Source organism: Dermacentor silvarum, chromosome 2 (assembly GCF_013339745.2).
Source record: "Dermacentor silvarum isolate Dsil-2018 chromosome 2, BIME_Dsil_1.4, whole genome shotgun sequence".
NCBI lineage: Eukaryota > Metazoa > Arthropoda > Arachnida > Ixodida > Ixodidae > Dermacentor > Dermacentor silvarum.
This window is the reverse complement of record NC_051155.1, coordinates 206,064,543-206,134,269: the sequence shown is the minus strand read 5'-3', so window position 1 is coordinate 206,134,269 and position 69,727 is coordinate 206,064,543. Positions and strand designations below refer to the sequence as shown.

General features: G+C 44.1%; 3 protein-coding genes across 4 annotated transcripts; 2 read left to right on the top strand and 1 right to left on the bottom strand.

Annotated features, from left to right (window-relative positions):
- Positions 1–1,029: 1,029 nt before the first annotated feature.
- LOC119442477 (aldehyde dehydrogenase, mitochondrial-like) lies at positions 1,030–33,076 on the top strand. The gene is made up of 12 exons (XM_037707375.2): positions 1,030–1,316; positions 1,517–1,621; positions 3,808–3,948; positions 4,043–4,122; positions 7,263–7,374; positions 13,360–13,602; positions 16,684–16,786; positions 20,003–20,187; positions 20,792–20,956; positions 24,732–24,889; positions 27,788–27,902; positions 32,933–33,076. Exons 1-12 carry the CDS (start codon positions 1,197–1,199, stop codon positions 32,963–32,965), a joined length of 1,560 nt encoding a protein of 519 aa, XP_037563303.1. The 5' UTR covers positions 1,030–1,196; the 3' UTR covers positions 32,966–33,076.
- Positions 33,077–34,825: 1,749 nt separating this feature from the next.
- On the bottom strand, positions 34,826–47,141 carry LOC119442475 (6-pyruvoyl tetrahydrobiopterin synthase-like). 2 transcript variants are annotated; one of them, XM_049662198.1, is made up of 6 exons: positions 46,991–47,141; positions 39,063–39,142; positions 38,933–38,955; positions 38,799–38,855; positions 37,396–37,466; positions 34,826–35,713 (listed from the first exon to the last, which is right to left on the bottom strand). In XM_049662198.1, exons 1-6 carry the CDS (start codon positions 47,077–47,079, stop codon positions 35,464–35,466), a joined length of 570 nt encoding a protein of 189 aa, XP_049518155.1. In that variant the 5' UTR covers positions 47,080–47,141; the 3' UTR covers positions 34,826–35,463. The 2 variants fall into 2 exon arrangements, with proteins under 2 accessions (XP_049518155.1, XP_037563301.1); XM_037707373.2 differs by lacking the exon at positions 34,826–35,713 and adding an exon at positions 36,528–36,890.
- Positions 47,142–47,353: 212 nt separating this feature from the next.
- On the top strand, positions 47,354–68,524 carry LOC119442474 (mitochondrial mRNA pseudouridine synthase RPUSD3-like). The gene is made up of 8 exons (XM_037707372.2): positions 47,354–47,723; positions 47,804–47,869; positions 48,417–48,552; positions 49,541–49,648; positions 54,698–54,785; positions 58,605–58,737; positions 65,782–65,927; positions 67,974–68,524. The coding sequence occupies exons 1-8, from the start codon at positions 47,504–47,506 to the stop codon at positions 68,181–68,183; spliced, it is 1,107 nt and encodes a 368-aa protein (XP_037563300.1). The 5' UTR covers positions 47,354–47,503; the 3' UTR covers positions 68,184–68,524.
- The last annotated feature ends 1,203 nt before the right edge of the window (positions 68,525–69,727 follow it).

Sequence of the window (69,727 nt, the reverse complement as noted above, 5' to 3'; positions counted from 1 at the left end):
GAATCGGTAAGTAAGGAAAAGCAGTTGTTCCTCTCTGGTTTTGTGAGCTTGGGACCAACAGCCATAACCGTTGGACAAATAAAGTTTATTCCTATCCTAATCCTATTGTCAGGATTTGCACCTTGCAGAAATAAACCGAAGTATGAATTAAAGCCGTGTACGTCCCGCGCCAACAATGATGCCGTAAGCTTTTAGCCACAACAAAAGTGAAAAGGTACCAGTGGCGCACCGACGGGGTTCGGGGGTGTGTAACCCCCCCCCCCCCCCCCTATTGTTTAACCCCTTTTCTTTCTTTGCGCATTTGAGTACTGCACTATGATGTAAGACGCGCAATAGTCGCACACTCTAAAACGCGCATTTTTTGACAATTTCCCGTGAATATTGAAATTAGTGCTGTTTAGATGGTATGGGCAAACTGTCAACCCCCCCCCCCCCTGGCAGAGATCCTGGGTGCGCTACTGAAAAGTACAGGCAATGCAAAAGAATCCTCAAATTATGTGGGTAGCAGAACTCCGGTACTAACACTTTAGGGGCTCGAAAACTCTGGAGGGGGCTCGAGCCCCGCAGCCCCCCCCCCCCCCCCCCCCCCCTGCCTTAGTCGGCATGTAAAAACGACCTTTCGATCTTAATATGCGCAGCATGCGCATTGCGATTTTGCAACGTTAAATATATAAAGTACACTCTATAATTATAAACTGGGCGAATTTGTGCCATTTCCCCCTCTTGAAATCATGTACGCTCTCGAATGCTTAAATAGAACGCCTGCGCTCCCTCCACGTAAATATTTGCGACTGCGCGCGACGGTGAACGAGCTGTGAAACTTATCTGCTTTTGCGCCGTTATCTTTAGCACTACTAGACAAACTGGGCGGTCTATATAGATTCTGTGACATGTAGCGAATGGGCCGAGGAGACGTCGCGCTAGCAGGCACTTGCTTGATTATCGCTTGTATCTCCTTGAATGCGTTGGCGACAGCGAAGTGGCGAGAGGGGCGAGAGTAGGAACTCAGGGAGGGATTCTGTGGGGAGGGTACGAGTGTCGAGTGCAGCGGTGCAGCCAGCCGGGTGCAGGTTGTCGTCCCCTGCTGGGTTGCTGTCTCCGCTGGCTACTTGTCATCGAGTGGCAGACACAGTTGTTGAAATCGGCTCCCGGCGCTTGCTTGATCACCCGTGCGGAACTACGAGGCGTTGACAGTCATGTTTATCCGAGCAGCGGCGCGTAATTTGTCGCTCGTCAGGCGGTGCGGCGTGCTCCATCAATCCACCGCTGCCGTTGCCGCAGAGCCTGTGCGGAATCCTGACATCGCCTACACCCAGGTGAGGGGGTATGGAGGGGGCTTGAACGACTCCTGAAGCGAGGATAATCTGACCCACGGTCTTACCTTTGCGTAAAATTGAACATCTTTCTAGAAATGCAGCAACGGCATGCCAGTTGAGTGCACAGGCAGTGCCATTTAGACGTCACGATTTCTGTTTTACTGCTACAGTTCCTTACCTGCTGTTTGCTTCCACTGCAGATATTTATTAACAATGAGTGGCATAACTCCGCCTCGGGTAAGACCTTTCCCACCGTCAACCCTACCTCAGGAGAAGTGATTACTCAGGTTCAGGAAGGCGATAAGGTAAGGCATTTTTTTTTTTTTTTCCCTCACCAGAATTGCCATATATATATATATATATATATATATATATATATATATAATATATATATATATATATATATATGGCAATTCATTGCCATTTCATTGGCCTGCAAAGCGGTCCACAATGCCTCCAACTGGCCATTCAGCACCTCAATCCTAGATATAAAAGGAAAAAAAAAAAAAGGAACCGCAATGCGGGGGTGCGATATTGGATACCCAACGTACAGTACACCCAGTGGTGGTATCCGTGCACCCAGTGGTGGCACCTCGAAGGGTCAGGACGTGTGTCGACTGGCGGGAAAAAGCCGTTCAGGTCCAGAGCGGATGCCACCTTTTTTTCACCCTTGCATTACGTGTTACAAATATTTGAGTAGCTTTCTAATAAACAGTACATTAACGTAATGCTGTTCACCAACGCTATATTGGCCGATTTCGTGACCGCGAGAACATTATCAGTAATGCATTTGCTAATTTTTAGTTAAATAAATGCAAAAGATACACTTGAAAAATGAACACATGATTGACCACCCTGAAGAGACACCAAGAAAACATTTAGCTGTTTTCATGTTCTGTGTCCGTGTTTTTCAAGTGTGCTACTGTAATTAAGCATAGCCTCCTTGATCGAGGAGGCTATGAATTAAGTCATGGATAACCAACTAGCCCATCAGTATCTGTTAGCCAAGTTTTTGAAAATACATGTCACTTGATGTAATTTTTATGCAAAATGAACATTATATTTTCTGTGAAAATTTCACATGACAGTACATAACATATCCCGATTTGTGCTAGGGTATGCAAGATTAAATAAAAAGGAGAAATAGCCAAAAAAAGACAGGGAGGTGTTGATATTTAACATTGTGTTGATGGTTTAATCAAGGGTCAGTGATGTTGAGCATACTATTTTCCAAGGCTAATCCATTTTGTAAAATTCTTGTGATCTCAATGTGTTTTATACCCAACATCAAAGTAGGTTCTGCATGTAGTTCAAAACCATTTGTCAAACACTACATTATGGATGTGCAAATGAGCAGGTAGGATGTAATAATACCAGTATGTGGCACTGTGATGAGTCAAACTTGATACTGTATTATGTATTGCTGAATGTGTTTGGCTCTCTTGTGTTTTTCTGTTAAAAGACCTTAACTGTGACTGTTTAGTTCATATCCATAAAGATCTTGAAGGTAAATCTTAGACTGAAGATCAGTCCAGTTGGGGAACACTTCAAAATACACCAATTAAACACACCAACCAGCTAGGTCTAATTGATCGAATCACAAATAGCTTTTTTTCTCTACATCAAATTATTCCACCCACCATGGTAACTCAGTCGCGAAGGCATTGCGCTGCTGAGCACGAGGTCGTGGGATTGAATCCCGGCCGCGGCAGACTCATTTCGATGGAGGCGAAATGCAAAAACGCCCATGTGCTTGCATTGTAGTGCACATTAACGAACCCCAGGTGGTCAAAATTAATCCGGAGCCCTCCACTACGGCATGCCTCATAATCAGAACTGGTTTTGGAACATAAAACCCCAGAAAGAAGAAGAAACATAAAATTATTCTGTGTATTCCTCTATGGAATTGTCACTGGTTTGATGATGCTGGGGTAAGCAGGGACTCTGGAACCAAAAGAACCCCCCCCCCCCCTTCCCCTCTTCTCTCAAAATTAATGATAATGAAGCAATATGATCAGGTAAAGTGAGCAGAGAAAGAAATATTCTACTTGTAGTTGAGAGATGTTGCTCGTGTAAAGCCTCAGGGTCTTTTACATTTAAGTATTTTACCTCTTCAGCCTGCATTGAAACTTGCTCAAAGGCAAACACTAGATTTTGCTTCCACATTGTGGCGCAAAAAAAAAAAAAAAATGCTTTTGCAGAGTGCTTAGACTTGGAATTTTTCTGGCTCTGGAGCTGGGGGGGTGATGGTGAGAAATCTAAAACACATCCATGGACATGGTATACTTGACCCTGTATTAGTTCTTATGGCACTGGTCTGTAAACTGAATTGCACAGTGACTTAGTCAATTCTGTTTTTTCTGCATTGCTTCCTTTAGTATATTCCTCTCATTATTTTGTTGGCCTGCAATGTGTACCACTGTGTACCTCTTCCATGGAAATGCCATGCTTGTGCTTGCAGAGTTATCGAAATATACCCTGCTTTTTTTAGGCTGATGTTGACAAAGCTGTGCGAGCAGCTAGGCAGGCATTTGAATTGGGATCTGAATGGCGCACCATGGACGCCTCTGACCGAGGCGTCCTGCTGAATCGTCTTGCTGACCTTATTGAACGAGATCGCTGCCTCCTTGCTGTGAGTCAATATTCTTTACTGATTGAGTGTTTTATTAAAGCACACATGTAATGGAAACTTGCTTTTTCTTACGTCTACCATTATTTATAATCAGAGCCTGGAGACATTGGACAACGGGAAGCCTTTTGCAGATGCTTACAATATTGATCTGCCTCTTGTCATCAAGTGCCTCAGGTACCAGTTCATCACCTTTCTTTTATGCCTACGCATTCAATGCAAATTTTGCCTTTACGTAGTCTTACATTTTTATTCTACGTTTATATCTACCTGTGCATTATGAAAAGCCACTCGTGACCTTTGCATGACGAACTCTGCGATTTATATGTATTTATGCCAGGCATTGTCTTCTGCCTGTTCATTGCAAGGAGTGTGTGTATGCATAACTGGATAGCCACAATATATAGTACTTAACCAATGCAAAAAGTTGTTTCACATTAGTAAAAATCATGACTGTTTTATGCATAAAAGAGTTTGTACATGATATTGCCATTTTTTTGCCTGCGGGGAGCAGACCAGCACAGGTATTTTAGTATACTGAAACTTGCACAAAAAGAAACGGTAACCAAAAATATGTTAGGCAAGGCAAGATTAAAATCTGTAGTGATTACATGGGCAGATATAGTGAAGTTGTGCCGTCATCCTAATACCTTTAATTGCGAGTTTCACATGTATTTCTAGCTATCCACCTAAACGATTAGCACCACAGTTTTCTAATGGAGGTAGTATCTGCAATGGTTGCATAACAATCTAGCACTTCGTCAATGCAAACAGTTGTTTCACATTAGCAAATATCATGACTTTTTTATGCATACAAGAGGTTGTGCATGACCTTGTCATTTTTTTAGGCTTATTTACAGCTATATGCCACATGTATTGATTGCACTCCACCTTAACCTTGTGATGCATAAACAGTTCCCTATCAATGAAAATTTAAATTCACTTTTATTTCTAAGCATGGACAGTACATTTCTACAAAAATAAAAAATAATCAAAATTAAAGAAAACACTGAGATTAGTATAGCAAGTAATTAGCAATTGGTTTGTTGAACTTTCTACTGCTGAAACTTCTCTCCAGCATATTAAGCACACAACTATGGGCATTGCGTTGAGTTTTCCGCACTTAACTCCTCAATTTGAGCCACCAAATCAGCATAGCCGGCTTAGCACATAAAGGTTCCTCCTATCACCATCGTCACCCTCCTTCTCGCGAATTGTTTCTGCTAGCCACCATATTTCTGCTTTCGAGCAGTGTAAATAATTTATTTACCTAAAATTTCATTCCTATAGTGAAGAGAGCAGTATGCGCATAATATGCATGGGCGTGTGAATTCGCAGCGGAGGAGCAATACTTAGGTGTTCTGTAGCGATACCAAAGCATACAGCATGACCGCCGCACGAGTCGTCGGACGGATCACAATGCATCAATTTATGTAACGAAGGCCACCAGACTGCATGCTTGGCGCTGCGGTGATAGATGATAGACACTGCATGCGGAGATGCAGCAGCCAAAGCGCTGTGGTTGTCGCTCACCCCAAAACGCATCTTTACATTCGTGCGTAAAAATAGCTTTCTTGTCTTGGGTCGGGGGGGCGTACATCGCCAAAGTTATAACATTGATATACTCGGTAACCGCGCGTGTCTTGGACCGCTGATAAACCCATTAGGCTGTAATTGCCTGTTTGCCTTCATCTCGCATAACCCCGCCCACCTCTTCGTTACGGATATGTTGCCGCACCGTCAGTTTGCTGGTTCTCGTTGGCACTCGTCTCGCGTATGTCTTTTGTCGTCCTTTGTTTGCTTTCTTTAAATGCTGGCGAAGGGGACGGTGCAATCGCACTGGTAATGTAGTTACAGCTACAGTCGCTTAACGTCGTCTTGTTTCTTTACAAATAAAATTTGATTCATGGTAAATTTCGTTAAATCGAAGCTGGAGTGCATTCTTCTTAACGGACAACAGAGAGACCTGCTGAGCATTTATTTACTCAGCTCTGGACACGAACAACCTAAAGAAATGTAATAAAATGAAACTAGCCATTTCTTTAATAACAAGGGCAAGTTGGGCCGTCATATTTTGTGCTTGAACACGCGCCAAGCCAGAGTTTGAGGGTTCTATAGTCCCGGCCGTGGCGGCCGTATTTCGAAATGCAAGACGTTACTTGTAACCCATGTACTTAGATTTAGATGCAAGTTAAACAATCCCGGGCGGTCAAAATTAATCTGGATTTCACCACTGTGGCGTGCCTCATAATCATATCGTGGTGCTGGCACGTCAAACCCCAGCATTTAATTTATTTTGCGCTTGAAGCCGGTTTAGTGCTGGCGTTGAAGTCCATATACCTTGCATGCATGCACTCCTTAATTCCTTTGCTAGCTACGTATCCTTTATTTATTTTCATTCTGCTATCTACATGCACTGCATAACAAATAGTCTTGTCTTCTACCTTGGAATGATATCATTTGCAATACATTATATTCTCGGTTGTATTGAATGGCAGTATTCATGGTGCCCATCGTGCACACTTTGCCAATGGTCCCCCATTTTATTTTGATAGTAATTAAATACGGACACTCCAGGCGAATTTTTGCCATCGGTGATGTTCTGTGTAAAGTCGAGGTGCAATAAGATCCTATCCCCGTGCTCCGTATGCTGTGGGTGCAAGGGAAATCGTGCGAGGGTGAGCCGAAAAAGATGGTGGCTTGATGCGCGCAGTCTTCATGCGAAATCAATGTTGGCCACGTGATCAAGCGTGTGCATGGTGGGTGAGGGGGAGGGGGTCGCAGGTGAGCACGCGTCTCCTCAAGCCCGACCGTCTGTCGCTGCGCTGGCTATTCGCGCGGATGAGCGCATATATACGCAGCTTGTGCGCTCTATTTTGGAGGTACTAATCTGCGGCGGTTGCTAAGATTGGGCAAACCGATGTGGCTGGTGGCTTCATGTGCGTTGTCTTCCAGCGTGCCTAGTGTTAGAGGTTGCGCAATGAAGTTTCAGAAACGCATTGACGCAAAAGGCAGCAAGAAGCATTCTCTCCCCTCTGCCTGCGTCTTCATCACGCCAGCGTTCTGATAGCCAGTGTTCGCGGTCATCGAGTAAGATCTGTTTGCTTGCCTTTGCATGCGAGACACCATGCTTGTTAATTTGATTAAGAGGGAATGTTTACTGCAACTTATACAGCTGCTTAAAACTTACTTTGTGCAGTCTAACACTTTGCTGTTGCCATAACTGCTTATAAAAAGAATGCCGCTTCTTGCTTTCTGTGCTCTTGAGTGCTGTGGTTGTTCATTTGGCAGTGTTGGTTCACTCCTTCGTTATGCAGGTACTACGCTGGCTACGCAGACAAGAACCATGGCAAGACTATCCCACTTGATGGAAGCTACTTTGCGTACACACGCCACGAACCTGTTGGTGTGTGCGGGCAGATTATTCCCGTGAGTGCGTCTATGATAACCTGCTTTTCATTTGAGTTAATTACATATTCATTTACTTTATCTTAGTAAAATACTGGGCGGCACCTTCGATTGTTTTCAGTGTGCTGCACAATAAGATTATCATTATAAGTCTTTGTCCTGTTTGTTATTCATTGTATACTGTTATTTTGTTTCACGTTTTTTCCAGCCTGTGTAAAGTGTTGTGGTCAGAAGTGGGGTTGCGCAAATAGTACTTTTTAAGACTGAATACAAATTGAATATTGCCATAAACAAATTGAATATGAATTAAATAGTGGCAGAAGTTAATAGAATATTTTTAGAACAGTTTGCAAATAATGTACAGCCCTCTCACCATTATCAGACTATTTCCACATCATAGCATTCACAACATTATAAAGTTTCTCTCGTTACACTGTACATTATAAAGTATCCTTTAATAAAAGCGCACAAGGGACATTAGGAGCAAGTAAAAAGTTTGCTTGCAGACTCTGTCAGGGCTCTTTGAAGCATACGCAGTCATGCATTATCATAGAGTTTAGATAGGCTCCTTTGTGGGCCCATTACATGTGTGTATGAAACGAAAAATATTAGACGCAACGTTAAGAGACAGGAAGAGAACGGTGTGGCAGAGAGCAAATGGGCATAGCAGATATTCTAGTAGACATTAAGAGAAAGAAATGGAGCTGGGCAGGCCATGTAATGCGTAGGGTAGATAACCGGTGGACCATTAGAGTTACACAATGGGTGCCAAGAGAAGGGGAAGCACAGTCGAGGACGGCAGAAAACTAGGTGGGGTGATGAAATCAGAAAATTGACAGGTGGAAATTGGAATCGGCTAGCGTAAGACGGGTAATTGGATATCGCAGGGAAAAAGAAGTCTTCATTCTGCAGTGTATATAAAAATATACACTGTCTGATGATGATGATGCCTCCATCGCCTAACGAGAAATACGTGTTGCCTGCGGTGATCACCGAGCGAAAAAAGCACATTTTCTCAATTCTGAATGGTTGTGGCAGATGGTGCCACTATTGTATAAAGTAAGTTGCAGTGAAATGTATTCATTTTTCATCTGATGAGAGAGCACACAGGTGTAGCATCTATAAATTGTATCGAACAATACTCACTGTTGAATGCCATGTCTAAACAGCATTTCATTGCTAGCAATCATGTTTAGCCAGAAAAGTCTGCTGTCGGAATGACAGTGTGCTCTAGTGGGTGGTGTGCACTGTGGATGGAGTGAAAGTTATCAAATTGCTTCAATGTCATGTCTGATTTTGTACAGTCAACATGAAGTAGTATTCCAAAACTATTAGAAAAATATTCATATTTTCGAATAGTGATTATTAGGTTCGAGGACCAGATCGAGCAGTGACTATTTGATTTTATGACCAAATCCTATAAATAGGACAATATTCTATTCGTTATTTTGAAAATTTCAAAAATTCGCACACCCCAAATTAGAGGGCACTTTTCTGGGGTTAAACGCAGCCAGCAGAAAAGGAAATGCTTGTGCTGCTGTGGTGTTTGTCAATGTGTATGTTGCATGAAGCTAAAGTTTGTTGCACACTTCCTACCTTCCCTTGCTGTTTCCATCCCCTCCATCCTGAAAAGCAGGCAGGTGTGCCCCTTTCAGTAGCAGTTGTCAGCCTGCTTCTTCTCTTTTCTTTTAATTGGTGTGCCTTTGTGTATGTTTCTATGTAAAAAAAAAAAAAAATGCTCTTCACATAGAGCTGTGATTGAAAGGACTTTCGATACCCTGTGAAAGGACTCTTTCACTTGGTGCCACTGGCATATGTGCTCTTGCTCGCTTTAGGCACAGGTACCACATACATTGTTTAAAGCTTGTTTGCTGTGGCACAGTAATGTGGCGCCATCAAGCATGTACTCGACAAATGACGAGCAGAATTTGGTGTGTGTGCTCGCGCGCGCTCGCGCGTACATGCACGTGGACATACGGCACAGAAGAGGCTTCACAAAAGATCATGCAAACCAGTGCAAACACTAATTATAACGTGCTATTGCAAGTAATGAAGCTTTGAAGCCAGTGCTGCGGAAGCTACACAAATAATGCAGTCATGCGAATCTTGCACTGTGTTTCATGGTGAAATTATATGGACTATTGATGCCTTTTATGAAATAACTTCATATACAGTATGATCTTTATTAAGTTTTATTGAATATTTAAAAATAGCCTGTTGAAGATTACGTAATTCTAGTCCTTGAGCTTCATTATTCAGACAGATTACTTGCATGAGAAATCGAGACACATATTGAACTAAATAACAAAACATCTACGAATTATCTTTTGAGTTAGTTACCTTACGTTGAATTAGTTGAATTAGTTACCTTACGGCACATATTGCAATTTATGAATTGTAGCCAGTGAGTTTGCAAGGCGTATCCAGTTGGAATGAATTTCCCGAACAACGGCAGTTTGAATATGTGCCATCAAACTTGCCGTAAAAATGCACTGTTGTTCCACTTTCTTTTTAACAAAATGGCTCTTTTATGCATTGAAGCACAAAAGTAACTGGAATGCCCATCTACTTGATTCCACACTTCGGGAAATACGAGGTCTGTTCGAAAAGTATCCGACCTTTTTTTTTTTTTTTTTTCGCGAACACCTGATGGATATGAAACAAGCGCGCTTGCATCAGCCGACCTTGAACCTTCGTGCGCATGCGCAAATTGTTTCCCGCCTGCCAATAGTGTCAGTCATTGGGACGCAGCGTTTGAGTGAGGTAGTGTGCAGTGCTCTCGTCGGTTTTTTTATTACAAGGAAAATGACGGAGCGACTGGAGCAGCGCTACTGCATCAAATTTTGCTAGGAACTGGGCGACAGCCAAGTGGAAACTATTCGGAAGATTCAGACGGCTTTCGGTGACAATGCTATGAGCAGCACACAGATTAAGGAGTGGTACAACCAGTTTAAAGACGGCCGAACATCGGTGGAGAGCGAGCCACGCTCCGGTTGGCCATCACCATGCCGAAATGACCAGGTCATTGCCGAAGCGAACGCTGTGGTGATGCGGGACCGTCGTCGTGTGACTATCTGAGAAATTGCGGAAGAGGTGGGCATCAGCACTTTTTCTGCACATTCCATTATGACCAAAGATTTGGCCATGAAGAGAGTTGGGGCGAAATTCATGCCGAAGCTGTTCATGGTGGAGCAAAAGCGACCTTGTGTTGAAGTCTCACAGGACATGCTGGATTCCACAAACAGTGACCCCGACTCATGAACACCATAATCACTGGTGACGAGTCTTGGATGTATGGGTACGACCCAGAAACCAAATCCCAGTCGTCACAGTGGAAGCATTCCATGTCACCAAGACCAAAGAAGGCCCGCCGAGTGCGCAGCAACGTCAAAGTGATGCTGACTGCTTTCTTTGACTCCCGTGGTGTGGTACACCACGAGTACGCACCACAGGGTCAATCGCCAAAGAGTACTGCAGAGATGTCCTCCGTCGCCTATGTGATGCTGTGCGGCGCAAGAGACCGGAGTTGTGGTCAACAGGAAATTGGCGCATCCATCATGACAATGCTCCTGCACATTCCTCGTACTTAATTCAGAATATTTTGGCGAGAAACCAGACTCCTGTAGTTCAACAGGCTCCTTACTCTCCTGATATGGCCCCCTGCGACTTCTGGCAGTTTCCTAAAATCAAGATGTCATTGAAAGGAGCGCGATTTCAGACAAGAGGCGACATTATGGCTGCAACGACAGCTGAGCTAAACTCCATTCCAAAAGAGGCATTCTCGGAATGCTTCCAAGAATGGCAGCACCGCTGCGAGAAGTGTGTGGAGTCCCAAGGAGACTGCTTTGAGGGCGATTAGGTTTCCAACGCTCCAGTTATGCCAGTTTTTTTTTTTTTTTTTCGGCCAAAGGTCGGATACTTTTCTAACAGACCTCGTATCTCAAAAGTGGTGTCATCCTGGAAATTCATTTCAAGGGGATAGTCTTGCAAGCTCACCAGCTGCAATTCTTAAATATCAATTAATTGAGAAGTTAATTAGTACATTTTTGTTCATTTGTTCAATATGTGTTCAAATTTCTCGTGCTAGTAATCTCTGCCTCTTAGAATAATCCAGCTCAAGGACAAGAATTACGCTATCTGACACAATTCCATAACAATTTAAAAATTATCACCGTGTACAAAAATGTCACAGTTTCGCCTTAAGGGCGAAGCAATGAATGCGATAGCAACACAGCAATGTCATATGAAGTAAGGTGAGCGGCTTTGGTAGCAATATGAATTGTAGTAAACATGGGCTGATTAAGTAAGCAGGTGTGCTGCGGCGTAAGTAAACCGACATGAAGAGAGACTCGATGACAACGAGAAGACGCATGTGAAATGGTGGTGTTGATGAGAAGCGCTTCCCGTGGGCAGCGCGTGCGAAGGGACATACCTGTAGTGCTGCACTGCCGATCCGGGCAGCATTGCATGTGTAGCGTGCGTTGGAAAGTGTGGCCCGTCTATTACTAACTGAATGATTAAGCGTGGTGTGAGCGCGCACAAACATGAATAGATCACACTGAATGACTGCAGACAACGACTGTCAAAACGCTGGCAGCAAGCGCATACGCCGCAGCGGGCGAAGGTTTGTGTGGTCTATCGCTTCAATGGAAACTGAACGGCGAATGCACAGCGCATACAAAGGTCAGAGCCGTGTGGAGATAAGAGACGGTGCGGGCGCGCGACAAGCGCGATTGTTGGCAGAGTAGAAGTGCGCCCCCCCCCCCCCCCCCCCCCGCTCCCTCCGGCGCTGGCTTCCTGCTTCCTTGCTTGCGCGTGGGAGATTGAGTGCGTTCGCTCTCCGTGATAGCGTGCGTCCCCGCACACTTCCGCTCGGGCATACGGCGCGCGGCGAAGATTTTATCTATACGGAACGTCACGGCGGCGACGACGGCAGAAATCCGGTTGAAGTGTCCATATAATTGCTATCGCAATAATAACTGCAATGCAAGCAGTTATTACATGGAATTGCTTGATGTGTATCTCCTTTACCTTTTAATATGTGACGCACCATGTTTTGGAAGTGAGCGCAGGCATTTCTCTGTAAGAGCCATGCAAAAAGGGCAGTCGCGGAATGTAACACCACACATTTTGCGCTGTATAGGAAGGTCTGAGGTGCCTTCAGTGTAATTACTACCACATTCGTATATTATCACTGCAGTGTATTAAGTTATTGTGGCGTTGAGTTGCCTGTCATTTTCGCACGTTCAGCATACTGTATGTGATGCACTACATTTTGGTGGCAAATGCAGGTGATGCAAAAGGTCACTCCAGATTCCACGTTTCTGCCAGTTATGTATGAAATGGAGTATATTTGGCATGTGAAAGTTCCATAATAAATAAATACTGAAATTTAATCAGTTGGTACTGATTCATCAATAATGTCATCTACCCTAGCATTTCTGTCTGTCTTGCTTTGCCTGTAGCCAACTTCATCACAATATGGTGCTAAGCTCCAGTTGCCCACCAGCAACTTAAATCGCAGTTGTGTTAAAAAAAATTACACAAAATATGTCAGCCCTGGAGAGTAACTGCAGTATGTCCACATGCCCCAGTGTCTAAAAAGCTTTCTGGTGATCAGTATTTTGCAAACAAACAGATTTAAGCCAGTTAATCTTGCAAACTGTATCTTCTGCCAGTTCTTAGAACCTAGCTGCAGTGGTGGAATGTATGGCGTAGGCTATTAAAAAAAAAAAATCCAGGCTGTGTAGTGGTTTGCATAGTGAAGCTGTTTTGTGTGTCACACACAAAACACACACCTCAGTCACACAGGGTGTTTTTGATCGTGATCAAGCCACACCTGGATCGAATTTGTGAATCATGATTGGCTCCCTTCCACGGCTTGCACTAAGTGAATTGCGATCAAGAAATTTGATCTGGATCGGGCTCGATCACAATCGAAAATGTCCCATGTGACACTGGGATAACTTGCCAAACAATGCCACTTCTTGTTTTTATGCCTTGCAGTGGAATTTCCCAGCACTGATGCAGGCCTGGAAGCTTGGTCCTGCACTCGCAATGGGCAACACAGTGGTTATGAAGCCAGCTGAGCAAACTCCGCTGTCGGCACTTCATGTAGCCTCTCTTGTGGCTGAGGCTGGCTTCCCGCCTGGTGTGTTCAATGTGGTGCCTGGCATGGGCCCTACAGCAGGAGCAGCCATTGCAGCTCACAGGGATGTCGACAAGCTTGCCTTCACAGGCTCCACAGAGGTCGGCCATCATTCTTTTTTTCTGCAACTTAGTTCCGCAAGGTTCACACACTTAATGGCAAGATCACAACTTTCCACTACAAAAATTGTCAAGATGCATTGAGGTCCAACAAGGCACCACAGCTATCACTTTGACTGTGCTGTTGATTTTTTACTTGACCTTTTGAGGGTCACATGTGTTTTTGAGAAATGCATCTCCGCAGGTGAAAGGCATTTCCCCAATGTAATAAGTCATACTATTATTTTTGTTTTTAATAGGTGCAGCACAACTAGGGCCTGCATTTTGAAACATACTTTCATTTTCCATTTTTGTCACATGTCATGCTAAGGATGCGATGCCAGCAAATGCGGTAGTCTCCGAGTGATGTCCTAATCATTGACGAAAGGCCGTAAGAATGGAAAATGAAGTGGATTGATGGAGAATACAATCCCAGCGATGGCTATTCATAGTGAGAGCGAGGCATGCCAAGTTGAGGGCACCCGTGAAAACTCAGTAGTGCACATTTGTCAGAAAAACAAAGCGAATGAGAAACATGCAGTAATCAATTGTTTGATAACTAGCCAAGATTCCGTTAGTTCTTGCACGTTTTACAAAAAGTCAAATGCGCGGCAGTACCGCCATTTTGCGAGCATTCGCCAGTAGACAAAGTACTAGTTGTACACCTATGGCAGAACCATGTGGGTGAGCATCTTACTTACCGGTAATGCCTAGAGTGATAAGAAATGAGGTAGAAATTAATTTTCTGGATGCCTGTAACTTGAAATGAATGCCAGAATGCCAAATAGTATAAAGTGTGCAAGCACAGGCATGAGTATGCAGCAGTAAACTAGGTGAAGCAGGAATACTCCTAAGCACCATGGTGACAGCCACCATAGAGCGTAGCGAAAATTAAGTTCTGGCAGAAGCAAGGGGCAGCAGTGCAATAAAAATTTTTTAGAGGTCGCTGAAGGTTGCAGCAACTCTGGAATGATGCTAGGTGGTGTGCTGTTCTGAAGAGGCACATTGTTTCAAACATTTGGTTGCCTCCGTATATGTACAGTGGCAACTGCCAAAGGCTTAACAGAACGTGACAGCCTGCATTCTTGAGCCAGTGCAGGTGCAGAAGCCTCGCATGATATCAGTCATCAAAGACAGGCTATTGCCTGCCCTACGTTTGCTGTTATCAATGCAAAAGAGCCTTTGGAATTTCTGTTCGGTACTTTGCAAGCAAGAAATTTGTCCAGGAAGACTAACTGGGCCCGTAGTGCAAGTTGCATTACTGTCCAGGTATCTAGGACCCTGCTGGTGCATGCCACTTGCACTTCTTATGTGTCACTGCAGCGTAATAAGTTTTTATGAGAAGGCTTGCTCTGCACTTCGAACAGTTGTGTTTACTGCACTTTCCAGAGTATTGTCACATTTTTCTTGCTGCCACTGTATTGGGCAAGTTTGTTCCTCTTTGAAGCAACATCCACATCTTCTCGGAGGCACATTTCACACCATGAACAAATGTGCAATGGAAATCTTCATAATTGCATGCATTGTCATTTGTGAGTGTGCAGTATGGGAAAATGGGGCTAATTTGTTTTAGCTGTTGCTCACAGTGATCATAGAAAAGGGACTGAAAGGGATGCTTCTCTGGTCAGCATTTTTTACGGTAGAGAGCAGTAATAATAATACAAATATTTACTTCTACACACACAAAAAAAAAACATACTAGGGCATTTTATGGAATCATCAAAGCCAGAAATAGACTTGTATGGTGACGTATGACAGTAGCAACAGCTCTTTTTGATAACTACAAGGGACTGATTAATTACATAGATGTGCCAAATATCACTGCACTTTTCCGTAATTCACTGTATGTCGTGAGTGAAAACAGATTCTGGCATCTCGTTAAATACAGTAGGAATATAATGCTGCCTTACAGCCATTGTGCGTGTGAATTCTAAGAACAGAGAAATGTGAGATATGTTTTAAAGGGACACTAAAGGCAAACATTAAGTCAAGAGAAAGTAACAGAATAGTGCTTGAGAACGCCGGAGGCGTCAATATTATTGCGAAGGGAGCTCTAGTAATAGAGAAATTGAGGTAAATGCAGGCTACGATTAGAGACTCCCCCAGGACATTCAAGTACTAGCCCGATGACGAAGGCACTGCTCATTATAATTCTGTCACTAGTACTCAACCACTCGTAATAAAAAGATCATTGTATAACAGTATAAGACGAAAGAAAATGGTACTTGTCCAATTCTTTTTGATTTTTAGAAAAAATAACTCGTTGATGCTGCCCTTGACAACTACGCGGGCGGTCGAAAGTTTTCGTCTTCTCCACTCCGTGCCACCCGCGCTTTGGTGTTTCAGTAGTGCTGCGCTGGTTTTGCTGGCTCTCAAGACTCGCACAAACTTCAAGCAGCAGGAATGTCACGTCCTTGTGATGTTGCAGGATTCCCGAATGGTCCATGCCACTTGACCAAGAGCAGCCAAAGCGGTGAATCCAAGGCTCTTTCTTGGCTCTGTTTCTCCATGGCTGCACATTCGCGTTTTGCACAAAAAGCGCTAGCACCGTCTGTCAGGTGCCGTTTTATTCACCTACAGCAGTAGGTGAATAAAACGGCACCTGTACCAATAATAAATTAAATAAATAAATAATAAATAAACGGCACCGCCACCAATAATAGGGGCCTCATCGCATACGCTATATGCGATAGCGTATGTGACGTCGCCGGGGGTGGGGGGTGGTGACCCTCCACTTCGACTTAGCATTTGCCTTTAGTGCCCCTTTAAGGATACAGGTTTATTGTTATGAATTCTATAGTCATTATTCCAAAAAATATTTCAACACAATTTCTTTGAACAGGGGGTCGAAGATAAGCTAGAAACTGAAAATAGGCTTTCTGACTGATCCTTGTATATTGTGTAAAGAAAAGAGCTGCAATATTTGAAAGTACACGATTTGTTCTATTTTTCCATGTGACAGAATAGTTGAAGAAACAGCACATACCATAACTGTAACAGAATGATTTTATGTATAATCTAGACTTCTTGAGAGCTTTCTGGTGTGGAAAACTTGCCAAGCCTTCTCTGTCTTGCGGTCCACAGGTTGGCCAGTTGGTGATGGAGACCGCTGCCAGGTCGAACTTGAAGAAGGTCACATTAGAACTGGGTGGAAAGAGTCCTAACATTGTGTTCAAGGATGCTGACTGTAAGTGTAATTAACCCTTGGACGCTGCACTATATATATATAATTTTTTTTTCAAAATACCTTACAGGCCCATTGAAGGGCAGTGAGTAAGGGGGGCAACAGTAATTACAAGTCAAAAAATAAAAAAACAGATACAGACGAAAAAAAAAAGGCAACAATACAAATATTATAAAAAGCAAAGTACAACATCTTTATACAATATTAATACGCAACGAATTCAAGTTATCACGGAATGTTTCACAATTAGATATAGATGCAATGTGATCCGGAAGACTATTCCAATGTGCAATAGCTCGAGGTAATGGTGATGAGTTAAATGCCTTCGTTAGACCATGAATGCGTGCAAAACTAAGTGCATTGTGAATGCGTCGAGATGTGCGCATAGGTGCATGAAGCGGCAAACAGTGAAATTTATTACTATAAATGTACCTGTGAAAAAGACATAAAAGAGCGATGACACGGCGATCTTCCAATGACTGAAATGCAAGGTCTTGCTTTATTCGGGTAACACTTGAATGATAGTCGTAGTTGCCAGATATGAATCTGGCTGCCCTATTTTGAACACCTTCCAACATACTGATTAGATCATCTTGATATGGTGACCATGTGGATGAAATGTATTCTAATTGTGGGCGAACATAAGTAAGATATGCTAATTTATGTACATCATAAGGTGCGTTGCGCAAGTTTGTACGCAGATAGCCGAGAGATTGAGAAGCTTTTGATGAGACAGCTGCTATATGCGTTGTTCAGGATAAATCCGATGAAAGGTGAACGCCGAGATGTTTGTACGATGGGGTAGCCGAAATTATGGTATCATCAATTGAATAGTGAAATACCGAGTTAGTGCGCTTTCTACTAAACGAAATTAACTTTCATTTTGAGGCGTTAAGGGACATCTGCCAAGTTACGCACCATCTATTGGTTAGGTCAAGGTCATTTTGCAGTTTAGAATGATCGTCGAAACATTTAATATTGCGGTAGATGACGCAGTCGTCAGCGAACAACCTAACGGAGGATGAAAGGTTAGCGGGCAAGTCGTTGACGTATATTAAAAAAAGTAATGGACCTAGCACACTGCCTTGGGGGACACTGGACGTGACGTCGCAAAGGTTAGACGAAATGTTATTGACCACTGTAAATTGCTGATGTGAAGACAAGAAGTTATGAAGCCAAGGCAGTGTTAAAGAATCTATACAAAGGGCAGACAACTTGGGAGATTAAACGGCAATGAGGTACAGTATCGAACGCCTTAGTGAAATCGAGGAAGAGGCAATCGGTTTGATCGTTAGTGTTCATGTTGAAGGGAAGGTCAGTTGTGAATTCAAATAACTGAGTGTCGCATGAATAGCCTTTTCTGAAGCCATGTTGACTAGGGAAAATAAAGTTATTTGATTCAAGGTGATCGTATATATGAGAAGCTATAATGTGTTCAAGAAATTTGCAGCACATGCAAGTTGGTGAAATTGGACGATAATTACGGGGTGAGTGTCTGTCACCAGATTTAAATAGAGGAACTACCTTACCAATTTTCCAATCCACAGGCAGCTCGCCTGATGATAAAGACTGGTTAAATAGAATACACAGAAAACGACTGGAAATACCAGTAGTATTCTTGAGTATTTTAGAGTTGATGTTGTCAATGCCAGATGATGTGGAAACTTTATGATTTGTGATGAGGTTCGCGATACCTTCAGCAGTCAAGCTGATTGGAGCCATGCAAGGGAAGCGTTTATCTGGAACAAATGGCACATTGGAACAGTCTTCCTGTGTGAAAACAGACGCGAAATATGCATTGAAGGCTACCGCAGAATCTTCGTCAGAAAGCGGAGTTTCTTTTGCATCGTGTATTGTAATGTGATCAGAAGACTTACAGGGAGAAATTATTTGCGAGAATTTTTTTGGATTATTTCTCATAAGTGAGGGCAAGTCCTGCGAATAATATTTCTTTTTGGCTGCTCCTAATGCTTTACAGTAAGCTTGTAAGCAGTGCTTGTACTTATCCCAGTAGGACGCGGAATTATTACGTTTCGCAGTATTGTAAGCTGTATGGTATTATACATTATATATGCTGTATAGTATTACATTATTATATTGCTTTATAGTATTATATTATTATTGTAAGCTGTATATTAGGCTTTTTACAGCGAAAATTGTATATGGCTAGGTGAAACGAAAAGCCGTTCGTCCTATGTTTCGTTAAACGTCTCCATTGGCTGCGCCGTCAGTTACGTCGTTCTCTACGTCGCACCCAAGCGCGCGCTCCATTGACAGTGCCGTTCGTGACGTCGTTAGCGAACGCGTTCCTGCCATTGCCACGTTGGCGCTGCTTTGCCCGCAAAACCGTCTCCTCGGCTCGCCGTTGTCGCATGCGTTCAATATGTCGAGTTCGCTTGGCGTCGTGGTTAGCAGCATCCGCCCGCCATTGGCGCTTGCATTCCACTAGAAACACAAACATGTAAAAATAATTAAGAAACGCTTCAATACAGCGTCAGGATTAACCCACTGCTAAACTACGGGGCCGCACGTTTCAGCTTCGCTGGTTAACCATCTGACCGGAGTGCTTGAGCGGTGTTTTTTGATGGAAGCAACTAGCTTAACAGAGTAGCCAATAGACCATGTGGAAGTAATTTTAAAGAATTTTTTCATTTTTCATTCATTTCTTTGAGCACGCCAGTTGCCACTATTTCACAGCTGCAAGAACTAAACAAAGATTACAGATGACATGAGCTGTTTCTATTTGATGCCAACACCGATTTTTCACTTTTGTCGTTCTATCAGTGCTATCATGCCTGCTTTCCCTCTGCTACCAATTTACCAGACAGAATGAGTGTTACTGTCTTGCACGGTTAAAAGCAACTAGAAGTTTAACTTGCTGGTGGCATGTTAGACCTTGCTTGTTTCCACCTAGTTGCAGTGTAAGACATCTCTGAGGAACTTATTTTAAAGTATGACAAGTGGCACCAATGACCACCTGTACCGGTACAACTTAAAGTGATGAGTAAGACTTCTGTGAATTCAGATTAGGTCAGGTCATGTCACACCCGAAACTGTGTGCTATCTGTTGTGCAGACAAATTATGACAACGGATGCAGTTGCTAATTTTTTCACGGAATTAGGGGCTCGGTGTTCTGCTAGACAGAAAGAGCATAACGTTCACGGTGTGTTGTGCATTTGTTTCCTTCTCAGTTTTTCTTTTGTGTTTCAAAATTACAGTGGACGAGGCAATAGCGACGTCTCATTTTGGATTGTTCTTCAACCAAGGCCAGTGTTGCTGCGCTGGCTCACGCATCTTTGTGGAGGGTGCAATCTACGATGACTTTGTGGCTCGCAGTGTGGAACTTGCTAAGCAGAGAGTTCTCGGTGACCCCTTTGATGCCAACACCACGCAGGGACCCCAGGTATTAATAGTGACATGCATTTGTGCTTTCCGATTTTTCACTTTTGTCATTCTATCAGTGCTATCATGCTTGCTTTCCCTTTGCTACCAATTTTTAACTTCAGCTCTTGCGCAAAATGAGGTCTAAGCATAGCATATTGCATAGCGTAAAAAACTTGTGTTTATACGGCTCAATATCTTTCTGATAAGTGAAATGGAGTAGTCAGAAGCCCACTGCATCCAACCTCTCCAGTTGGATGCATTGTGTACCACCTAACCGTACCTCTCTGACAGCACAATATTTTTCCCTGTAATTTCTTTTTCCAAGTAGGACTGCAGGGGTATATCTGTAATGTAGCCAAGAAAATGTTAGGCAGATATGCTGAACACACTGTTATCATTGAGGACAGGGCTTCAGAAACTATATAACTGTGAAAATGTATTAATAATAAACATATCCAGTGAGGTTTTACTTTAATCCCAATTGCTGCAGTCCAACGAAAAACACGTCAGAGGGGTTCTAATGTACCTTGCAGATAAGCATACAAGGCTATGGGAAGCTGGAATGAGAGGCTGTGAATGCTGCATTTGTTTTAAGGTGAAGTTTTCGATGCTCATGCACGCAGGTGGACCAGGAACAGCTGGGAAAAATCTTGAACCTGATTGACAGTGGCAAGACAGAAGGAGCCCGCCTACTGTGTGGTGGAGCGAGGCATGGATCACGAGGCTACTTTGTTGAGCCAACTGTCTTTTCGGATGTTAAAGATGGCATGCGTATTGCCAAGGAAGAGGTATGGGCTGGGGCCAAGGTCATCTTGTTTCCAGATTCTTGTATATTGATCGCTCTTCCAATGTTTGCTGTGGTATAGTGCAGCGAAGATAATGACTGCACTCTTGTTTAGACAACTGCCTATTCTAACCTGAAATACTTGATGTGCGTTGTCGTACACAAGTACAAGCGAAATTTTTTATACAATTGGTTTTCACTTTTCTTAGCATATTTGTGATAGTACTTTTTGGTCACACTTGAATGCGATAGATGTGCTCGACTATGTTTTTTTTCTGGGAGAATGTGGAAGAATTTTATTATGCAAGGAAGTGGGAATGTTCCACATGCTCAATGTAACTTGAATACTGAAGGTATTTAGCTTGAATTATGGAAACTCGTCATCTGTCATCAGTTATTAATATATGCCAGCTGCTTTAGTGAAGCGATACCCTTTGAGCTGCGCATGGCCGAATGAGGTCTTTGTTGAAATGTCATGATAGAACTGATGCAGATGTTATATTAACTGTGGCAGGGAGCTGAACCACCTTCATTCTACAGAATTAATGCAGAATTTTAGTGATTCGTGTCCAATCTGTTCCAAGCGTTTCTTGTAACATTTTATGAAATAGGCCCGCAACTCATCACATTCTGTAGATCTTTCATGGCTATACTCATTTTAATGCGTAGCAGGCAACGCTGCTGTAGCAAAGACTTTTTGCACTGTCCACATGACACCAGGGGCGCGATCTTGTACGCGTTCCAAAATGGAACGGAGGCGGTCCGTTCCATCGAGCCGCACACGATTGGTCAATTTGATCGTCACGGTTCAAATTAATCAATCGTGTGCAGCTCACGGTTCAAATTGACCAATCATGTGCGGCTCGATAGAACGGACCACCTCCGTTCTATTTTGGAACGCGTACAAGATTGCACCCCAGTTTCCCGCGCCACGGCCAGTCTGGAGGGGCGCGCCGCGTGCACTCCCTTCCTTCTTTAAAGAATGAGCACGCGCCTCCGGACCGGCCGTGCCCGCGCGTGATCAGCGAAGGGGGTAGCTCTCATTGGTCTGCTTCGGTCGCAGCTCATCTGCCACCGGAGCGCGCGGCAGTTTAAATCGGTCCAGGACCGATCCCTCCCACGGCACGAAAAACCTGCTTCGCGATAGCTTTTGTGGTGCGCATTTTGCCGCCGCTGGTGCGCAGCGCGTGTTTTCCGCTAGTGTTGTCGGCCCTTAATATCTTGTTCGTGTGACGTTGGAATGTAATTTAATCTAGTACACTCGAATATAAAGCTACGAGTTTCAGAAATACGAGTTTGCAGTCGTATTATCCCGAAAAACGTATTACACAGAATCGTATCAACGAGGTTCCACTGTATGTATATAAGTAGAAACTTTCACATTGCTTTACTTTAAATGGAAAATGAGACATCCACCGAATCATAGCAATTGCTACACAGGGAACCCATATGGGTTCCTTGAAAGAAAAGCCTTGCAGTTGAAGAAAAATTAATCCTGTTCCGGGGCTTAAACCCGGGACCACGGCTTATCCGGGGCATCCGCTCTACCATCTGAGCTAACCAGGCGGCTAGCAGGTGTCAGGGCGAAGTCGAATTTATCAACTCGAAGCAAAGGCAAGTGTTTGACGTCGTAGTTCAGCAGAAAACCCGCTAGGTAGAGAGAAGTAATTAAATGGAAAATGAGACATCCACGCAATTGTAGCAATTGCTACAAAGGTTTCTTTACTTTGTGTGAAGACACCTTGCATTTTACTTTCAAACACCATCTCTGCTTTTTTGTACTGGTACACAGAAAAGCTTGCATGCAGAACAACCCACGACGTCTACTTTGTAGAGAGATGTGGCTGTGAAAGATGACTCAGACATTTATGTTTGAATAGAAATAAATTAATCCATCTTATCGCACAATGAAAGAAAACAAATTAAGTGACAATTACACATAAAGTAAAAAGGAAAAAGCGATAGTGCAGATAGATTCATGTTGTACAGTGTGTAGTCATGCTACCAAGATTGGAAAGAATGTGTGCACATACTGTAATAATGTGCTGTAAATGGTTTTTCTTAATACTATTTTAATGTTTTTAGCTACTCAAAAAGTTGCTCCAAAAGGCTTACGCTTGCATCCCTGTCATGTTTAAGTTGGCAGCTACTGTGACGACAGTGTTAATTGCATATCAAACTGTCCATTCTACATGTTGACCTGTGTTGCTGTGCAAAAACATTTAAAATCTTTTTATCATGTTCATGCATGCACCATCTGGTCTTTGGGAGGGTATACAGAAGCTCCATTCATCTGCCATTCTATGGCATATACAGTTAAACCTGCTTATAACGAACCTCCATATAACGAATTCCTGGATATAATGAAGTTTTTCTATTCCCCGCCGTTACTCCCTAGAAGCACATGTATTTGAGACCTCTACGTAACGAAGTGGCAGCGGGAGACCCCCTCGATATAACAAATTTTCCCCTCGGACAACCTAGAGATTTCGCCCCAAATTTTGGCATTTTTGCGTGAGCAGCAACCGGAAGCACCTTCTCCGCCGCGACGGAATGCGAAGCGAGTGCACGTGTGCGTACGTGTGTGTGCGAGGCGGGCCTGCATCCCTCGACCCGGTGATCTTGCCTCCGCGGGCGTGACCTTTCCCCCTCCCTTCATTCAAACCTGATCCTGCCGCTTGCTGCAGCTGGCCTAGCCTGCCAAGCCGGCACTCTCTCCTTTTCCAGTTGATGTTGCCTACGCGCTCGTACACGCTGTGACACATCACACTCATTGAACGCGGACACGCGCTGTCAAACGTTGGCGGCGTGTAGAAGCACTGCTGGAGAAGCGAGCGAAGTGACCTTCGTGCTGTTGTCCATCGCTTCAATGGAAACTGAGCGCCGAGAACACACAGCACGCACAAAGCTACGAGCCGCTGATGCATCTACACTGCTAGACTGCCCCAACGCAGATCGCTTTCAAGATACGGCCCACGCGACCACGCGTAGCCACGCAGTACGCAGTTGATGCCAGAGTACAGTACAACGCCGCCCTGCTATCCCTCCCCCCTCGTTCCCTCGCCGGTGCCTCGAGCGCAACAGAAGAAGGCGCGTTTCCTCCCTAATTTTTTTGCGCACATGAGATTTAGACGCGGTCGTTGGCTCCCCTCGCACGTTTTCACTTGCACATACAGCATACGGCGCGCGTTGACTGCGTTATCGCCCTTGGACTTTATACGGAATATAAGCCACCAAGCCAAGCGACATGAAAAGTCAAAATGGCCGCTCGGGCGGGCGCGGGGTGGCAGTTCGCAACGTATGATGCGGGAACGGTCCCACAGTTGCGACGCAACAGCGGGGTTAGCAATGCATTGGGTTCTATGGGAGCTGTGCTGGGACCGGCCGAAAACGACGTAACAGCCAGGAAAACGCAGCCCCCGGCAACGTAACGGCGGGGTTCTACTGTAACACTATACGACGCTACGACTCCATCGTGATGCTTGCTCTTCGTTTCCGATGCCTCGCGCTTGTGCGAAACGACACGCGTCCACGCATCCGGTACCTGGTGTGACATTCCAAGGATGAGTGCTTCGACGAAAACGGAAAACGGGTGCGCGTTACAATTGAGGGCGTGTTTGAATCGAGTAAATACGGTAAGCGTTTCTTTTTAGAATTTTCGTGCCGAACCTGCATATAGCGAAATCTTCTTTATAACGAAGTTTTTCGAGAATTTGTCAATTTTGTTATATCCAGGTTTAACTGTAGTATACTAATAGTTACATTTCTCTCCATTGCAGATATTTGGCCCAGTAATGCAGATTCTGCGTTTTGAAAACATTGATGAGATGATTGAGCGTGCAAACCGCACAGAGTATGGTTTAGCTGCAAGCCTCTTCACACGAGACCTTGAGAAGGCCTTGCATTTTTCATCTGGGATCAAAGCTGGAACTGTCTGGTGAGCATCAGTAGCTTTCTCTATCACTGTAGCATCAATTGGATTGTACAAAATGTTTTGCTTCCGTGCTGCCCCCACCCCCTTTTGACATTGTTGAACCCAGCTTTCATAAATATGTTTTGGGGATAGGTTCATGCTAAGATTAATAGAGGGAAGTCTGGTGCAGTGGGAATCGTGGGTGCTGGGATCAACATTTTTTATAGTTTGGTGTGGCTTCGATAATGTACATTGTGGATTTTTATATTGTTTTTTGAGGTGTAAATGTGCTTTGTGCTTGACTCGCCATATTTCATTAGAGCAGTTTTGTTTTTTATTTGTAACAAACCCATTTAGTTCTTCTCGTAACTTTTGGCAAATAAATAAATTACAGCAAAAATGTACAATATGGGCTAGTTGGTCAATGCACTGCTTACTGCTAACAGGAACAAGGTGACCTGCTGTATCCTTCATCTTGCCCATCTTATGTTGCACTGTTTCTCCCACCCATTAAATAAGTGCTTCATAGAGTATTTATGTCACTAAATCTAGATTAACACTTGGATAACACTATTATAAGCATGTACAGATATTCAATATTTTTAATATTCTGTCAAATCTTTTGCTGTTTGGTACTCACTTTGGTTTGAATTTCAGTATTCTGAATCAATGAAAATAAATTTGAAAACATGTACAGTTGACAGTTTCCGTGTTGGTGACCAAGTCTCATCACCCTTGACATGGCTCATAGCCAAGACAAATGAAAGAATTCATTTACAGTCACCAACCAATTTTATGGACCTGCTCAATTCTAATATTCCCGTGGCACCACCACCTTCTCCATTGAACCAATGTACAGTAGACTTCCGTCAATTTGACTTCTGTTAATTCAATTTTTCAGTTTATTCGGTCCCGGCTGAAGGTCCCTGTCGGCGCCCATGCATTTCTATGGGCCCAAACTACCGTATTTTCCGGTCTATAAGTCGCACCGTTGTACGAGATACACATCCCTCAAGACTGCAGTTTTTCAGACAAAAAAAAGAAAACATATTAGTCGCACTGGTGTATAACGCGCACCTATTCGTTCGGTAAGTGATTAAAAAAAAGTTAGTGACGTTTCACTCTGTGAACACAGGTCACGCGCAAGCATATAGGTGCCATATATTTCCTATATAATTGTGATAGCAATGGTACGGACACTCCAGGTGCATTTCTGCTGTCAAGGTTGCCGCGATGTTCCGTATAAAGCCTAAGGGCGATAACATCGTCCCCATGCGCTGTATGCTGTTTGTGCGAGTGAAAGCATGTGACGGTGAGTCGAATTGCGCGCAAGGGTGGAAAGCGGGAAGGCACAAGGAGGGAGGGGGGAGCTTGTACTCTGGTAGCAACTCCATAGTTTTTACAGCGGCGCACACCGTATCTGGACAGTGATCTGCAGATGCGACGACTTCGGAGTCGGTAGATTTGCGGTTGGCCTGCCGCTGCTTGTGTAGCTGCTCCTTCCTTCTCGCACGGCGCTCGGGAACTCAATCGCAAGAAGAACCCGGTACCTTGATAGCGCGCACAGAACTCGTAGCAATTAAGTCAACTAGCGCGCTTTGCATGGCCATAATATCAAATCTAATTTTGACGGCAGTTTTTTCATTAGAAAAAAGTACATAAGTCGCACCGTTCTATAAGACGTACCGACGAAAAATTCGGGGAAAAAAACGTGTCTTATACACCGTAAGATACGGTACTATTATTTCGATCCCAAGGTTGGCCTTTGCTGGATAACTTGAACTTCACCAGTCAGCATGCACACGCTTGACCCCTATGGTGGCTTCGATAGCAGCGCCTGTCTCGGTGGAGCTTTGGGGACAGTGAATGCAATGAGAACACATAATTTCTTCTCGAAAACCTTTTTTGAGCCGCCCCAGGAAGGTTTTCAAGCAATAAACATAGCTCACAATGTTTCATTATGGTATTTACCCTATTGTAACGCGCATCTCTATTTTAAAAGAGAATTAGGCCGGAAATTGCCTGCATGGTGCAGTTGGACACAAAGCCAATACTGCCTTCGCAACATTTGCATACTTTGCCACATAACACAAGTGTATTGCGGCGAAGTTGATTTTAATAAAGCTGTGTGGCGAAGCTGACTTTAAAAAACCGGCCGCCATTGTGCAACAATTTTTTCTGCAAAAAAATCGGGTGCACGTTAAATTTCTACATTGTTTAGGAGCCTTAATGTCATTTCTATGTTAGTTTACTACTTTTTACACGCAGAAAGTGTTAGAATTGGGCAAATACTGCCAAATGAATCAGTGGTGTGTTTTGCAGTTTTTCTGCATCTTGTTTAATTTGACCCTCTGGACAATGTCATCAGTTTCGTCGGTTTCGTCAGGGTTGAATTAGTGGAAGTTGACTGCATAATGGCGACCGAAATTTTAGTCGCCATACAGTGTCTCTTGATTTTTTTTTGACATGATCCATGCACATGTCAGAAAAGTAACAGCCATGAAAGTGGCTGTTGGAATAGAAGTGGCTATTGACAGCGGAGGAACTTTCTACTGCTGCTGTACGTTGAGTCTACAGTGCCCATATTAGTAGTGTCAAGGCACTGAAAGCATGAAATCGTCGGAGATCGGGGCAGAGCGTTGAGAGATCGGGAGAGCTATGCGTCACATTCGAATCGCAAGCAGTCTGCGCTTCTACAGGCTCTGACCAAAAGAATTCGAGCGACAAACCAAATACCACTATGACACTGCTACAAACTACTTTTACCTCTAACTACAGCAGCTCCCACAAAAATTTATATACTGTACTGTATTATGCTTATTTGCTGCATGAACAATGCTTTATAAGACAACTGCTGACTTGTGCTGTTTTTGTTCTCAAAGCACGCTTGTTTATTCCGTGAAAATTTATTTCTTGCTTCAGGGTGAACTGCTATGATGTGTTGACTGCACAAGTGCCCTTTGGAGGCTACAAGATGTCTGGCATTGGCCGTGAGCTTGGGGAATACGGCCTTGAAGCTTACACCGAAGTGAAATCGGTAGGTTTGCATCATGGTGGAACGGAAAACTGGTCTGGTTGGGGCCTGGTTCATGGTTATGGCCAGTTCTAAACTACTAAGATCAATATTTGAACAGGAGGAGGGAGCAGACAGCATCAGCACTTTTCTTTGGCTCTCCCTTTGTACTTGTCTCCTCCTGCGCAAGACGTGATCGGGTTCATACCTGTATAACTATATTTTGCAACCGCTCTAATCAGTGTTCTGTTTAATGGTGCTCCTCCATTGGCCAAAGTACTTCCGACTGACTGCATTTCCTTTCTGCTTGTTAAAGGAACACTAAAGAGCTGCATTAAAGCAGTTTAGACAAGTTAACTTGCATTCCTTTTTAACTCTGTTTTCTATCATTCTATCATTTGGTAGAAAATGCTTTATTACTGAAAAAAGAAATTCAGGCTGAACTCGCCTACAAGGATTATCCGAGTATGCAAATAGCTGAAACGTGTCGTGTATTAGGCATGTACTGCAGCCAGTCTTCTCCCTTTTGCTTCCCTTTAGACATGCTGCACCATCTAGCAGCGGTGGCGTGAAGTTTGCATGTAGCCAGTGACCCTAGTTGGCACGAGAGAGGTTCCTTGAAGAGCGGCACATACCCAGTGGCAGATATCTATGAGAATGGCCTGCATTTTTAGACTGCACTACCTTTTTATGATTAGCCTAACGTTTTGGTTAGGTTAGATAGCCGGAAAGAAACTGGTCTGACAGTGCCAAGAGTGCTATTCACATTAAAATGGTCAAATTTCCCCTTGCTGAGGTTTCATGCTGAAACCTCGGCGCCGGTATGTCAGTGGGACATCGATTTCAAAGTATCTTCTCACATTTCAGCTATCTTGGCACAGGAACAGTTAGAATATTTCTAGGCCACGTTTTTTCGTTTAAAATGAAGTGTAGTCCTCTTCCATCTGGTAAGCTGTCTACTAGGCTCGAGTAGATGCTATCAAAATCCATAATGTCACAACAAGCTGGTGTGAAAACTTCTGCGTGGTGTCACCGCTTGTCTTTAGTTTTATTAATGCGTTAGCATTCTTGAGGTATGTACTTCATGCACTTTCCGGGGGCTATGTATCTATATATGTATGCATTCATGTATCTATGTAACTTTACATTTTAACCATTTTCCGACCTGCCTGGGTCACTGGATGGTCAGTGGTCAAAAGGGTAGCGCACCGGACTGCTGTGCTGAGGTAACAGGGTTCAAAACCAATCATCGAATCAACTTGGGTCACTGACTATGTGGAAATGTGTACATATGTGCCGCTCTTCAACGAACCTCTTTTTACGCCGACATGGGTCACTGTAGACGTGGTACTGGGTAGGTACTGCCATTCGAAGAAACTCTTTGATACTGACTGGGGGTACTGGATATGTGCCACTAATTCTTTGCTGGTCTCCAATTAACCTCTTTGATGCCAACTTGGCACACTGGGTATGTGCGTAGGCGTGTGCCACTCTTCAACGAACGTTTTTAACACCAACTTGGGTAACTAGGTATGTGCCAATGGGAATGTGCTGCTCTACAGTGACGAAAAAGACCCCTGAAATTTCTCCGATGCTGAGCGGAATCAAACTTGCATCATAAGGGTTCTTCAAGGGCAGCAACCTGATGCATTAGCAGGCTGCGCCACAAATGCACTGGGTATGTGCCGCTTTTAAATGAACCTTTCGCCAACTTAAGTCACTGAGTATGTGCCACTGAGTATGTGGCAAGCGAGGGAACCATTCTCAGCGTTCACAGGCACTGGCGCGCCACACGTCTAGCCGCGCTATCAGTTTTAGCCACGCTATCAAGATTTAGGGAAGCGCTAAAGAGGAGTCCCACAGCAGTACACGCCTCATGCATAACTTGTTTCGACGGTGGCTGTACATTGTGTTGCTGTATTGATTCAAGGCTACCACATAACCTTTGAAAGTCATCATGATATGGGTTCTGCAATTTTTGCGCCTTTTCTCGACTTGTGATGCCTCGTTTCATAATGAGGGTAGCTGTTTTGCCACTGCAGAAGCATGCCTTGCCAATACAGCTAGCTTAATATGTTCCTCTGTGTCCCTTTAAAGCCATTCGAATGGGAATGGGGCAGTGGGGCCTGGTGAGGGGTCCTTTAAAGGGCCCACCAGGCCCCATTGCAAATTTTAGTTATAAACTGGAAGTTTTAAAACACCATCTAGGGTACCAAAATAATCTTTTAGATCAGTATGTAATTAGAGGAAATAGAAGAAATTGAATGCCCTGTTACCATACCGCCAGGAGGAGAGCGCAACTGTCAACAGACTGCCGTCTGCCTCGTGTAGCGCCCGCAAGTGATGTTCCTTCCCCTTGTTCTCCCATACTGGAGCCAAGGGACCTTGTCGGGTTCACGTGATAAGCACAGACTCCTTTTAAAATTTCTTTTGCTGCGTGGCACATTTTCGTGGCGGCGGAGTGTATTCCGCATTGGACAATTTACCGAAGTAGCATGTCGTAGTGAGTGACGTTATTAGGACTGCATTTTATGTCAGGCCTTTCAACTCTGGCTGAGAGCGGCGCTTCCTCTTGGGGGAGGACGCTCAGTGTTTGGATTGAAATTTCGGCTCTTCTCGTGGTGCACTGCCCTGTAATATTTTGCAAACGCAATCGTTAGTGCATGAAGTATGCTTGTCTGTTTAAAATGGCCAAACCTGGTGAGGGGCCTTTAAAGCACTGCTCTCCTTTCTTGCTGGTATGCTGGAATGTCCTTGCAGTCAACTTCAGTTAACTTAAACCTTGCAGAGTCAACAGAATTCATAGAATTACTTGGCAGGTCGAATTAAAAGGCAGATAAATGATACAAACTCACTGCTGCTCAAACTGGCAAAGTGATAATTCATTGTGAGCTGCAGTTTTTGCTTGACAAAAGAAATTTGGGAGACTTGTGTAACCTCGCAGAATTGAAACAAAATTCAAATTGAGCAAAGCTGTTTATGCCACTTTTCCTGCCTCAGCCACCATTCTGGGCAACAACCTCCAGGGCACACCAACAAAGCAGCCGAGAACACTGTTGCTCAAGTGCTCTTCTTAGCACTGGCACAATCTCTGGGAATTGTGATGGTAATGTTGTGGACATTGTTGTTAAATTATTTTTATGAACATTAAAAGTCAATCGCAGCAGCGAGATCACTATGGTGGCTCCCCTGATTGTGCTGGAAACTTCGTCGAGGGCCAAACTGAAATAACAGAAGTCTCTGCCCACAGAACTAACTGTATGAGGAGCGAGTTGGGACCTTCATGCAATATTAAGTTAACTGGAGTTCAATTAACAAGTACTATATTTTCAAGTATAGCCTGATGTTGCACCTTTCAGCCTTCTTTAAATACAGGGGATGCTCGTTGATACGATTCTGCATAATGCATTTTTCGGGATAATACATTTTTTGGGGGTTATAGATAATTTCTTATTCTTATATACAATTATGTTCGGATAAAAGGATTTTCGGATGATACGTTTTATTTTCCGGTTCTCGTGAAGATCAGTATCGACATTCCACTATATATACTGTGTTCTTGAATGCTGAACATCTAATGGTGCCATATTGAATCAGCCCGAAACTTTTGTATTTTGTACTCGAAAGTATGTGTTTTTCAAGTTTGGATAAGTAAATACCCTTAGAGAAATATTTCAATTTTAATTTTTGAGGCTCTATATTCCGGGTGCGCGAGGTATTTGAGAACACTATTCCTTATCACCATAGACACCAGCAGGCTCATCATACATAGGCATGCAGCTTCTTGTTGGTTGACCCCTTATCATTCATACTGCACAGTTTGTTCAAAGATGAAAGCGTACAGGTTGACGCAGCAATTGAAACGCCATGCAGTCCTCGTCGCCCTGGCCGCGCACCACAGCGACTTGGAAATTGCCACCTTTCTGAACGTAGCGAAGTCTTTTGTTTACAAGGTGCAAACAGAACTTTTGTGTTCTGATGGTGACTTGGCATCTGTGGCGAAAAGGAAAAAACACAGTCAGCGGTCAGACGTCGTCAGAACCCCCAATTTCTTTGGCGGCTGCAAGTCATCGTGAGTGACGACCCAGGGAAGTCAATGCGGGCCATTGCAAAGGAGCTCCAAGTCGCAGAGTCGACTGTCAGGCTCAGTGTGCACGAGGACTTGAGATACCGTTCCTATGCCATGAGGAGGGGGCAATTCATGTCCGATAAAACTCGGGAGAATCGTCTGCTCCGGTCCAAGCGCTTACTAAAGCAAGCTGAAGGGACCTGAGGAGCCTGGAATGTTTTTTTTTTTTTTTTTTTCAGATGAAAAGAACTTTGACCAAGACGAAAAAGTTAACTGCCGTAATGACAGGTGGCATTGTGCAAGCGCTGATGAGGTGCCTACAGTGATGCACACAAAATTTCTGTTGTCTGTGATTGTGTTAGCCGTCGTCAGCAACGAGGGTGACGTCATGCCGCCACACTTTTTTGCAGAAGAACTCCACGTTAATGCTGCCGCGTACATGGAGGTGCTTGCCACCGTTGTAAAGCCCTGGATAGAGGCCGTTTTGAAAGGAAGACCTTATGTCTTTCAGCTAGATTCAGCTCCCGCCCACACCGCCTGCGTCACCCAGGAGTGGCTGGCTGACAACTTCTACGACCACGTCATTCCCAACTTGTGGCCTCCTAGTTCTCCGGACGGATTTAAATCCGCTCGACTATTATGTCTGGGGCGTCGTTGAGAGAGAGGCCAACAAACAGCCACATAATACAAAAGACTTGCTGAAGGTGGCCATTGCTGACTCAATGGCCAACATCTCTCGGGACCACCTGATCCGTGCATGCAGCCATTTCTTAAGCCAAATTGAATCAGTTATTGCTGCAGATGGCGGATTCATTGAGTAATTGTGGAAATAAACCGTAAGAGAAGTATTTCCCAAATTTCGGTAAAAACATGTCTATTTTTGCTGGAGATGTTCTTCTCTGCCTGAAGCAAACATTATGTTCTCAAATACCTCGTGCACCCTATTGAATGCACCTGACGACATTTTTTCTTTTTGTACCTGCAGGTGATTATGAAGATTGGACAGAAGAACAGCTAAGCTGCAATATACGTAATTTTGTATTTTTACATATATCATCTGTTTTTCAATATTGCAAGTTCCTTTTATACTCCTGGCTGTGATGCTCAATAAATGGTTTGAAGCTGAACATTTCGACAGAATTACCTGTCTGGTTGGGATAATTGATTAAGACTTAGAGATTGACTCCAACCAAATAAGGAAATTTACTAGCCCGACGTTTCGGAACCAATTTGGTTCCTTCTTCAGGGGGTATTCTTCGGAGGTGGCGGTGTGCCGCTTTTAAAAGGTCTGTCGTAACAAAGGAGAGGAAGGGGGAGAGAGCGTAAGGTGCGGAGACACTTGGCAGGGCACCTGTTCTAGACAGACAAAATAGGTGCTCCGCTCTAGGTCAGCAACACCAAAACAACTCGTCCCCCCCCCCCTGTCCCTCGTCAATGCATTCCCGTGACTAAAGGGTGCCCAGCATCCGTCAACCCAGCCAACCAGCGACGCCGAAGCCCCCCCCCCCCCCACCCCACCCTCACCACCTATTTTGTCTGTCTAGAACAGGTGCCCTGCCAAGTGTCTTCGCACCTTACGCTCTCTCCCCCTTCCTCTCCTTTGTTACGACGAACCTTTTAAAAGCGGCACACCGCCACCTCCGAAGAATACCCCCTGAAGAAGGAGCCGAATTGGTTCCGAAACGTCGGGCTAGTAAATTTCCTTATTTGGTTGGAGTCAATCTCTAAGTCTTAATCAATAAATGGTTGCCTACTTAATTTTCTCATTATTTATAGACGTGCGAATCCAAATAATTGCAATTTTACAATTTTACTTTCAATTCAGGGGAAATCTTATATGTAGTGAAGCAACTTGCAGTTGAAGCAACTTGAAGCAAGTTTGCAGTCGTGCCCTGTGGAAAGCTTTTAGGTTAGGCAACAGTTTTTGTCTTTTGTGCAGATTTATGTGCTGTTTGATTGTCATTGCAACATGTAATTTCACTTTGTGTCCTTGCCTTTTCAATCGGGCAATTTTTGGTCACACAATTTTATGAAGCACGGGAGTAGAGGAAGAAAAATGTGTCAAGCAATGAAGCCCAAGATTTAAATGTCATTTGCCATTGCGCATGCAAAAATAATCTCAGTAGCTGCAATCACTGACCATGATAATTTTTTTTTGTGGCTCTTATGTTCTACCTCTTGTGGTCTGGAGTGTGTGGAGTTTGTTGAACGCAAACAAATTTACTCTCCATTGAATGCCGAGTTTTCAGTTTACTTTCATCCGTAATGTTCGATTACTTTGGAGGGCTTCAAATAAAATTAGGCCAGAAGTAGCTTGGGTGGACACTTTTGTATGAAAACATGGCCTTCAACACACTATGCACTTCAGAAAATGAGTTGTGTCACCTATGTTATTAAATGACATTGCTAGGCAAGTGCCATGCAATGTAGCCAAAATATAGTGTTCATTTTATGTCCCTGTCCCCCATTATTATTATATTTTTTTTTAGACTCTTGACCACATACGCAGAGACACTTTGGTGCAAAAATGCAGAGACATGCGTGCACGCACGTACACACAGTAGACATTCAGTCAGAATAGTTTGCACAGGAGATGAGGCAACAGAGGTGCACATAGCAGGCAGTGCTGTAGCCTGTCTGCTAAGGAACTTCTGTGCGCTTTAAGAAAGCACCACGTAAGCTTCTGTATCTGAGATAATATGGGTTGGATGAAACAGTGTCATGATGTAAAAATCGAAGGTTTTTTGGTCAAAAGTATTTAACTAAAATGCTGCTTTTACTTCCATTTCATCTGAAATGAGAGCCAGTAACAGGAGACTTAAAAAGGTCCTGCGATAACTTTTGCATTTTAATTGTTTGACCTTTTACTATGTTTATTGCACGAGGGTGCGCGCTATAATTTTTATGGATATGAAAGCCACCACTGAGAACAGCTAATTTACAGGCTCATTAGGCAAAAGTGCTTGCAGTTATGTTTCTCAGATGTGCAAAGCAGCCTCAACGATAGCTAAACAGAATGCTGAGCAACTGCCACTAGTGGTCTTCTATTCCTGTTTGCCTTCATACCTTGAGAGGCCCTGTTCTAGCGTTATGCCCATTCTTTATTCTTTAGGTCCTTCACCGCTGACTGTAAAAATATGGGCATAAACAAAGCAGTGGCAAGTGCAAAATCTTTTTCTAAATTAAAAAAGAAATATCAGCAGTCACTGTGTGCATCACAAAGCCTTGCAGTACTGCACTGCACATGTTATTAGGTGTGACATTTCAGAATCAATCTAGAGGATGCTCATGGGCATGTGCAAGGTTACTCCACAAGGGAAAGTTCTAACGTCGCAGCCAAGTCGGTCTCTCCTCTGGTACTTTCTTCTCTGCTGTATTGTGGCTACCTAAAAGATGTCTTAGATGGAGTTGCTCTACAGTATAGCACTTGTCCTTCTGGCACCGTAAATTCAACATATGTACATATTCAGAACTGTTGATCTGTTTCGGTGTGCAATCCTTTCTATTCACAAGTAATTAGGAAAATACCATGCATTTTATTCTGAAAGAAAAAATAAATAAATAAACCTTCCTTTTTTTTTCATTTTTTATCTTTTTTTTCCTGTTCTTGTGCATTTGAACTTCTGGCATGGAATAGCGTGGACAGTGGTTGTTAGTTTCCATTGAACTTATCATTTGTTGCACACTTGTCAATATTGGCATTGGTGTGGGCCCGGTGAAGTACAGAGCATGAGGTTGTGCAAACACCAATTTGAGGAACTGCCAGCTGCCAAAGAATGAAAGATGCAGGAAACATATTGCACCACACAAAACAATAGCCAGGCCGGTGCTTCATTTGTGCTGTTTTGTGGCATCTAAACTCTGGGCAGAGCGGTTCCACTGGGTTTATTTCATACCATAGATGATGTGCAAATGTAACTTTTTTTAAGAACCCTTGTTTTGCTGCATGATCAGCAACTTGGATATCATTGTACAGTGATTGTTGTCTGTGGTGACTGTCATATTGAAGGCTAACTATTAGCACTGTTTTTAGTTTGTGAAGGCTTGAAGATTCAGAACTGGCCGGGGAATTTTAGTGCAAATGAGAAGTGCACAGGTATTTTACCATAAAGTGAGTGAGAAATCATATGGGATAATGAAACGCAACATATTTGACTATGAATTGTACTTAATCTTCTGGCAGGTAAACCAGTCATATCTTTATTCACTGCATGTAGTCAATGCGTCACAATTGATGGCTGTTTATGACAAAATTGGTCTGTAGCCTTGCACGCAAATAAAGCAATATGGTGCAGGAAAGCACCAAGCATAATGGAATGTTGAGACTTGATGTTTCAGCACAAATATACTTAGTTGTTTGTATTGGCTCATTGTTATGTGCTTAAATGTAAATCATTTTGAATGTTTGTAAGTAGCTTGAGAGTGCTTGATTTTCGTAGTTTGCAGCGATGTTAATAAACTTGAAAAAAGCTCAGAAACAAACAAAAATTGTAGAACCAGCAGAGTCGCTTGTGGCATGGGTGGCATGGCACCCACCACCCCATCATCCTCGGCTTAAGGAAGTGATGTCACCAACACTGTTTCGTTTGTAATTTATTATTTTGCTCCTGGCCCCTGCCATGGGCGACATTGGTGTGGCACTGCCTATTGAGCTAAACATGTGACCAAACATGTGACCAGTGAAATTCCGAAGCGTAATGGGAGGTATATGGAGTTCTCGTGCTCCCGATGCTCTGGTGTGAAACTATATGCTGCAGCACTTGTGTTGTGCTGCAGCCATGCCAGCAAATGGGTCTGTAGCACAAGTGTGCTGACAGCTTCACAGTCCTTCATATGTAACTACGTTCTTGTCAGTCTCGTGCAACCGCACACGAAGCTGCAGCTTCCTGGGCAGTACCTTGGACAGCCGCTGCCACACAAACACTGCTACATTTTCTGTTGTGCTGCAAAGGAAATGTCACACCAGCAAGATTACATGACACGACAGTGTTGCTGTGTTCTAGGATGCAGTTGACTTTTTGGGAAGCAACTAAAGGCACATTTGACTGGCCATTTCAGAGCACTGCGGCAGTACTACAAATGTTGCGTAAGATTGGAAATAAGGCTTAGTGTGAGCATAAGCAGGCTCCAATGGCAATAGTGAAGCCAAATTATCGCTACTATACCTCCTCATTCTAGTAATATAGATTTAAGGCTTACCCTAATGTCCCTTGTAGCACAGCGAGAGCGCTCTAAAGCAGCCAGTTATATGTGCCAGAAGGCGCATGCAATCTGGGTACATGCCTACTGCCTCGTAATTATATATGCATGACCTTTTTTTTTTTTTTATGGGCATGACACTGTACAGTTGTAAAATAATAGGCAGAGGAAATCTGTGGCCTGAATAGTGCTTACAATGAAGTTTTGACACTGATCGCAGGAACTGGACTAAATTATGTCGGTTCTTACCTGACTGCTTTTTCAAAATATGGCACATCCTTGTCCAGATTCTTGTGATCAAGAGCATCCATCACTTCGCTCTGTAAGGGCCATATATGTTGGGACAATGTACATGGTCCCTTGTTGGTATGGAGTAATTTTATAGACTGCGCCATATGCTGTTATTGCAGGTACACCATGCATGCAGGTACATAATTAGAACTAGGCAGTAACACTGTTGCGTATAATTTCAAACAGAAGGATTTACTGTGGACTGCTGTAATGCAGCTTGAAATATGCCAGGCTATGCAGACTTCTTAATGCAGTATACTATGCATTTGCCAAGCTAACTTTGCCACTCAGATGGCTGTTTAGGTGTCGCATCGAAAGTGTTGACCAAGCAATATTGCTCATGCACCAACTTGCTTCATTCACCACATTAGTGTTTCATTCACTCTGCTAAAATAGCTGTTTGATGAATGGCATATGACCAGGTCCTCTGCATATATATGTTGTCTGATATAGACAAGACTTGTCTGTTGCTTACCTATATAGACAAGCTAAAGGACATATGAGAGTGCTGCCTTCAATTTCAGAATAGTTCACTGCAAAGGAGACAGCTGTAACCATTGAGCGATCTTTGGGCGTGAGCTCTTGAGTGTAATTGGAGCAACATTAGAAATTGCACTGGTGGGAGCTTTTTTCCAGGGCATCACAAATATTCAAGGGCAGGTTCTCGGGAACTTTCTGCTGAAGATTACTTTTCAAAGCAGTACATAGCAGAGATGCAGAGAACCTGCATAAGTAGTCCGATTTTTTTTTTTTTTTTTTGTACACTCTTGACATGCTCTAAACTGGGCATTTTCCAACTATACATTATGCATTGCAGTGGCTCCTTTGTTTACAAACATGCACTTTGTGTACAGCCTACAGGTTAAAAGAATAAATTTTCTCTCTGATATTGCCCACATGGATGGTGCATGCACAAATTATCGCTGGAGCTTTCTCACTTCCACACATTATAATGCATTCAACGTTGAACCTGCAATTTACCCTTGACCACAAGCTTTTTTTTTTTTTTTTTGCTTGATATAACTATGTTCTGTACAGCTGTTGGTAGTTTGTATCTGCTTTTTGGCCAATCTGCTTCTGATAGCTTGTCATGTGCTTATGCCTATTCTCCATCTGCACTGACAAGTGCACTATGTGTAGATGGTTGCACATAGTGAGGGGCAGGTATCAGATGAAATTCAGACTAGTTTGTCTTGCATCATGGGTGACCTACAGCACAAAACATATGATGAAAAAATTGTCCCAAGTTGGCAGTGAGCCATTGTAAGCAGCTCGCAAATTGATAATGACAAAGGAACTTGACATGTTACCCTTAGTTGCATCTAAGGGTAACACAACAGAGTACAAATGTTGAGGCTGACCTGTATGTACTTCTTGAGGTCTGTGATGTTAATTACCATTCCCGTGTCTTTGTCTACCTGTTAAGGTGAAGTGCAAACCAGAACAATTTTTACCAACATGTTTCATCAAACGGGAAAATATGTGCACCACTTACAGGGCCAGTGACTGTAACCTCCACTGAAATGTAAAATACCGTGTGATTAACAACCTGAAACACACTCGTTTGCACTGCACACTGCTGGTGAATCCAAGCTCTAGTTCACGATATCAAACAAAGCACTTACATTTATAGTTGTGACCATGACCATTTGGGTTGTTGCATTTTCCGAAAATCGCAGCATTTTCAGCATCGGAAAGGCATGGGCTGTGAACAGACATAAACGTAGTGATATCGAAATAACGTTGGCACTATTCATTGAGTTTGTCATGCTGCTGGCTCGACATGAAATGTCATGTGTTTAAAAAGTGCATATGGCACAATCTGTCTGATTTGTAGACAGTTGATGGAGCGAGAGAGAGAGAGATAGAAACGTGGTGGGAAAGGCAGGGAGGTTAACCGGAAAAGATTCTGGTTTGCTACCCTGCACTGGGGAAGGGGAAATGAAAGGCGGAAAGAATAGGGAAGAGAAAAAGCAGTCACGAAAAAAAAAAAAAATGATGGAGCGAGTGGTGGTGTATAGGGCTGCCACTTGGCCAGTTTTTGGCACAGTTGGCATTAAGCTCATGATATTAAGGCTGCCTATTTAATTTTCTCACCTGAATGCATTTTCCAATTTTCCATTCCTTCCTAAATGGGCAATTTAAAACCAGTGTCATGAAAACATGCATATGCTTGTTGACGGAGTGAGTTGAGCTTTTGAATGCCGACTTCAAACAGTGGCTTTCTGTTTTGCAGTGTCCTCAATTACCATGCACGCTTCTTTAAATGTTGCGCATATCAGATGCATATGGGTTTGGCAGAGATGGAACAAGATAATTTAATACTAAAGACAGAAGACACACACGAGTGCATGCATTATTTTTGTTTTAAGCTGCTGGTAAATAAGCAAATTATAGGAAAAGCATTGTGCCTTTTAGATTAATCGCTTTGTCGTTTTACTTGTTTTTAATCTGGATTGCCTTTGCACTACAAAAAAATGTGCAAGAAAAAGTGCAATTTAAGAGGCTGGCTTTTGTGGTACAAATTAAAGGATAGATTCATCAGCACTTGTACATGCTACTAAACACATTGACTAAAACATGAATCGCTACAAGAATTGCTATTTGCAAACTGGAGATCAGCGTTAACAATGTGCATGCTTTATTTTATTTAGTTTCTCATTTTTAACAAGACAGTGAAGACGGCTAGTTTATGACTGTTAATTTGTACTGCTTTCACTAAGTACTGCAGCTAGAGAAACAAAGAATGCAAGGAGTCACGTGTCCGTTTACATGTGCCTTGTCTCTGTGCAGAACTCAGTACAAGCAGGGGGGAGAAAAAAAAAAAAAAAAAGGCAACCTTGCTCAGGCTGTTGTAAAATATACCAACCATCGTGACAAGATAATTAAGCCATCGCCAACGTCCAGTTTGAAATAAAATATGAGGATTAAGGGGAGATGCTCCTCAGAAACATTTCTTTTTAAATAATGTTGCTGGGCGAATGAAAATTCTGCCACTTATAGAGCTTGATGTCTTCATTCGAAATCTACTTTTAGTTTTAGGATATCTCGATGCTTTCATGTCCTAAGTGCCATGCATAAGTGAGAAGCAGTGCATGTTTGTGCAGCTGCTGGACTTAGCAGTTAGCATGATAGAGCAGTGCAAAATTATTTTTCTTATCCCTAACACTCCACTGAGTGCTAATAAGCAAGATAATGTGATTCCCTTTACAGGCAACATTTTAAGAGAATTTCGTATCTGGTGCTTCATATTCAGTGGCTGGTGCCCGAATACATTAAAAATTTTCATCCTTAAAAAAATAAAGTGATCGCACTAATTCCTAGATATATGCATTCTACATATCCTAAAAATTACGCCCATCAATTGTGGTCTTGATTGGACCACAATAAGTACATAAAATGTTGTACACAAACGCCTTGTTTTGCCCAAAATATGAAGTTGAGAAAAATGCGATTTAAAGTTATAAAACTTGTTTACTTCTGTTAATTATTATTATTACTTCCCGGGGAGATTGTGATGCGGCAAAGCTAACCTTGGAGAGAAAAAGCTTAGGCCTACCACCTTGCACGAGTCCAATGGCGTGCGATACCGCGGTTTGACGCATCGCGCGCTTGAAAATGTGTCATATCTATGCCTTTTCTTGCCACGTCGAGTGCATTAACCGACTTTATTACACTTTTCCCTATCATTTCTGGCTCTGATTTCTTCATATGTGAAATAGGAGAGATCAATGTTGCTGAAACAACTAAAAACACAAAACCTATTTCTTTAATGAAAATCGCCGTTTTTTGACCCGCCTCTCCCCTTAACCCTGGAAGAATCAATGGTTCTCGATTTTCAGTGGTTTTACACACACACACACACGCACGCGCACACACACTTATCCTGGGAATTCATGAATATACCATAAACAGGCAATTAATGAGCCATTGCGAGCAAGAGGTATTGCTAAATGAATGATAAACACTTGCACACCTCAGATAACGATACATCTAACAGATATTGTCCAGTGATATGCACCCGCTCCCCTCTACGGTGAGCGGGTGCAGCTTATATATTGTTGATGGAGGCGATTCGTTACTGAAAATGTCTCACACGAACACAAATGACATACATGCATCTGAGAGCAAACAATTTAACCACCTGTATTTTTGTCTTCGTCTAGTCACACCTCGGAGGGCCCTCCCTGTTCTCTCTCCCACTCATGGCTCGATATAACGCCCCATGATAATACAAATTTGGCAGTTACACTCGCATTAAGCATTGACAGCAATAGGAAGATTTACCGTTGTGCACAAACTCCTCGGATGGTGTTCTAACCATACGCGGGTACGGCACGGCGAGACACAGCACACAAGGCAACTGCACACAAGCAACTGCTGCATGCGAGCAGTGCATGCGTTGCGATAGCGAGACAGCACAGCAACGCCGATGGTGGCACGCCGCCGTGTAATCTACAAGATCTACAAAAGACTATATATTATTGGTTCGTGTGCGGTGCGGCTGCTGCCACAATATTTATAGTGTTTTGCTTGCACTCAGCTTCAAGTTTCAGCTGCAATTTTATTGCAGCTGAAACCAGCTGCTAGCAGGCAGCTGCTATGACAGACAAAAAAAAAAGGGGGAAGAAAAAAAAACAAAACAAGTGAAGGGTCAAGTAACTGTCGATGCTAAAGAAGACAAGGTGGATGTACACGGTGGTTTAAACAGTTCGGTGATTGAATCTTGATTATCTCTCTGTTCTCCTTTTCGTGTTCATTATTCACTCATTGAGTCTTCTTTTAGTATCCTATTTCACACTGAAATATGTGACCCTGTCTTGTTTAGCGTCGCCACGTGGTATTACCCTTTCTTTTTTAGCATTTGACATGCTAGCCTAGTAGCCCCAAGTGTTTAGAGCTTCTTCAAAACACGCCCAAGGATTGGGCGATGCACTCGCGCAGCCAGCGGTTCTTCGTTCTCCCTGCTACTTGGATCATTCAGTTAATATAACCAACTTCTCCGACTCACCCTCTGAACTCTTACCAAACTCTATAACATTTCTGCCATCTGGCAGAGGGTGCGGCAGTTAAGTTAGGTGTACGTGGCCAGCAACACCACCCGCATATTATCCACAACCAAAGAGAGGCTGTGCAAATGGTGGATGAAAACGCTGTTATAGCAGTTCTGTGTGCACATGTGGAATGTTCCGTGGTTGTGGTGACTGCGTGACGATTGTGTACGTGCGCAGAACATTGGGCCCTATAATGTAAAGCTATTACAATCAGTTTTTATTCCAATCTCCTGACGTAAAATTTTCTTAACCGCCGACACAAGCATTGGGAAGGTGACCTTCCGCGTTGTTTCAAAGCCCAATGAAACGCTTTTGAAGCGAATAGCATTGCTTACCTTGACAGGTTTTTTTAATCTAATTGGCCGATGGGAGGCGAAGAGCATGCAGAAGTGGAAAGGGTTTTGGTAGAGCCGAGCTAGCGCAGTGAAAGTATATAACCGGATGAAGAGGGTGGTACTGGCGTCTGTGATTGGCCTGCATCCGCTTGCTTACCTTGCTCTAAAATGCAACGGAAGGTTAAAAATGTCGCTAAAACAGATCCTGAGTGAAGAGTTGGCAGGGCGATGTCGTAAACGTGCCAAAAGGGCTCAACAACAATTTACTGCCACGTAAAAGTTTAAATTATGTACAAAGAGTTGGAGCATGTACAGCAACTACATGCGGGGGTGACGAACAGCACCCTGGCAGCTATTGGGCATCTCACATGCTGGCGTGATGAGAAGCGCTGCCAGTGGCGTTGCAGGCATGCCAATTAGCCTCAACGGTGCACGAAATGAGACAAAAGGAAAACCGCGAGCATTTGTCTTGAAGTATACACTAATGCAGTCGCTTGCCGCGCGCTAGCAATATTAAAGCAGTACTGACTTAATATTTTTTACTATTCTTTTTTTTTTTTGCATTAAATGAAGGTCCTCGATTTCCAAACCCTAGAAAAAAAAGTGACAAGCCTCAGCGTGCTGTTAATAACAAGTGGTGTCCAAATACACGGCAGCATGGCATAGCACCCTCTGGACTTAAGATTTGTATCTTGAAGGCTAAGTTGTTCCTGGAAAAAAGATTATAAAGAGGAAAAAGGGTGCCCTTCCTGTGCAAAACACCGCCATAAATTATATTACGAACTCGCCCAAGCTTCCACCCTGGTAGGATGCTGTGTCGTGACGTCACGACAGTATGTGCTCAGGTGGGAGCAGGAGACTGCAACATTTTGACACTCGCTCTGGCTCGCTTGATTGTCCACTATGCCCTTGCATCAGCCCTCACAACGAGTAGCAGCATATAAGCTTCTGAAATGCTATGCTTGTGCGCTGGGGGGGGGCCTCACGTGTAATTACATGCAGCCACCCAGAGGTCATTGTAGCTACGCCCAGGGAGCTCTCGTTGTAAAGATCTCGTAGACCCCAAATAAGGCATGCTTTCTTACATCACCTTTCCCCTGTCCTGCCCTCATTACATGTAGATTATGCACGGTATCAACGCCCTCCACCCTCTTCCGCGAGGTGCAAGACAGCAGCAGCAGCAGTAGTGGGAAAAGTCGAAAGAAAAGAAAAAGGAAAGCTTCACTTTAAAAGCAGGGGGAGACCGATAGAACCAGGGGTACGCATTAGACATAGGTAACTGTTAAACAGTACAAAATGTCGTAGTTTTGCCCTAAAGGTTTCTTATAGCAAATTGTTAGACAGCTATAGCCATACGAAGTAAAATTAGTAGTTTTATTACAGATAGTAAAGATAATAGTTTAATTTTAAATAGTAAGTTTCATTATAAATAGAAGCTAGTAAGGCTAGTAGTTTAATTTATAACTGCAGTAAACGTTCACTTACTAACTAAATTAACAAGCATGATACACAAGGACAAATCTCACTCGACAACCGCGGCCACTCGTTGTCGGAACGCTGGTGTGACGAAAAGCAGAAGCAGCGGCAAGCGAACGCTATCTAGCTTCCATGCGTCTCCGAAACTTGGGATTACGCGACCTCCAACACAATAGACACGCGAGAATGCAGCGCATACGATGCCACTAGGCAGCTCGGCAAGGCCAACGAGTGGCCTCTCTCTCTCCAAATGCTCCAGCGAGCGCTGGGACACCTGGACCGGCTACACCGGACAACTGATGGCAGGGCCCTCCTAGAATGGCTTCGCAGCCTACCATCTTCATGGATGGGAGGGCTCTGCCTTCTCTACGAGCAGATGATGACTCACCCACCAGTGGTGGTTGCCTCACCACCACCGGCCACCAGAGGTCCACCTCTCCCTCAATGGGGCTACAAAGCGCCGGACACCTGTGGCCGCTCTGCAGCAGGCAGCATCTTGCAAACTCCAGGAGCAACTGGAGGGTTGACTGCAGGTGTTCACCGATAGATCTGTGATGCCGGATGGGTCAGCAGCAGCGGCGTGCGTCATCCCTGCCAGAGCCATCGGCAGGCAATGCCGTCTCCTGTTCTCAGCGAGTTCGACAGCGGCGGAACTGGCGGGGCTTCACCTGGCTGCTGACCTCCTGGCTGAGGACCCACCTGCACAGCCGGTTGCTGTTCTATGCGACAGTAAACCGGCGCTGCAGTCCCTTTCCAACTGCCATCGAGTTGGACTGATGGGGTCCCTCTTGGCCGCGAAGTTCTCGGTGCTCGCCTCCTCCGGAGTGTCTGTCTCCTTTAACTGGCTGCCCTCCCACGTGGGCATAGCTGGTAACGAGGAGGCGGACACCCTCGCTAAATCTGCCCACCACCCAGGAGTCACATTCACTCGAGCAGTGGCGGCTTCAGACTACTCGAGGCCACGACTGAAGCAGCTTCTACTGGCGATCCACCCAGACCCGAGGGTGGCAGATGGCAAGGGACCCAAGATGCTCCCCGAGTCTGGCCTCACCAGGCGAGACAGGGCCACCCTGCTGCGACTCCGGACTGGCTGCATATGGACAGCAGCCAGGCTTCATGCCAAAGGCCGCATCACCTCCCCCTCGTGCCGACGATGCGGCAACCCCGAGACACTTGAACACCTCCTCTGCGCTTGTCCGGCCCTAGCACAGGAACGTTCGAAAGTCATCCGAATCTATAGACTGCAAGGACTTCCTGCTGACTCGCTCACCAACCTGCTGTTCCCATCCCGCTCCCATCTCCCTGCACTACACAGCCTCGTGGAGTTCGTGGAGTCGAGTGGGATAGCGGCATACCGCTCAGTGTACCTGTCCTTGCAGGTCCCTGCCGCCTCTGCTGCCTACCCATGTGCGGATGAGCCCCCTGAACTATCTCTCTTCTCTTTCCTCTTTACCTCCTACTCGCCCTCTCCCCTACGACACTGTGCCGTGCTCCCTGATGGGCTGCAGAATTAAGCGTCTCTTCCTTATTCATAATAAACACCAGTAGTAGCTTGGCACACTTAACCTTTGTACCCACCGCAGATGACCTCCAAGAGAAAGCGCGCGTGGCCGCGCTCAGCCAGCACGCGCAGCAACGGCTGCGCTATAATTGGAGAGGGCGCAAAGCGCGTTCACTAAACTTGTTTTATCTAGAGAACTTCGGCCACGCGCGGACTTCTCGGCAGCGCCACCAGATGGCGCAGCGTGTCCAGAAAAAAGCGCGAGATAGAAGTCGGCCGGTTGCCACCTGACGCGTCTCTCAGAATTCGCACGCACCGGCGCGCCATGCATTTCGGAGGCCACGCGCAGCCTTTGTGGCGGCGGCGCTAGATGGCGCGCGAGTGTTCGTAGGGAATAAGGTCCCTAGATAAGACAAGTTTTAAACTTATTTTACCTAGGAAGCTTAGTAGGGAATTGAGTCACTAGTAGGGAAGCGCGAAAGCGTCGTCTCGCTACAGTGTATACCTCATACATACCTCGATCGTTTCGACGGTGGCTACATTGATTCAATGATATAACGTGCATTACCGTCGACAGTCAGCCGCAATTTTTGTTTTACCAACTGAAGATCCTACTGAAGCGAAAACAGTATGCGGTGGCCCATGTCCAGCTGCATGCACCGCTGCCAGTCGACGCGAACGCTCAGCCGACTCTCGTTATAATTATCGCGGAAGTGTTATCGTGCCATAAGCGAGTGGGGAAAACATGGGGCGATCGAGGACGGCCCTCCGATACGCCGGCAGACGAAGGAAGCAAAAATAACGGCGGTTAAATTGGGGCGCTCGGAAAGCACACGCGTCGCTGTCTGCTGTCCTTCCCATAACCCCAGCGGCCCCATCTCCACAAACTGAAGTGCACTTAACCCCAATGGGAAAAAGTTCTTAGATCTGACCCAACCTGCATTCCCTCTGCGCCTAATATCCGAAAATCCCGCGTATAAAAGCCGCTCTCCACGATCACTTTCTCTCTCTCTCTCTCTTTCCCCCTCTCTCTCATCACATCGCATATACCGTAAATTATGCGCCGAGAGCAATTCCAGACCTAATTAATTACGCTGTTCGTGCCACCGTTCACGTTCTAGCGCGCTCAGTTATGTTCTTTTTCCTCCAACCTCTAGCATTTCAAACGCCACTCGTATAGTTTTCACCTGTGCAAACGATGCGATGCGCTGAAGGATTCAATCCGTGTGACAGATGCAACAGGTGTGGCAGTCCCGTTCCTTTGCCCGTCTCCCATTGCGAAACAGCAGCAGGGGTTGTGGGGGTGCAACGAAGTGCAACAACAGCTGCAACGACGGCCGCACAGGCGATTTCGAAAACGAAACTCGTGTGGAATCCAGCGAGAACCTCAGTGAAAGTTTAATCTTTAAGCAGTAAAATATTGTCACATTTTAAACTGTTTAATACATATATTTTCCCTAATTTTAGTTGTGATTTTTAATTATTCAGCAAACAGATGAGAGACAAGCCAAGGACACGCTGTGACGCATGGGTAGACTTTTTATAGGAGGCGTTGGGGTAGCATGGGGCGCACGTGTTCAATGTTTTTGGTTCTTTACAAGTGTGTGTGTGTGCCGATTCACGTCTGTGTTAATTTGTAGTCGTACAAGCCGTTCTGCGTAAAGACGTACCCGTTGTTACCATCGTTACCATTTGGTGTGATGAAGCGCTTGTGCGTCTTTGCACGTCGTTCACGTCACCTTAGCAGCCTAAACTCGTTTAGGCAGCTCTGTGCAGCAGCAAAACCAGCTTTTGAAGATCTGTCACATTCAAGCCGGAAAGATTCTGAAGATAAAAAGCACGTGTACAGAAATTTGTACCCGTGGAAATCGAAGGGCGAGTTTGTTCGGGATTTGGCGGGTAGTATATTTTATAACCAAGGCAAGTATCCAACCTGCGCTGTTGGACACAAGTATGCCATGCTGGCTTCTAAAAGCGCCCTTCTCTTGTCTCCAATACAGATGGGCTTATTGCGCTCAGCAAACCATACGGGGTTCCCCTGAGCATGAATTTCCGCAAGGAAGGCCGTAAGTTTAGCACGCCTTGAAATTTTCGCTAGAGCATGAAGAACTACATGCTAGAAGCCATGGCTATCAGTTTCTCATGCTCGTGGCCATGAAACCCTCAGTTCTCAACTTCTTCCCACTTCTGCATGCTCTATTTTAAATAATAGAACAACGCGATTCTCCTATATGTGTCGGCTTTTTTGCGGTTCAGCCGAGTATCACAGCAAAAACACATTTTAGTTCGTGAGATAACATGTCGACAGCGAAATATAGTCTTTGCATGACGTTAACTGTTTCCTCTAGTTTACCGTTTGTCTTTTTACTAGAAAGCTTCAACTTGCGCCATGCCTGACGTCCGTTCTAGGTATGTGCTTTTAGCATTTAGTCTAAACACTCCTTGTTTGCAGTGCAAAGTGGACTATATGGCACATTATATGCATGCAGATAATTCTGTCTGCTCTGTTATATGCGCTGTGCGCAATCATCATAGTTTGCCAGATTTCCCTTGGCAAGTCATTTTTCCCTCTCAAGGTGCCTGTGTGAACTTCTTTATATTACCATTTTTCAGGATCCCAAAGTATGCTCAAGCAACGCCTTCACGTCTCGGGCTTCGGCGAGTCTCCTTACAGTCTAGAAGATGCCCTAGATGGCTTGGCGGTTCACTTGAATGTCGACCAAATTATGATCGTCAAATCAGCTGAAAGGTACTTTAATGCCTTGCATTGAATGTGCACTCACTTCAATGCCGATCATATCTTCACACACAAATTAGCCTAAAGCTATACTTGGATACCTAGCTCAGCATGGGCCATGATACAGTATTTTTACAACACGGGACTAAACTGAGGAATTTAAGTATGCTGCTGTGTTGACGACCAACTTACTGCTATTCTTATCAGCATCACTTTCCATCGTTATTTTGTTTTTCTTTTCCCATTTCCCAGCACAAAGCAGCAGGTTATAGTGCATAAGCTAGGGCCAATCTTCCTTTCTTTTTATCAATAAAATTCATTCCAACTTGAACGCATGCAACACAAACATGTATGAGAAGAGAAATGGGTAAGAGGAGGCTGACAATTTTTTTTTTTTTGGCCCTCTTATGTTTGTTATTTTGACATTGATATCCATTGTGGACTTTTCCCTTGCTTCAAATGATGATGTCACTTGTGGGCCTTAACCAAAATAGGTAAGAAGAAAAGGTGGTGAAATAAGGGGAGTGGTGGTGTTTAGTTGTTTAGAGGGAACAATTAGGGGTACTGCTGTTTGTTCCTCCAAGGAGTAGGGGTTACAAAAACGGAAAATGATCTACACGTGTAAGCAGGCATTTTCAATACAGTGTGCCTAGATTTCCCAGAAAAGGTGAACTAACAAGATTTAAAATTATAACTGAGTTTTAACATGATGCGTCAGGTTAAGACTAAAAGTGGGAAATGAGAGAAAAGAGACTCCATATCCTGTTCAAAAAAAGTTAAATTTAATGCAGTATGATAATAAATTAGTAAAGCGTGACTTGTGAGAAAGAAAAGAGCTATCTGTAAGCTTGTGGATTGTGCAAAGCTGATGCAGATTTTTTTATTTGCTGGTGCAGTTTTTCAAGCCTGAAGCAGTGGTATGTGCTGATGAAACAGATGGATTGTGCAATAAATTTTATATTTGTGCTGATGCTAACATAACAATTCACCCTCTTCTCAGGTATGCTAGCGGTGTCACCATTCTGGCGTCCAATGAGCAAGCTGCACGAAGTGCTCAGAAAGCTGTGCTGCGAGCAAAGCCAATGCAGATACCATATACGACTGCTTGGTGAGCTTTACAGTTTGAAAACAGTATTTTGTGGTTGAAGTTAACCGTGGTTCACCAAAACACGCAATGCAGTAAACATTTCTTTGCTTATTTGATTTCACTCTATGGCACTGAAAGTGATTCAGGTTTGCCTAAAAGGCTCTCTTGAGCAGTTGCACAATATTTAGGACAACTACATTAATGACTGTGCTCACACTTGAGTTACATCGTCTTGGTGGACTCAAAAAACTTCCATTTTGTGGGTGTGATAAATGCTTATTTATGTGGTGTTTGCTGAAGAGAGTTCTTTTGGGAAACTGGGAAAGAAATTGGAGGACGCTATGGATGGATGGAAACAACTTTATTAAAATCCGGCGAAGTTTAACGACCCGGGCTCAGGTCTCCCATGAGGGGACTTCGAGGCTTCGCCTCCTCGCCACCTCCCGGGCCCACTGGACTGCCCACTCTTATGTATTGAGGTTGGAGCTGCGCAGAGCGGCGGCCCACTTCGACGCAAGAGCCTCCGGAGCTACTGCCATTTGTGCTGCTATAACAGGACACTCCCACAACATGTGTGAGAGTGTCGCTCTAGTTGCCTGACATGACTTGCAAAGAGCACTCGGGTATTGCGTGGGGAAAATGTGCTGCAATCACACCGGACTGGGGAAGGTGTGTGTCTAAAGCTGTGAATGTGAACCGGGCTATTGAGCCCGGTTCACATTTTTTTATGAGTAGGCTTCACTGCAACACATAACGTGGGAAAGCCAGGTTACAAAGACTAAGCTAATGCCGATCCCCCTAAAGTCGGCTTCACTTTTAAACATAAATGCATTGCTGGGAAGACATTTTTCCAGGGGCAATATAAGCTGTCTTACATCAAAATGTGAAGGCCCTAGGACCTTTTTTTTATTATTTTATTAACTGTTTGCTGTTGCCCCAAGGTGCGCGCGTGTCCAAAACGCATTAGGCAGGGCAAGTCCCAGTTTGACCTGCTGAGGAGGCGAGCGTCATCTGGATGGTGTTTCTGCAAGTAACCTGCCTGGGCGTGCGCTGTTGTGTGGTAGAAATGCTGGAAGAGGGGTTTGAGCTTCCTCGTGACAGGATTATGTTTTCTCGTACGTTCAAATTACAACCCAACGCTATCATGTAAGTAGGTTGTGGTTAAGTCATACTTTACAATTTTTCTGACAGATTTTATTTTGAAAAATTCAATTTCGTTCACTAACGCCTCTGTGCCACGCGGGAGGGCCTGCGTGGTAGGGGTGGTTTGGGATGATTTTCTGCAACATATGGGGCCCCAACACGATATCACAATATTTTTGCTTCTAAGACATATGACCTTTCTAATCTGAGATTCCAATCCTTTCTGATCAGCTGCTGTAGTAACTCATCACTTCTGATGGCGTGCTGACAGTGTGCCTTTTGTGGTCAAGTGGTAAAACACTGGAAGGAATAGCACTGAAATAGAATTATTTAGTTATTCTGTCTTTGCTGCGGTGGGTGTTAATTATTGCTGTCCCGAGTCCTATTCCTTGTGTGGTACTTGTATTGCATGATTTTATTTTGCTGTGCTTTCTATACTTCCTGCAGGGCTCATTTTTTTTCTTTTTTTTCGCAGTGAAATGCTAGTTGTGAAAGTAGTATTGTTGTACAAAAAGGGCGATCACAGTGAATTAGAAAACTATAGACCAATATCTGTTCTGCCATTTTTTTTTTTTTCAAAAGTCTTAAGTGATACACTTGAGGCTATCAAACTGTGTTGAAAAATTTGAGAGTCACAAGTTTTAATTCATTTTTCGGAAAAATAACTCTTCAGGAGCGGCATTACTTCCACGAAAAGAATGCATTCTAAATAGTTTGAAAAGAAAGCTCCTATGACTGTTGGACTGTTTGTAGATTATTCTAAGGCATTTGATTTAGTTAACCATTAACTCCTAATAGAAAATCTTAGGCATTATGGAATAGGTAGTTGCACACAGGAGCCAGTAAATTCCTACCCCTCTCATTGGCAACAAATTGTCAAAATAAATAAAGGTCACATGTTCTGAAGGTAGTTTGCGGAGTTCTGCGGGTCAGTATATTAGGTTTTCTATTGTTTATTCTGTATAATAATGATGTAGTATATTAATAGTATTAATAGTAGTGCAAAGTTTATATATGCTGGTGACACCACTATTTTCTTTTCTGATAATAACATGCATGACCTTAGATTGTGGGGACGCTCAACTCTCGCACGTCCCCTGATGTTGTTTTTCCTGCATAGCTCTCGCATCTGTAATCCGGCTTGCCCGTGTAGCTGGGTGCTGCCAGCAGTCGGTGTAGGTGCAGATTAGTATGAGAGATGGCGCGAGTGTTGCGCTTGTAACTCTACCTAATGGTGGGGTTACTCGGGCACAAAAGGGCGTAGCTTGTTCCTCTTTGGCTTGCGGTCGACTAGCTGCATGGACGTTTCATGTGCTCATTGGCCATTTGTGGGAATGTCCTGCAAAAGGCTTTGGAGCAGGACACTGGAATGGACCAACATGGTCGTTCAAACGCGCCACCATTCACGTGACCGTACACGCGAATGATTAGGCGTTGGGGTCCAACATGGGGCGGACATATTCACTCACTATCCGGTCACGGTGAGTCGGACTTCCTCGATTTGTCGTGTTCCCATCGGCAGGTGCTATTGGTATAATTCGGCTGGCTATATATACTGTGTTAGTAATTCATTCGACTGGTATTAAAAGGTGCAATAAATACCCTTAAATGGAAAATTAGACATCCACCCAATTGTAGCAATTGCTACAAAGGAAGCCCATACGGGTTCCTTGAAAGAAAAGCCTCGCTCTTGAAGGAAAAAAAAAAAAAAAAAACTTCAGCTGCGAGGCTTATCTTTCAAGGAACCCGGATGGGTTTCTTTTGTAGTGATTGCTATGATTGGGTGGATGTCTAATTTTTCATTTAATTACTTCTCTCCACCTAGCGGGTTTCCGATGAACTATTACGTCAAATAAATGCCCTTGTCTGCACTACTGTGTTGTTGTTCGTTTATACCAAGAGCGCGTTTGAGACCCCATAAGATATGTGCAATGACACAGTACAAAATTTAGCAGCATGGTTGTTATTCAATGGCATGAAAAATTAATGAGAGTAAAACAAAGGCAATTATTTTTAGACCAGAAAAAAAATAATCAACATAGAGATATTGTTTTAAACAGTCATAAAATTGAAGTTGTCCACCATTTTAAGTGACTAGGCGTGGTGTTTTCTGCGACTGTCTCCTGGAAGAGTCACATAAACATTCTAATCTGAAAGATCGCCTGCACAGCAGGACTAGTTGGTCGCCATAAGAGAAATTGCTTATTTATAATTCCTTGTGTTAATCGAATGTAACCTAATGTCTGCTTGTCTGGGGTACCACAACATTTTCTTACTTGAAAAAAATACATATCATGCAAGAACAGTTCCTTTGGTACGTATATAATACTCCTTTTGGAACATCAACTGCTGATTTCTTTAGCACTGCTTGTGTCAAAGGATCCACCAGTTTTACCGCTATTGATTAAGTGCGTGATTTAAGCGCAAAATAAAGAAAATACAAAATATTTGTTAACAACATTGTACTTAGAAAAGGAAGAGCAGAGTTATGAGATGAGGAAAGGTGAAATGGGAGAAGTACCAACCGTGCATTTACATTCAGGAATGCAAAACCTGTGCTTTATATTACCATATTTTTTTTAGTTTAGAATCTACGAATTTTAATTTGTTTAACTGTGCTTCAAGCAAGTTATGTCTGAATTTTTCTAAATGTGACACTATAATGTAACTACATCGAAAGTTTTCAGCATTATGTTATTATACTTGTTATCTTGGTAATTTTATTTTGATGTAATCTGTATTATTGTCTTTTTGCTGCTGTGAACCCTTGTAATGGGGTCTGCCACTCCTCTATCTGTTTATTTCAATAGACGAAACTAAAATGATCTATTGATATTTAGGCTGATGGTGGAGCTGTTCACATACATGCACACAAAGCAGATATTCAGATTTCCTGTTGTGACAGGGCCAGTTGTACCTGATAGATATGAATTATTTATGATACTATGTCATATGTGACGAAATAAATAGATTTTTACATTTGTGTGCCAGGATTACTCTCCACCTGCCTTGTGACTTACCTGCCAGCCCACTCCCAGGCCTCCTTTTAAAGCTAAGCTTTCTTTGCGACCCCCCCCCCCCCCCTCACATTGCTGATCGTGGCTGCTGCTGTCTTGCCAAATAGTTCACGCATAGGACAGCATCCATATAATGAATTGGCTTCCCCATCTGTACCAACCTTACAGATGTTCTGGTTGCCGGCTCTGTTCTCTAGGGCCCTACCCCGCTATAATTTTCGGGAGGGATCTTACAGGGACAGTGGCGAGCATTTTTAAATATTCACTTAATTTTGTGCATGAACCAAGCACATTGCTGTCATATATTTACGTAAGTTGTGCTAAACAATATATCGCCACAACGATAATATTGGGGCAACATCAGACTCCCCTAACCTTCCCCCTGGTTACGGCCTGCTGTTCTCTACGGAATTACGCAGTGAAACAACGAAGGGTACCTGAACATTCCCACTGCAACAAATATATGCCACCAAGCGGCAATTTCTTTATTCAAGCAAAGCTTTCTGTGCCTTAATTGACGGGGTTTGGTGCGTCTGCAGGGTCAGTTTCCTGTTGAGTAAAGTGAGTGTGTAATTTACTATTGCACTATCTCTAGGATCGGGCCCCCTTTACTCGGTGGGCTGACCCTGGAGTCTGTGTCAAAGCAAACTAGGCCAATCCCGTAGACAATGTAATGTGTGTTCATGTGGCGTGGGTCTTGTTGTCTTGCCATCTTGCCTGGCAGGCATGTAATCGATGCTGCAAAACACTGTGCAATAGATGATCACTTGTATAGCATTTAATTAACCGCTTAACATAGATTTTAATATATGCATTGGATCTGCAAAAACATTTATTACTGAGACTGCCAATTGAAAAGGTTGTCAACTGCTCTGTGGTGCTGCTACTGTTCTTTTTCTTTTTATTTTAGGATAATTGCGAAAGGCTACCCGGTGCGTGATGAAGTCAAGGAAAAAGTTGCCATAAAGCTTGTACCTGTGAATGAATCAGAAAAACGTGTAAGTGCACTTTCCAATTTCAGTAATGACAGGTGGCATAGAGGATGCCTTCATGTTTGCGCAGACCTATGCAGCTGAAATGGGGAGTTGAGCAAGCTGGTGATTGCAAGTTTCATGTGCTGGGTTAAAGTAGCACGTAGATGCTCATAGTGTAAAAAATTTGTTACATGCTTCGGGTTACAGAACGCTCATTAGTAAAAAGTTTGAGATACATGGAGTACTTAAAGAATTAGTTTTATTGAAATGAAAGAGTGTAGCAGTGCCGTCACCACCACATTCTCTGTGATAGCTTTCCTTTTATGGACTTGTGTAATGTATGCTGTCGCACCGGCAATGTCGCACCGGCATTGCCGCGGTGACCGTGACTTAAGCAATGTTTTAACTCTTAGGTCAGCAAAATAAGCAGAACTCACTCTGACTCACTCACAATGCCTGACGAAGCCACCCAGTGAGGTATGACCCAATCTCTGTCGGTCATCATGTCCAGAATGCTGCGGCACTGATGACTAGGCTGTAGGAGATTGCCTGTTGATGTTTGAAAGGGTGAGCACGCACAAGTGGGACAACACTACAAAACTGCACAATGTCCCTTCTACCTTAAAGATGTCGCAAACCTTTGGTCTCATGACCAAGAGTCTGACATTACCACTTGAACAGCTTTCATGACAAGCTTCGCAGAAGTATGTCGCCACCGTCACAGTGACTGAACAAGACAAAATAAAGCACATAATGAAAGGCATAGATGGCACCTTTCAAATGTTTCTGTCTAAGGACCCGTGCACCGTGTCTGAGCTTGTGCACATGTGCCAGAGCTTCAATGGACTACGGGATGATTCCCTTCCTGCGTTGACCATCGGTGGCGACCACAGTGTGCTGCTGTCACAGATAAAGGAACTTGTGCGTAAAGAAGTTGCTCGACAGCTTTTGTGTTTGCCAACTCCGCCAATGTCTATGCACTCTAGTTCCGACCATTCGATAAGTGGTTCAGGAGCAGGTCATAGAGGCTCTTCCTGTCTACCTGTCAGCTGACTCCTGTCGCTGCACCACTAACATATGTGGATGCCGTTGCAAGGCCATGTTGTCTACCAGTGTTGGCCCCTCAACCACCTATTTGACCGCCAGCGACGCTGCTTTAATGCTTCAGCATTCTTAGGATTCTTCATGCACTTTCCCGAGGCTATCTATCTATGTTTATATCTACCCATTTTCCCACCTACCTGGGTCGCTTGGTAGTCCTTGGTTGAATGGTTAGTGCATTGGGATGCTGTGCTAATGTAACAGGATTAGAAACCAACCATCGAACCAACTTGAGTCACTGAGTATGTGCCAATGTGCCGCTCTTCAACGAACCTCTTTCATGCCAACATGGGTCACTGTAGATGCAGGACTGGGTAGGCTCGTAGCACTGGGTATGTGCCAGTAGGTGATGTCAAATAACATATTTGACATCAACTTGGGTAACTAGGTACCTGCCACTGGGAATGTGCTGCTCTACAATGACGCAAAAGATAACTTAAGGTACTCTGATGCTGAGTGGAATTGAACCCACGTCGCAAGGGTTCCTCCAGGACGGCAACCCGAAGCATTAGCAGGCTGCACCACAAATGCACTGGGTATGTGCCGCTTTCAATTAATGTCTTACTAGCCAACGCTTTAGTGAGCTGCACCATGAATGCACTGGGTATGTGCCGCTCTTCAATGAACCACTCTCCAACTTGGATCACTGAGTATGTGCCACCGAGTCTGCGACAAGTGAGGCAACAATTCTCAGCATTTGCATGCACCGGCCACGTTGCCACATGACGCGTTTCTCAGCGCTCTCACGCAGCGGTGCGCCATGCATTTCAGATGCCATGTGCAGGCTTCGCGGAAGCGCCGCCTGATGGCATAGAGTGTTCTTAGGGAAGCGCAAAAGAGGAGTGCCGCAGCAGTATACCCCCAGCTCATGCATAACTCGTTTCAACGGTGGCAATATGTTGTGTTGGCTATATTGATTTAATGCTAACTCATTACTGTCGACAGTCATCATGAGATGGGTTCTGCTGGATTTTGCTTTCTTAATTTCCTTTCATCTGTTCCGCGCCACAAGTGGTACTCGTGGTCCTAGTTGACCACCCTTTGTTAAGGGGTAAGGGTCAGGGCATGAACTCACCGAAGTGTTTGGGATGAACTCCTGCCTGCTATTTCTTTGTCAGCCAAGTGCTTCCTAATGCGTACTTTCTTTTTTTTCCTTCCTTTATTGAACAGTCAATAAAGCAAGCAGAAGGCTATAGTCAAACGTCGATATAGCGAACCTCGATTTAACGAAATTTCAATGTAATGAACAATTTTCATTTTCCAATCTTAGTTCGATTGGAAACCATGTATGTTTTCGCGATTTAACGAAGTCATTACCTGACACGGTTTCGATTTAACGAAGTTTTCGGCCATTTAAAGCATGTGCTTGGAGCCTGTGTGGCAAGTAAATGTAGCAAAAATACTTTTAAAATGTCGGGCCAAAGTTATTCCAAGCATCCTTCCGCATGAAAAGTTGGAGCGACGAAAACACCATTAAAATGCATGCGCCGGGATGCGGTAGGCGGGAAACGCCGCTGCGCCATTTGTTGCATTGGTAAACAAGTTGCGGAGCCGGGGCTTGCAGTGCTCGGAGAAACATGAGAGCTGACGATTCCTTCTATGCAAGGGAGATGTGGAGAGAGTTAACGCGCGGTAACGTATCAAGCACGCGCTAGGGGAGGGGGCAGAAACAGGTGCCTATCTGCCTTCTATCGCGTGCGTCTCCTCCTTGCGCACAACCATGCGTGGGCCACGTGCCGTGAGGTAACCTCTCTGCGGCAAGTGCAAAGGCGGAGCCGAAACAGTTCATGCCTCAGTGCGCATTGAGTCATCGCACGTCTGTAGTGTTGGCGGTCCTGTAATCCCAAGTTTCCGAGACACGGTGCAAAGCGTTCGCTCGCACTGCGACAGCGAGTTTGTGGTCATAGAGTGAGATCTGTTAATGTTTGCCTGAGCGCATGTGACACCGATAAAACTACGACCTTCCTTCGTGTAGTTCTCTTTCTGCTATCGCCATCAGTGCTCCACCTCTGGCGAAACTGATTTTTAAAATTATTTTTACACGCAAGCATAGATGCGCTGTCCAAGGAGCAAGAATCCCTGTCAAATCGGCGAGATTATGTTTGTCGACGCGAGGGAAGCGAGCTCTGGAGGAGAGAGAAACAGTCGCATTCGCGCCCTTTCCGTTTGCGCTTTGACGCCGTGATGCTTGCTGTGCATGCTCGTGGCGTCCATACGCTTGCGCGTAACCCGCGTTCACGAAGTTAGATGTCACTAACTTCTCTTTTTTCTGCGCGGGACGAATATCCGTATCTTTTAACACTTTTGTCTTTAATTTGTAAGCACTACGCGACGAACGCAAATCTCGGATGCCGCAAGCCACGTCGATGCATTGCTCTCGCCGTGATCTGCATACGCTAGCGCTGATAACTGCGCTTTTATGGCCTGACCTTGTGATTTGTTTATAAGTGCTTACTACTATCAAGATACTATCCACCAAGAATGCTCTGGGAATTTGTGAAATTGTTTTTACTGCTGAAACTTTAAAACCTCAAATAAACGAATTCGTGATTTAACAAATTTTTTCACTCCAAGTACTTTGTTATATCAAGGTACGACTGTATCTCTTTTACAGCTTTAGGGTGTTGTCAAAAAAATGTGGCTCAGGTACATATGTTGAAATTTCACCATGCATAAGCAGTAAAGTTGCTAGTCAGTGCTCATGTGTGTGTGTAAAACGTAAGACTAATTCTTTTCTGGCAGGTGGAAGTGTTGCGCGAGTTCAGCAAAACTGCTTCAAAGACAAGGGTGGTGAAGGCTGTTCTTGTGGAGTGCCAGACTTTGAGCAAAAACACCAGCATGGCCATGAGCCTGCTTCAAGTGGCTGCATCAAACGGTAGGAGAATTGGACATGCCGTCCTGACCATCCAACTTTTGCATTTGCTACTGGGAAAAGTGGGGGCTGCTACTAATGGCGGCCACTGGCATTCACAATGTGAAGCAAACTTTTCTTGATACCAGTGTGGTTCAGTGGTTACCACTGAAGTCGAATACGCTTTATATCGAATATGTCGAAAAGGCTTTACGGGGAGGTGGAAACATTTGTCCTTAACAGTTGTGACCTTAAAGGAGTACTCTACATAACAGCCGTGGGTCTACATAACACCACGGCCGAATTAATCGAAGCCCAGAAAGTCGGGCAGATCGAACGACTTAAACGTACATCGACAGGAAGGCACGTACTCAGACAATTACGTTACCCAACATCAGAGTTTTCCCCACGAGAGCCCCTGTCAATCGCCCCAAACATCAAAGAAAACATTACAGTGGCCCCCATACCTCGGAATATGCACCCCGAACACCATAAAGGCAGGCGCACTGCGCGTGCAATGGCACTGCACCGAGCATACTGCAACGACGTCGACACCTTCTATACAGACGCCGCGTGCTACCCTGACATTACAGCCAAAGTGGTAGCGGTGGCCGACTGGAGGGGCGAAGCACTATTATCAGCCACAATACGCACTGACAACTGCACGGAAGCCGAAGAATGTGCCATAGCCCTCGCCATCAGCGCTCAACCCCCAGATAAGATCATACATATTCTTACAGATTCCCAGCAAGCATGTCGAAACTACGCACAAGGACGGATTTCACCGATCGCTCATAAAATTCTACACAAGAAGCAAAACATTCCACTAGTTCACCTAGTCTGGACACCTGGGCATGCGTCTCTCCCTGGCAATGAGCGCGTTCATGCGGCAGCCCGAGGCCTAACCCTCCAGGCACCGGTGGAAGACCAGTCCAACCCAGACAAGGTGGAAACGATACCGCTTACATACACGCATATACTACAACACCACAGACTATCCCGTAGAATATTCCCCCCACCACACGTGAAGCTAAACCGTGCAGATGCAGCCGCTTGGCGTCAGCTCCAAACTAATACGTTCCCCAGCCTTGCTCTCCGCCACACTTTTTACCCTAGCCAGTACCCCGACAAATAATTCTATGGGCTCTATTTTTTGCGCTTAATCAGTAGTAGCTATTGACCCTGTAATCAGGCTAAAGAAACTCGTTTGCTCCAGTGTGTGACGGTTGTTTAGTTTTAGTCGCGGTTTCGATTTCGAAGAGCACTTTGTGCCCCATGATGTAAAAAGCACGCCTGCAAACAGCAATAATCACATGAGCGCGCAGACTTGGTGTGCACGCTAGCGCACCTTTTACCATGCCAAGTGTGCTCCTGTTTCATCTGCTACTTTGGTGGGAAACATGTGCATTGCTCTAACCATCGTAATGCTTAGTTGGATAGAAGGCCACTATGCAGCATGACCCTGGAATTAGAGAGCTTTAGCCACATTTTAGTGTGTCCCCAAACTTCTTACCGATTGTGGTTTGCTAAGTAACCGGAGAGAAGTACGGAAAAAACAATGCTGGTAGCAAGAGCTGGTGAAACAGTGTCTAATCAGAGAGCATGCAAAACTAATACTGCAACTTACATATTCTACCTAACTGGCTGGTGTAAAGCATTGGTAGCAATATAATCATTAACATATTGCGTTTTTTAATTCCCTTTGGAAATTAAGATTTGAATGCATTTGGCTGGCCAAATCGTCACAATATGTCGCCACTAGCTTTGCTACTTTATGCTACTACCAGCCACGGCACCAGTAAACTGGTAATCTGCAAATGGTAAGAAGTTTGCATGTATGCTTCGTGTGCAGTCATCAGTGCAAGACACCCAATGCAAACAGTGCTGAAATGTCTTACAAGTAGCGAGACAAGCCAATGACGTCGAAAATTAATTACCGACACACGTGACGTAACATCGTTTACTAATAAGACCTACACTGATGACTACATCGATAGGTGCTGCACTTTCGAATTTGCCGCTGACACATACTTCAAAATTAAAGTACCGTATTTATTCGAATATAAGGCGAGGTTTTCCCCCAGAATTTTCAGTCTCGAAGTCACCCCCCGCCTTATACGCGAACTTTGATTTAGGTGTGGCTCCACAGGAGCGCAAATTTCACCTTGCAGTATGGCTTTACGGTAGCGCGTGACGTGGTGCCGTGAAGCCACACCTAAAGGCAAAATTCGCATATAACCCGCACTCCGCGTGTTGAAGCATGCCCCCCTTTATTTCATGGTTGCCATTTTGCATTTTGGCTGTGTTAGTACTTCAGTACGTATTTCAGAAAACCCTCGCCGAGTCTAGATAGTCTGTCGGCTACTCTGTATTGCCTTATATTGGTGTGCATACTCGTCTTTTTTCTTGGGTCCCCACACTTGCACCCTCGCCTTATAATCATGACCGCCTTATAATCACATAAATACGGTAGTGTTGCTTTACAGATAATACCTATGAGGTCGCAACAATGTATTCTACGAGTTATTTCTAGTGAGAATTTCTTGTGTCCGTACCCCTTTAAATAATTTCTTGCTGGAACCTCATGTAGGAAGGAAGCATTTTTTTCTGCCTAGCGGTCATAAAAAATAACCTTGTGTTACCCCTTCAATAAAGGCTCCTGCCTTTCGTCTACCTGCATTACACTGCTGTATCAAATTTTGATGTTCATTAAGCAGTATAAAGATGCAGAAGGAGGTCCCAGAATTGAAGACTGTCATAGGGACTTCCGTTGCAGCCAGCCTCAACCTTTTACCAGAGAAGCAGGTTTTGCCTGGGTCTCCTGTAAGAATTTTGGCATCAGAATGGAATGGCAACTACTACATCATTGTTTGACACGGCAGCCCCCGGCCTGGTCCCTCTAAGAAGATTGGGTAGCCATTTAGGCTAAGCCATTTCTAACCTGTTACATCTTCACGTGAATTGAATGGTCTTGTAGCTGTTTTGCTGCCCTTCATCTTACCTTGGCAGCAAAGTTTGGGGCGTTGTCTCATCTTCTTGAGATTGGTTTTCCATATCAAGGGATAAAAGCCTAGCCTATGGTAACACAGAGGTTGCTCGCCATATCACTGGCTTCGATTAGTGTGGCTTCAAAAAGCATGCACTGTCCGTTCGTGGCAGCTCGGGACTTAAAACGATTGAAACACATATTGATCTATAGTACACACACAAATTCATCAAAATGCATAATTGTGATTGATATACTGGTGCGAAATAAATGACATAAAGGCATACTCCTGGTGTTCTGCATGTCACAGTACTATTGCAAAACACTGTTAAAATACCATTCCATTAACTTTCCAGCACTTGTTTCATGCCAAGAAAATACCTAGTTTAAGAGAAAATTGCATCTGAAGGGTCCGCATACCTCTAGCACAATTCAAATTGCCCACCCCGGAGTGAGGAGTTGTGACGTTGCATATGCTATCACTGCCCTTTGCTGCCTTCGGTGAGTAAATTAACGTGACACCTGACAGCCGGCGCGACATTTTTCTTGTGCAATATGCAAAAGTGGGGCCAGAAACTGAGCCAGGATTGTGGGGATGCGCGACTCTCGCGCGTCCCCTGATGTTTTCTTCGCATAGCTCGCGTCTCCTGTAGTCTGGCTTCTCCGCATGGCTAAGCGCCGGAGGCGGTCGTAGTGGTTGCGGCGCATTGCGAGAGATGGCGCGAGTGTCGCGATACTAACGCCACCGAACGGCGGGGTGACTTGGGAGAAAAAGGTCAAAGGCACTTCCTCTTTGGCTTGGGATCGGCGACGAACACGCATGAACGCTTCGCGCGTGCGCCGGCTTGCTTTGCGGGACCGTCTCGCGAGGCCAAGAGCAGGACACCGGTATGGACGAACACGGATCGTTCGAACGCGCCACCGTTCGCGTGACCATACATGTGAACGACTAGGCGATGATGTCATAGCATGGGGCGAGCATATTCAGTCGCTATCCGGTCGCGGTGAGTCGGACTTCCTTGATTTGCCGCGGGCCCATATGTGAATGTTCTATGGTAGTAATTCGGCTAGTGTGTATTAGTGTATGAAAGGTGCAATAAATGCCCTTTTGATTGTTTGCACTACTGTGTTGTCGTTCCTTTGCCCCAAGAGCATGTGTGAGACCCCACATCTGGGGCCGGCGCACGCGCAAAGCGTTCATGCGTGTTCGTCGCCGATCCCAAGCCAAAGAGGAAGTGCCTTTGACCTTTTTCTCCCAAGTCACCCCGCCATTCGGTGGCGTTAGTATCGCGACACTCGCACCATCTCTCGCAATGCGCCGTAACCACTACGACCGCCTCCGGCGCTTAGCCACGCGGAGAAGCCGGACTACAGGAGACACGAGCTATGCGGAGAAAACATCAGAGGACGTGCGAGAGTCGCGCATCCCCACAGGATAGAGCCGACAGTGTGAAAGAGATAGGGAAAGCACTCATTGAATCATAAACATGATCTTCGACGCTTGTCGCGATGAGCCTCATTCTGTGCTACTAGCAGTTTGTGTGTGTTTTGTGAGCCAGCAAAACCAGCGCATCACTAAGTGATAAATTTTTGAAACGCAATAGTGTGGGTGGCGCAGAGTTGAGGGAAAACGAAACCTTTCAAACGCCTGCGTCATTCTTAAGGGTAACATCAAAAAGTTATTTTTTCTAAGAACGAACAGAAGTATGCAATTAGCATTTTCTTCCATCTTATAATGGAATTAACTTTAACGAAATATGCTCACCTGGACTAAAGACTTTCTATCGTCAAGAACTCAGGTTCACCTCTGTTAATAATTCTAACACATCATCTGCTTATGTGGCATCTGGTGTACCCCAAGGAAGTGTGCTCGGTCCCTTGCTTTTTCTAATCTATATTAATGATTTGCCTGCCTGTGTAGGTTCCAGAGTTCGACTCTTCGCTGGTGACTGTGTATTTTATTGTAACATTACCAATGACACTGACCGCCAATCCCTAGAAACTGACCTTAACGAAGTAAGCACATGATGCTCATCCTGGTTAATAACGTTAAATGTTTCTAAAACAAAACACATGTGTTTCACTCTTCGTACATCTTGTATTCGAACCACTTACATCCTCAATAGCAATACTGTAGCACTAACAACAACTTACAAGTACCTTGGGGTGCACCTTCACTGTGACTTTACCCGCCACGGTGGCTCAGTCAGCTAAGGCGTTGCACTGCTGAGCACGAGATCGCGGGATCGAATCCCAGCCGTGGCAGCCGCATTTCAATAGAGGCGAAATGCAAAAACGCCCATGTGCTTGCGTTGAAGTGCACGTTAAAGAACCCCAGGTGGGCCCTCGACTACGGCGTGCCTCATAATCAGAACTGGTTTTGGCACGTAATACCCCAGAAAGAAGAGAAGAAAAACAGCGTGACTTAGCATGGCATCACCATATCGACCTCACCCTAGCGTCTGCTAACCGCTCACTTGTTCTGTTTAAACGTAACCTCAAACATGCCCTTATCCACGTAAAAAAAGCTTGCTTATGCTACTTTAATATGTCCTAAAATTGAATGTGCTGCGGCGATTTAGGAACCTGATCAAGCCTACGTTATCACTAACATTGAATCCTTGTAGAGCCGTGCTGTTCGTTTCATTTTTTCAGACTACTAATCCTATACAAGCGTCTCAGAACTAAAAAAACTTGCCGAACTGGAAGACCTATCATATCGCCATAAACTTGGTCGTTTAACACTTTTCCATAAGCTTTATCACCATCCATCCCTTCACAACAATTTCTTTCAGTCACCCCATGCCATCTTTCCACGACATGATCATTCTTTCAAAGTTAAATACGTAAAGTGCCATTAATCCTCTCATGCCAACTCATTAATTCCTCGCATGATCATTCCTTGGAACAATTTGCCATCACACATCGCCACAGAAACTGACACAAAAAATTCCAAGATTTACTTCGCTGTGATGGAAATGTCTAATAATACTTTGGTCGATTTTTTTGTTCATCCTTACCTTTTGTATTATGCTTTATGTTTTAATTGCTGTTTTTTATTATTGCTTAATGTATTGTTGTTGGTCTTCCTAATATGTACAGTGTTTATTAATGATTGTATCCCCCCCCCCCCCCCCCCCCTGGTGAAGGCCTTTAGGGGTAACATGAATAAAAAATAAATAAAAATGAAACCTTTCAACCGCCAGCATCATTCTTAAGGGTAACATCAAAAGTTATTTTTTCTAAGAATCGAACAGAAGCATGCAAGTAGCATTTTCTTCCATCTTATAATGCAATTATCTTTTTATTACGAGTGACAGAACTGTATTGAGTAGTCACTACATCATCGGGCTAGTAGTAGCACTTACCTCAATTTCTCAATTACTAAAACTCTGTACTCTATAATATTGACGCCTTACATATTCTCGAGCATTAATCTACCATTTTAACTTGATTTAATATTTGCCAGTAGTGTCCCTTTAAAGAAACATACATGGAACACATGAACAATTCTGAACATTTCCACTCTTGTTTGCTTATGGAAGCTCACATCTCAAGACGATTGAAATGCTCATTGACATTCACAAACGCACAAATGTGTAATAAGAATGCTTCTATGCATCTTTTTAGACTTCTAAACGCACGCTTGGCGATCAGCCCTGACCACGTGCAGGCTAGAGAAACCTTGGAATTTCAGTTTTTATTTTTTATTTGTAAGCCGCAGTGCAGCACCTGGTATAGCGTTGTTTCACAACAACCTGTCATGGATCCGTTGTGAAAAAACAGTGCATCAATGGCTCCGTGGACCGTGTTGGATAGCATCGTCAGAGGAAGCGTTAAACGGAGGGCCTTCGAAACAAGCAAGAAATGCTGGGACCACTCTCATTACGCAGAGTGGGACTGTCATAAACCACGCTTTGCCTATTGCACTTGTCTTTGCGATTACTTTCATTGTCCCTGCATCACCCACCAGCTTATGCCTCAACAGTCATCTAGTTTGGTTCAGAAATCAAATAGCCCTTTCTTTCTTGCAGGGATTCTGTGATGGAAGTGTTTTCTTTTTTTTTTTTCTTTCCATGCAGTACACAAGAGTTTTTTGCGTGCATATGTGGCCAACCTGGCATCTTGTGTGATGGGTGACTTGAGCCCCAATGCCTGCCTCACCAAGTATCATCAAGGCCGGCCCTTGGTGCTGTCTCCTGTGGCAGCTGCTTCTGCCAAACCGCAGGTGGGTTTTGTGGCCATCTACACACTGATAGCTCTTGTGACTCCTTTCCTAATTCGAAATGACCTACAGCATAGGATGATGTCAGGTGACTGTCTTAATCAAAGTCAGCTGCCCAGGTTGATGCGCTCCGACCTGAAAATGGTAATAGGTCTTGAGCATAGCTGAAATAAGTAACTTCAGATTGGTGTGCAGGCACAGTGGTGTCATCAGGCTTGCATAGCTTTAGCACTAGGTCACTACCAGGTCACCAAAGGCTTACTACAAATTTCGTGAGGGTTGGATTAGATTACATACCACGCTGTCGTTGGCTGTACTGTGCACTGTACTGCACAGAGCAGCCTCCATACCATGTTAAACTGCTCCCGTGGAGCCAGACTAGCTTGAATGGAAGTGGTACAGTTCTATTTCACTTCTGGCTTTGAAAGACCAGCTGAAGTGTCAGTGCCGCGAAACCTTGCTTTCAAAAGGCGAGTGCCACTGCCAAGAGATTCTCTCTCCCCTTGCCCCATCTAGCCTCCGCAAGCGAAATTCCTTCCCTGCGTTCTCCCTTGCCGAAGCTGGAAAATCATGTGACACGTACATCACGGGTCCCGCCTCTTTCTTTTTTTCTTCCTCGCATTTTTTGCTGTGCGGCGCAATTCTGGTGACGGCCTCGAGCATGAGCTGTTGCGTCTCTTGAATTGTGCAGCGCACGATTTTGTGCGCTGTGCACGAGAACATCCGACTAGTGGTATAAGTCAGTGCTGCACGAACACTGAGGCAGACGCAAGCGGATCACAGAGAATGATCGTTATCAGCGTGCGTGAATGCACGCCGTGGGAACAAGCAGACGAAACAGAAGTACATCACTCTTAAACAAATTAAACAGATTAAACAAATAACTGATGTGGCCTTGAATAATTCTCGAAGTTACTTGTCACTACGAGCGACGTCACAGCACTGCGATCTACGTAGGCACACTTGTCCGATTGACGTCGACTCTCCGACTGGCAGCGCAGCTCCCACGCGGAGACGGAAAACGGCATTTGGTTTGAAATTTGACCTGTTTCCGCGGCGCGTAGCTGTGTAATAGTTAGCAGACACGATCGTTAGCGCGCATTGTATGCACTGTGCTTGTCAGCTCAAAATGGCCAGACCTAGTGAGGGGCCCTTTAATGCCCTGTGAAAGGATTAAGGGGGGACGAGGCACTTGAAAAAACTTTTCTCATTTTATAAACAATTTGAGTGGAATTTGCACAGTTAATGTATTTTCACCACCTGATTTCAAAATGCAATTATTTAACACTCAAATTTACATTCTTTTCATTGTTTGTTTCTAAGTATAGAGAGTCTCCAGTGTGTGCATAAAAATTTTCATGCAAGAAAGTTTGGCAGTTTGCTTGCTGCAGCAATTGTAAAATTTAATACCCTGCTCAAAGGAACGTTTTAAAGGATGTGGCTATATTATGCAAATTTCCTACGAAGTCATCAATGCATCTACAACTTCGAATTTTCTACAATATGTTCTTCTCAATGCGTAATTTACTCCTATGAAGCTTGATTTTGATAGGTCTAGTAGTTTGGAAATGGCAGACATTTCAGTCCGCCAGCAAGCTCAAAGAAGTTAATTAAATTAGAACAAATTTGTTAATTTCCTATGGTGTCCCCGAAACATCTTCGACACGTTCCTTGTAAAACACACTGTATTTTTGCCAAGTTTGATGGTCCCAATAGTTCTGAAACGACACGCTTTTGAATACCCTGCAGAGTTCCAAAGCACAATTAAACATAACTTTGGTAATTTCCTGCTGCGTGTCTAAAGGCTCTTCTACCTTAGCCCACACACGACCTTTAACACGGCCAGTGTCCCCTTCAAATTTCATTGCTTTAACTCAGTACATTTTCTTTGGCATTTGAAGTGGACATTTCTACCATAGCATCTAGTTGCAATAACGGCTTCAGTGCAAAAACTTTCGGCGCCTGCTGAAGAGGCTTTCTTGCAGTCCCTGCTAAGGGGCTTTCTCAGCAGAAAGAACCCTCCCTAAACACACTTTCTTGCAACAACAGCCTCTTCCAGATGCAGTCTGCAAGCAGCTGGGAATCTCCAACACCCAGCAGCAAATAGTGCCTGCCATGGTGCACTACCGGAGCCTACTGTTGCCTTGGTACCATGGAAAAGACCAGCACTTGCTCTTGAGTGACCCCACGCTGCCCAAACACTTCAGCTGGACCCTTGAGGCACTAGGTCTTCTGCCCGACTTGCACCCAAAGAAATGACTCTTTCGTGTGGACGCGGCTGCTATTTGATTGTGCTACTGTCTAAGCACAATATGCGAGCCAACTTATGTGTTTGGAAGGAATGTGAAATGGCTAATTTACGAAATGAAATTGCCTGATGACGACTGTGTACATAGAAGGCAGTAAAAGTAGTTACAAATTAAATATTGTGGTGCATACAGGTAAACTAACAGGCTATTTTTAGCCCTTTGACTGCCGTTGCTTTATTGCGTATTGGTTTTGCAAACATTTTATGCTGTATAGGAGTTGCTTCTTTGTTAGTGGATTTGTCTGAGTCAAAATTTAATATAGTTAATAAACTTTTTTTTTTAATTGTCAAAGTGCGGATTGACTTGCCATGGTTGATCTGCCACAGAACTGCTGAGAAGAAGCAACAGAGCATCGAGACGTGGGCTCCACCTGATGTCAGAAATTTGACCTACAAGTTCTCTGTGGATAGCATAATGGCTCCACGATATTGTTTTTTGCACAAGTTGCTTTTGGAGAGGCAAAGAGAAGCAGGAGCTGTCTGGGTGTGGGTCTCAGATTTACCTCTGGAGTGCGAGGGTAACTGTTGACATGAACCCTATGCATTAGTGACACTCTAAAACAATGCATATCATCAGGATAGTTCAAGTGACACGAATGGCACTGTGAAAATAATTTAGCGGGTTGCTTAACCCTTTCTGTGCTTGTTTTTTTTCCCCCGGATACTATACTACGAACACAATTCATTTTTCGCTGTGCACAAGTGAAAAACTGACACGAATAATGGCAAATGCTTTCTTGATGTGGCCGTCACATTCCTATCTGACAAAAGGAACGTCAAAAGGAATAGCGCGGGACAGAAATGCGAAAACGTACTGGTACGTCAGTGACGCTGGAAGGGTTAATATATAGCATACACATGCTGGGTGTGGCAATTTGAAAACTGCTTTTAGTGACGTGAACTTATTAAAGAATCCGATGGACAGAATTGAATCATTTCAATTGCTTGCTAGAATCTTGCTTGCCACACAAGCTGTGTGGAAAGCAAGATTCTAAAGCTATATGCCATGCAATCACGTAACACAGATAACTGTACTTAGGTATTTCAGTCACCAGTAATTTTTTTTCTCTAGTGGAAATTACAAGTAATTTATTTATTCGGTATACCTACATCGCTTGTACGTCATAATCGTAGGGGGGTTAAAATATATCAGCAAGTGCAACATCGGTTAAGCCCTGAAATTCGCAATAGCGGAAGACAAACTAACAAAGAGTACAGTAACATCTAGAGAAGGAAAAAAAAAAGAATATGGCTCTCAATAGCATTTTGAATACTAGATGCTGCAATAACTTCATTAGGGAGCTCATTCCAATAGTTAATCGTATTAGGAAAAATGAATATTTAAACACATTGCTACGGCACTGATAAGCTCTAATTTTGTTAGCGTGGTCTCTATGCCATATATGCCAATGTATGTTCATACATTGGCAAACTTCTCTAGCTGAATAACGTCAGGAGCAAGAACTTCTCATATGTGCTGCGATTCTCGGAATGA

Bases quoted from the DNA above. Each gene is read 5' to 3' on its own strand.
- LOC119442477 (XM_037707375.2), top strand. From the start codon at position 1,197: ATGTTTATCCGAGCAGCGGCGCGTAATTTGTCGCTCGTCAGGCGGTGC. The intron at 1,622-3,807 runs GTAAGGCATTTT...TGCTTTTTTTAG, and splicing joins AGGTTCAGGAAGGCGATAAG to GCTGATGTTGACAAAGCTGT. The intron at 16,787-20,002 runs GTAAGTGTAATT...TCAAAATTACAG, and splicing joins TGTGTTCAAGGATGCTGACT to TGGACGAGGCAATAGCGACG.
- LOC119442475 (XM_049662198.1), bottom strand. From the start codon at position 47,079: ATGGGAGACGGGCAAAGGAACGGGACTGCCACACCTGTTGCATCTGTC. The intron at 39,143-46,990 runs GTGAAAACTATA...GTCTGTTCACAG, and splicing joins GCATCGCATCGTTTGCACAG to CCCATGCCTTTCCGATGCTG. The intron at 38,956-39,062 runs GTAAGTGCTTTG...TTTACATTTCAG, and splicing joins TCATGGTCACAACTATAAAT to TGGAGGTTACAGTCACTGGC.
- LOC119442474 (XM_037707372.2), top strand. From the start codon at position 47,504: ATGAAGCGCTTGTGCGTCTTTGCACGTCGTTCACGTCACCTTAGCAGC. The intron at 48,553-49,540 runs GTACTTTAATGC...CCCTCTTCTCAG, and splicing joins ATCGTCAAATCAGCTGAAAG to GTATGCTAGCGGTGTCACCA. The intron at 49,649-54,697 runs GTGAGCTTTACA...TTTTTATTTTAG, and splicing joins ATACCATATACGACTGCTTG to GATAATTGCGAAAGGCTACC.